At 41.4% G+C, this 72,089-nt stretch overlaps 3 protein-coding genes, 1 non-coding gene and 1 pseudogene across 4 annotated transcripts in view; 1 reads left to right on the forward strand and 4 right to left on the reverse strand.

The window, feature by feature from the left end:
- Positions 1-1,644: 1,644 nt before the first annotated feature.
- LOC145412068 (uncharacterized) lies at positions 1,645-9,532 on the reverse strand. Its single transcript, XM_080281986.1, has 4 exons — positions 9,454-9,532; positions 4,875-5,000; positions 3,454-3,575; positions 1,645-2,049 (listed from the first exon to the last, which is right to left on the reverse strand). Exons 1-4 carry the CDS (start codon positions 9,500-9,502, stop codon positions 1,645-1,647), a joined length of 702 nt encoding a protein of 233 aa, XP_080138112.1. The 5' UTR covers positions 9,503-9,532.
- A 13,028-nt stretch (positions 9,533-22,560) lies between these two features.
- LOC145412131 (m-AAA protease-interacting protein 1, mitochondrial) lies at positions 22,561-52,983 on the forward strand. Its single transcript, XM_080282062.1, has 7 exons — positions 22,561-22,608; positions 27,837-27,993; positions 31,266-31,461; positions 34,978-35,091; positions 46,664-46,739; positions 47,142-47,238; positions 52,666-52,983. Exons 2-7 carry the CDS (start codon positions 27,866-27,868, stop codon positions 52,763-52,765), a joined length of 711 nt encoding a protein of 236 aa, XP_080138188.1. The 5' UTR covers positions 22,561-22,608; positions 27,837-27,865; the 3' UTR covers positions 52,766-52,983.
- LOC145412314 (5S ribosomal RNA) lies at positions 24,493-24,611 on the reverse strand. Its single transcript, XR_013899573.1, has one exon. It is a non-coding gene; the product is annotated as a 5S ribosomal RNA (ribosomal RNA).
- A 4,687-nt stretch (positions 52,984-57,670) lies between the features above and the next one.
- LOC145412224 (lysosomal protective protein-like) overlaps positions 57,671-72,089 on the reverse strand; it is a 23,601-nt gene continuing 9,182 nt past the window's right edge. Inside the window, exons 5-10 of the mRNA XM_080282156.1 lie at positions 71,727-71,938; positions 70,942-71,041; positions 66,253-66,422; positions 63,292-63,417; positions 61,394-61,553; positions 57,671-59,220 (exon numbers count right to left, since the gene is read on the reverse strand). Of these exons, the coding sequence (XP_080138282.1) occupies positions 59,047-59,220; positions 61,394-61,553; positions 63,292-63,417; positions 66,253-66,422; positions 70,942-71,041; positions 71,727-71,938 (942 nt within the window). The 3' untranslated portion in view covers positions 57,671-59,046. The remainder of the gene's footprint in view (positions 59,221-61,393; positions 61,554-63,291; positions 63,418-66,252; positions 66,423-70,941; positions 71,042-71,726; positions 71,939-72,089) is intronic.
- Positions 68,227-68,348, reverse strand: LOC145412338 (5S ribosomal RNA; annotated as a pseudogene).

The raw sequence follows: 72,089 nt of genomic DNA on the forward strand, positions 1-72,089 counted from the left end.
TAGCACAATACTCCTGATACGTCTCTCCAACTTCTCCATCCTGCTTGGATTCTTCCGATTATTTCCTTATCTTCACTACGTCTGCTGATAGGGTGGATCCCAGGTATTTAAATGCATCCACCCTCTTCAGCTCCACACCATCCAGCCTAATACTTTCACGTCTATCGTGCACCTGCTCTGTACACATCATATATTCTGTCTTTGTTCTATACTTATTTTCATTCCTCTACTCTCCAGTGCAAATCTCCACTCATCCAGTCTGCGCTCTATCCCTTCTTTTGACTCACTCACCAAAACCACATCATCGGCATACATCATGTCCCACGGTGTCCCCATTCTTACATCCTCTGTCAACACGTCGAATACGATGTTGAAAAGGAAGGGGCTCAGCGTAGAGCTCTGACTCAGCCCCACCTCCACTCCAAAACTGTCCGTCATGCCTGCTCCACTCCCCACTCGCGTCTTAACATTCCTGTACATTTCCCTTACCAGTCTTACATATTTTTCCGGTACTTTTTTCTCTCTCAAACATCTCCACAACTCCTGTCGCGGTATTCTATCATAGGCCTTCTCTAGATCTATAAATACCGTATGTAGTTCTTTCTGTTTTTCTCTATACTTTTCTGCCATTTGTCTCGGTATGAATATTGGGTTCGTTGTTCCTCTTCCCGCCATAAGACCAAACTGACCTCTGGCCACCTCCTCCTTCAGACTCAGTCTCTCATCCAGTATCCTTTCCCAAACCTTCATTGTGTGTGATAGGAGTTTAATTCCACGATAATTCCCACACTCTTGTACATCTCCTTTCTCCTTGAAGATGGGTACCAACACACTCTCCCTCTACTCATCTGGTATCTCTTCCTGCTCCTCTATCTTGCACATTAAATTCCACAACAAATCCACTCCCGCTTCTCCCAGGGCACTCCACGCCTCCATCGGGACCTCATCTGGTCCAGTTGCCTTGTTGTTTTTCATTCATTTAAGTGCTCTCACCACTTCTGCTCTCTTTACACATCTCGTAAGACATAGGTATGGTATTCCATCATCCCGATGATCCCGTGGGTTCTCATCATTTAGTAAGCCCTCACAGTACTCTCTCCATCTCTCATGTACCTTCATCTCATCGATTAGCACCACACCATTTACATCCTTCATCTGCTTCACATGATTTACATCCTTTGTAGACTTGTTCCTAATCCTTGGTATCCTGTATATTCTCTTCTCTCCTTCAGGTGTTTCCAGCTCCTCATACGTATCACGACAAGCCTCAGCCTTAGCCACTGCCACTGCTTTCCGTGCTAACTTCTTTGCACTTCTATACACCATCTTGTCCGCCCACGATCTGCTTTGCTCCCACTGCTTCTTTGTTTCCTTTTTCCTTTTTAGTGCATTCTTAACGTCTTCTGTCCACCACCATTCTTCTCTAGTTGTACGTCGCTTTCCCGGTGTTTCTCCAAGTACTTCTCTGGCCACTCCTCTCACGGTTTCTGCATTCTCCTTCCACCATTCTTGAACTCCCTCTATATTTACCTTCACCCTATCTAGTACCTTAGTCTTGAACTCTTGTCTCTTCGCTTCCTCCTTCAATGCCGTCCATTGAATCCTCTTCTCATACCTCCTCCTTCCTTTTCTTGGTCTTTTTAGTCACACATCCATCACTAGCCGCCGGTGTTGTGGTGCTACGTGATCACCTGGTATAACTTTACAGTCTTTTATCTCTATCAGATTTGATCTTCTGTACATAAGGTAGTCTATCTGGGTAGAACTTCCTCCACTCTTATACGTGATGATATGCTCTTCCGTCTTGCAGAAGAAAGTATTAGCAATTGCCAGGTCAAAGGAAATGGCCAGATCCAGTATCCATTCACTCTCTGCATTTACATTTCCAAGCCCATGGCCTCCATGTATCCTCTCAGTTCCTTGGTTATCTGCTCCAACATGTCCATTCAGATCCGCGTCCAGCGCCACTTTCTCCTCCACAGCAATTCTCTCCATCTCACGTTCTAGCTTTCTCCAGAACTCTTCCTTTTCTTCATCTGTTGATCCGGTCTGTGGTGCATATGCATTAACCACATTTATTATACATGCCCCATACATTAACCTTACTGTTATCAACCGATCTCCTCCTCGCGCCACTTCAGTCACATATTCTTTCATTTCCTGCCACACCACTATTCCAACTCCATTCCTTCCCTCTGCAGTAGCACTATACTATAATAAAGTTTGTATCATCTCCTAATTCCTTCGTCTTGTTACCCTTCCACCTGGTCTCCTGCACACACAGGATGCTCACCCTCCTCATCTTCATCAGCTCCACCACCTCTTTTCCTCGACCTTTCAAAGTCCCAACATTCAGTGTTGTCACCCTCAGGGCAACAGGAGCTCGCTTCTTTAGCCGCGCTCGCTCAGGCCTTTTATTCAAGGACTCACTGCACAGCCACCTAATCATTGTCATTTCTGTGCGTTTGAGCCTTCAAATATCCTCTTCCTTTACTGCCCAGGTCTCACTACCATGCAGCATTTCACTTCTAACACATGTCGCGTACAAAGATCCCTTAGCACGGAGGGAGAGCCCTCGCAATGTCAGGAGAGGCAACAGCTCCCTGAACTTCTTCCAACTACTCCTCACTCTAGCCACTGACTATCAAATTAAACAAAGCTTAAACAAAGGGTGTCAGTCCCATGTCATGTGTACCTTCGTATACATTTCATTCACCCGGCTCAACCCCATCAGTTACGTAGCAACTTCAACTTCCATGCCTCAACTCATACACACTCATTTACTATATCCATGCATGTTCTTGCATTACCGTTCCTCCTTCCACCTTCCAGTTCACGTTCACCATTTTTTTCTCTCACCCCACCTAAATTACATCCATTCTCATCATATGATCATACCATCTATGCATTCTCCTTAACATTGTCAACAGACTTCCTTGCTCCAAGTATTTCAGGAATCACACTTCATGACCTGTACATTCTACTCATTAATCCAGTTTCTACTGCACTTAGTCTTAACTTTTCACTTTACTCCACAGTAAGGTCTCTCATCCATACCTTAATGTGGACACTAGCACACTTTCATGCAATCCTTTTGTATCTTCCACACTCAGACCTCGTATATTCACAAAACACCAACACCACGCAATCCTCTTGTATCTTCCACAGTCAGACGTCATTTATTATCAAAGCTTTCATAGCTCCATCTTCTTTGTTTTTGCCTTACCCATTTCCACTTTCCACGTGGACCTCTTTTTCTGTCTGACTACTGAAAAGAGGTACGGTAATGAAACTCCCTCACCTATTCATGTCCCTCGTTATTCACAATGAGAATAACTTCAAACAAATGTCACTGTAATCTTAGTTACAATTACTTTCAAACACGATGCTCAAAGACATTAATGAAATCTCCTGACATTAGCTGGACTATATATATATTAGAGTTGTCTCAACCATGAAAGAGTTAAGTGACTGACCATTGATGTCACGAGCGTCCAGTACCGGGTTGTGGGTGAGGAGGACCTTGGCCACGCCCAGACGTCCATAGCGCGCCGCCAAATGCAGGGCTGTTCGCTCTGAAGACAAAAACGCTTAATGTAAGTTAGCTCTGTATAAAGATTGGCCTATAAAGATGTGTGTGTGTGTGTGTGTGTGTGTGTGTGTGTGTGTGTGTGTGTGTGTGTGTGTGTGTGTGTCTACGATTGTCGTCCCGGGACCGAGTCCTCTGCCTTATATACGGAACATCACCGGGACCTGAAGGACACAATGTCCCTTCATCAAGCTGCAAAAACTCTGTGAGAAGTCGAACAGGCAAATAACCCCGTGAAGACAGAGGAAAACGTTTGAGCTGCTATACGAAAGCTGTACAGTACAGAGAATACCAAAATCTTAAGCAGAAGTGAAGAGAGATAAAAAAAAAAAAAAAAAAAAAACTCATGAAGTGCCCGGTGTAGAGGGATGAACTTGTTTGTACTGGGGTATAAGATCGAGTTGTCAGAGGTAACGTTGGATCCTCTCTTTGATTCAAGCATAAATTGCAAGCCTAAACGCGTGGGCCCAATTTCCCATCCCGGCCAATACAGTGATTACTTAAGTTCCCTACGGTCTTTACAAACTGATCATTTCAGCACGGCTTGTCAAGGTGCGGTGAGCGTGAGTTTAGTTCTGGAGTTGGACAAGATTTCTTGTTCTCCCAGGGGAAGGACAGAATGAGTTCTTCAGTGACTGGGGTGAACAGGAAACACCATGGCTGTCAGACAGAAAAAAGGATCAGCTACGACTCTTGGACTTCGAGAACGAAAGCATTCTGAAAAAGCTGAAAAGATGTTCGAGGACACAAGCTGGACGCAATTCCTCTGGCTTAACAGCGACAACAGATGACGATAATGACAAGTTGGCCGCTCCATTGGCTTGTAAATCACCCCATCGCCCACAAAATGCAACTGATAACGCTCGTGGCTACACGGAATAGCGGAAAAGCAAGCACTTCCTTCACTGCAGCTGCTAGAAGTCCCGGATGAGATGTATCGTAGACTGTTGTTTGTTTCGCCATCAACATTTCGTCGAGCACGCGCCAACTGTCGAAAGTAAATGATCAAACAATTTTGAGGAGTCGATCTCCAAAGATCCACCAGCCTTGCCTTATGTACCGCTTCTTTTTTTTCTTTTTTTTTTCTTTCACAGGACACCTTAATGCTCTCTTTATGTTACCTGCATCTCTTTAATATCGACACAGTTTCCATCCGATACATACAAGAAAACAGCTTGGTGCGATATGCAAGGTAAATTATCTGGGAAGAGGTGATACGAAATGCAATGGACATAATAAATCACCTGGGAAGAAGTGTCACAAAGGAGAATGTAGCACTACTCACGATTCGCCTCCTTCCTGGTGTCGACTGGGACGCCTTGCCTGAGCAGATTCCAAACTCCTTCCTCGTTGCCTTTGTACACGAACCTCAGGAGCTGTCTCTCAGGTGACTCGCTGCTGCACACGCTCACTGCAAACACATAGGCCTGTATTCTTATTGCTATAGGAGATTTCGTAGCGCTTCCTCCTTTGTAGCTTATTTCTCCATATACCACGTTAATACTGTATGTTACTTATGCAGTATATGTTGATATTACAATGTCATAAATAACATACAAGAGAATGGTTAGGAATATGAAACAATAAATTGCTTAGGAAGAAGTACTACGAAATCTGCCATGCCAGTCACGCATATTCATTGCAATGGCAGGTTCGTTTTTAACTGACAGAACTGGTCTCTTCTTACATCGTGAATATTAGCTTGCGACTACAAGAAATTCGACGAGCTTTAGGTATGAGAAAGGAAGGAATCTAAACTGACCCTCTCATCTGACTACACTTGGCCATTAATTAAGCTGAAGCGAGTTAGGGATTGTCAGGTAAAAGAAAAAAACTTACAGTAACGCATTGTTATTACTACTTTGTTATCCATTACATCTGTCGCTCTTCACGTCCAGTGGTAAGACGCACCTACTCAGCTGATAAGTTTCCATCCCAACGAAAAGAATCCCCAGCATGGTAGGCTCAATGGGGAGTGAAGACGCTCACTATGGACTTAATGGTTCTGCACTCGCCAGTATTTGTCGCAAATGGTGGTTGTACAAAAAGAAAGAGGAGTGAAGATATTGTTGAGAGAAAGAGAGAGAGAGAGAGAGAGAGAGAGATGCAACTTAAGAGAGACTTTTCATCCTGAAGAGGTTTGATATCGTCTAAATTATCCCCTTTACTACTGGATATCCTTCATAAGTTAAAAAAAAAAAAAAAAAAGTCTGGACATAGAGGAATTAAAAATAGCTACGGCCTCTTGCTTGAAGGCGATACGAACTACGAGTATTCATTCCTTAATTCCTTGACGTCGCTATCCTTGAGTTCATCTGACGTAAATGGGAAAGGCACAAAGGCAAGTATTCGCGTCGGCTAAGGAGGAAGTCTCGCACTTCCTCCTTGTCAGTTATTTACCTATATTAGTACGTTGATACATTTTTGTGCGATATTTTTGCAATCTATGTTAGTATAAAAGCGATATGAATAACCAGCTAGAGAAAAAGAAGCTGTAATAAGAAAGGGAAAACAGGAAGGAAAAGGAAAATAAAAAGAAAGAGGGAAAGAGAGAAAGCGACAGGTGTTCTTATTGCAATTTTAACTGCACTCCTTATCCCTTTTATTACGGGGAGCTCTCACCTGTGCTCAGTAACCTACTGGATCCGATGACGTACTTTTATTTCACTCTTGGTGTCCCCAGATGAATGTATTAAGGGACAGTATTTAAATCGGAATGGTTAGATATAGCCTTCATAGATGCATCTCCTAACCTTTTAAAAAATCGTCTGTAGGTAACAAGAATAAAAATAAATAGACTTACTCTTTCTGAAGGTGTTAAAATTGCTTATTGGGGACACTCGTATAACTACTGTAGACAAAAAATGTCAGGGAACAGCGACGCCGTGCCCGAAACTAGACCTTGATCTTTGACCGATCTGCACTAAAATCGAATAGCTTTCTTTCCAACCCCACAACACACAGTGCATGTACCAAGTCTGTTTTAAATAGCAGCATTCATTCGTAAGATAACGTCGTCTCCTGAATCTTACCTTGACCTGTAACGGCAGGCTGGGGGAATCACACTGGCGTGATGATCACTGATGGCAAATAAAAGCACACAAGCAGACGAAGAATATTTTACCGAACAGTTTCGGTGAACACTGCCACCATCATCAGTGGTGAAGACAGAGTGGAGGAAATGCACTCTGCTGACCAGTGAAGATGGCGGAAATGTCCACTGAAATTATTTGGTATCATATCTTTCGTCTGCAAATGTGGGTTTTATTTACCGTCACTGACCTGTGACCTTGACCATTGATCGATTTGCACCAAAATAGAATTAGTTCTTATCACACCCACAAACAAAGTATATACCAAGTTTAATCTAAATCGGATCAGACCCTCATGCTATGTTGACATACATATATAAATACATACATAGAACTAACTCCATTGCAATAGCCTTCGGTGTCACTAATAAGCGTATAGCTGAAGGGATTAATGGCAATTGATCGTAACCCCTTTCATGCGAGTAATCTCTCCTAGGCTGAATAAAATAGCTGTCTGGCGATAATAATGAAAAGCTTCATAGTACGGAAAGGAAAATTCATGTTTGCCTCACCCGATGCTGATTTTAGCGTTATCCTTCTATATCAGTCTCTCCGCAATTTCTGCCGGTTACGTAAGTACTTCTGGTTATACTTTTTTGTAATTAGTCTCCCATAACATAAGTGGGAAATAAGTTTATAGTGAGGATAATTATGATGATAAATGGTCGCACTACATTGCATCAGACAGAGCTAGTGGGTGATTCACAACACTAAGGTGCCAGAATAACGCTAACACTGTATAACCGTTATTAAGGAACGAATTAAAATCATGCTACATGCTCACATACTCCAGTCTGTGCCAGTCATGTACTGTATTTAAGAAACTCTCTGATAATAACCTTTAGATGCATTATCCACAGGAAATTAAAAGTCGCTCTCCCGCAAGTGGGGGGGGGGGAGTGACCATCAGTTGGACAGGTGCACGGATGTGGTGATGATTTCATGCTTGATAATTAAGCGCTTACATTTAATTAGTCTTGTTTAACGTCGCTAAAAGAATTAAAAAATACCCGATGAGCTCAAACAAAACTCTTAGGCAGGCTGCAATCTTCCCAAAGGATGTGTTATGTTGCGCCGAACATTTGCCAGTAAGGACCACCGGCTTCACTTATGGAGAAACGTTGAAGGAAATCACAGTTTCAGTATTTAATGTACATATAGTGATACTGCATTGAAATGGAAAAAAATAAGTCTCGAAAACCATTTAAGTCTATTCATTAATAACGAAAATATTGTCATTATTCTGGGACCTCAGAGTAGTGAATCACCCAGCATCACGCCCATCTGCAAAACTCTAATCCACAGTGCATTACCATGGACTAACCTCGTGTAATCCTATGTCACCCAACTTGTGAATATTGCCCAGTTTCACACTATTAAGTGTTGAACCGACAAACAAAACGCTAATTAAAGTCTCAGGTCAACTACTAATTTTATCTTTAACATTCCTCATATAATATGTCTAACTGATTAAGGTTTACTTATATAGGATTAAGGGTAGTGTATTTCGCTTCCGTTACAGTACTTAATTTTTGGTATAATTCTCCAAAGAGATTGAAATATATATGAATATATATTATGGGGGTCAGTTCACTCATGATACAAGTGTTCTAACTCCATAAATATTAACTCCTATTGATCTCTGTTCAACTATGCACACGCACACACACACACACACACACACACACACACACACACACATATATATATATATATATATATATATATATATATATATATATATATATATATATATATATATACAGTGTATATATATATATATATATATATATATATATATATATATATATATATATATATATATATATATATATATATATATATATATATATATATGTATATATTTAACCCATTGGGTCTTGAAACTCCTGTGCCAGGGATTTTGCTGGAGGGGCGCTAGGCGTACCGCCCTCCGCCTGTCGGCTTATAGTCGCGAAGCTCATAGGTCCCCACCCGGAGGTTCCCTTCTTAATTAAATTTTGAAAATGCCCAGTTTCGTCCCATGTTGAGGACACTGGGTGCCAATTGGATCTCTCTCTCTCTCTCTCTCTCTCGAGAGAGAGAGAGAGAGAGAGAGAGAGGATAAATAGACCACTTTGCAACGTATGAGAGTGACTGAAATTTCAGATTCCGAGCACTCCGTACAAGCTATAGTGTTCCGGTGAGGCCAAAGTGCAGATTTGGATGCTCTCCCTGTCTCTTTATTAGTGTTCACGTATGTGCATAGCGTGTAAATTTAGAAGCTGAGTAATCAATAGATGTCAAGGAACCTTTGTAGGCCAGTTTAGTTTGCACTGACTTAATCATCCATTGTCTTTCAACAGAACCCAGACTGAGTCATGCACGCTTCCATCTCGTTCTCAAGTAAAACATCTTCTCGGTATGCGTCTTGACACAACGAAGATGTCAGAGAACACACTGAAGATATCTTTTTCTTTTTTAGTTCTTTCTACCTCCAGACGATTTTAATTAGAGGGAGACTTTTCGATTGGGAGGTCATATATAACAGACTTAATAATCACCTTCTTTACTACAAATCAACCCTAAGTTAAAGACAGTTGTCTGTACATAACAGAAAAATAAAACGTCATCGTGTTAAGGGGTAAAGTCGTTCGTGCAACTCTCATACAAGTCAGCTTAGCAGTGCAAGCATAAAAAATGAGTTATTTCCTGAACGTTACATTGTACACAAAAAATCATTACTGAAATTTGTTGCAGATAAAAAGCAAAACGAACCTTGTTGCCACATACCTGTATGAGCGAGGAGCGTCAGGAAGAATGCATGTGCGGGAGTGAACATCTCAACTGCCTCACACTAGGCTTCCTCACCAAACCAATGGCATCAACAGTGTAAGACTCAAGCCTGAAATGTTGGATGTGAACGTTATGATATGTTGGGGTTTGGTGGCGGAAGGCGTTACTGTGGAGAGATTAGTATGTACATTGTAGCTACTATGCAGCTTGCAAACAACTGAGTGGGAGGCTGGCCAGCGCAAGCATGATCAAACCGAGTTTTAAGGGTCTGAAGAGACAGCTCATCCGCAAACCCCAGGAAAACCACTTTCTGTCACTGAAAAGTGATCCACCCCCAATTAGTGCTTCACTCATAAGTATAAATTTTGAAGGCTTTGGACTGTTGCATGAGAACTTGATGTAGAAATTTGCGCTGGAGTGGCTGTGTGTGTGTGTGTGTGTGTGTGTGTGTGTGTGTGTGTGTGTGACAGTCTACTGCAAATGTACTCGGCAGGATGCGAACATGTGTGAACGCATGTAAGGACACATTGCTACACCCTCTTAAATGTCTGTTCTCGTGGGGAGGGGGGGGGGAGGGAAGCCCTGATCAAATGGACTGGTCTGTCCACGCGCTACGAACCCTACGCCGGAGGTTCCGGGGTCAGCGGCGTGGGTTGAAGCAAACAGTGTGTGGATCCTGGATGGAGGTGTGCGGCAAGGACCTGAATGGGTCATCGTCGTCCTAACTCTTATTCACACTAATTATTGCGGTAATAGTAATACACTGGTCCATAATTTAGTCTATAGGGTAATGTGTTACACTAGCAACCGTGGTGATCTAGCGATTATCGCGTTCACCTCTCATACTTGGTGCTCAGATATACTGGATTTGAATCCAGTCGTGGCGGACATTAAAATACCTATATATTTTCGTATGCTAATATGCAGTGTATTATTATCCTTTTCGAAGCGCACCGATGACAAGCGTTTTCAGATATAACATGTAATCAGTCCAGCTCATGACAGACTCGAACACTTCGCAAAGCCCCGCAGTCGTAACATTCCCGAGCCTAAGTTGTGATGTTTACATTTATATCGTCACTGAAACACTTACCATACACTTCACAACCAAACTACATTGAAGCTAAAGTGCAACATGACAAGACAAGTGATTCCTAATAAAATTTGACACTCGTGGCAACTGTTTCATCGTAACTACTGGCTAAGATCCTCTATGAACATGCCCCGGGTATTCAGGTAAGGGGAGGGGATAATAAATGGTGCGAAGGGCCCAATCAGAGTGCCGTTCGTTCGTTGGTTCGATCCCCAAGAGTTGATTGGAGACTTTTCTATCACATCATGCCTCCAGGGAAACTAGATTGGTTTGGATTATGGTAACAAAGCCTCGGATTCCCTACACCTCGAAAAGGGTAAAATGCGTGTGGCTGTAATCACTTTGTTTTTTATTCATCCCCACTCCATCAATTAGTAAGAAACATGGCTGAGATGGTGATGATGACGATGATGATGATGATGATTATAAGGAAGAGAAAATAGTGATGATGATAATGATGATGATGATGATGATGATGATGATAAGGAGGAGTAGGAGGAGAAGGAGAAGGAGGAGGAGGAGAAGAAGAAGGAGGAGGAGGAGTCAATGATGATGATGATGATAAGGAAGAGGAAAAAGTGATGATGATAATGATGATGATGATAAGGAAGAGGAAATAGTGATGATGATAATGATGATGATGATGATAAGGAAGAGGAAATAGTGATGATGATAATGATGATGATGATAAGGAAGAGGAAATAATGATGATGATAATGATGATGATGATGATGGTGAGGAGGAGGAGAAGGAGAAGAAGGAGGAGGAGACAGTGATGATGATGATGATGATGATGATGATGATGAGGAGGAGGAGGAGGAGGAGGAGGAGGAGGAGGGGAAGAAGGAAGAGGAAACTAATGATGATGATGATGATGATGCTGATGATAAAGAAGAGGAGGAAGAGGAACCACTGATGATGATGATGATGATGATGAGGAGGAGGAGGAGGAGGAGGAGGAAGAAAAGGAAGAGGAGGAGGAGGAAGAGAAGGAGACAGTGATGATGATGATGATGATGATAATGAAGAGGAGGAGGAGGAGGAGGAGGTGGAGAAGGAGGAGGAGGAGGAGAAGGAGGTGGACAAGGAGGAGGAGGAGGAGAAGGAGGAGGAGGAGGAAGAGACAGTGATGATGACGATGATGAGGAGGAGAAGGAGGAGGAGGAGCCAGTGATGATGATGATGATGATAATGATGCAGAGGAGGAGATAGTGATGATGGTGATGACTACATTTTTATTTTTATTCTATTTTATTATTTTACTTTACTTCTTTGCAATAGTTCAACTGCTTTGTTCCAGCAAGGGGTTGTCATTTTTATTTTTATTTTGTTTTCGTGTGACGGTTTGGTTCAGCTTGACATTTCGAACTGGAAGGATGAAATGTAATCTTCACTGACTCCTTCATTAATAGCGGTTCTCTTAAGCTGAAAGAAATCATCTGAAAGTGATAAGAATTAATAAGTAAAATACGTCACCGGTTTCATGGGGTTACAGTAATTCTGTTCTTTTACAATGCACTCTGGTAACATATTCAGGCTAACAGTAGACGATTTTGTCAAGCTATGAGAGAGAAACCCTAGCAAGAGTACAGACTATATTGACTGAACAAAACTTTGGTAATTTTTTACAGAATTTCAAGATTATCCCCTTCAGTTCGCTGACGTATACTCTATTTTATTTCTACTACCTTGAGACGATTTAATCCATGCTACAGATTTTTTCGAATTGAGGTGGTTATAATGGACATTCACTAACTCTTTCAGTACGAAAGAAGATCGTTTCTAAGTTCAGTAATACCGCTTGGAAATATTAGGAATGTACAGAATTAATACATCACATTAGTTCGCTCTTGCTGCTGCCAGACGATTCTCTTTAGATTAAAGGAACCCGCTAGCAGTGAAGCGGGTAATGAAGGTTGCTTTTAATATATCCCTGGTCGAAAAGAGTCTACAAATCCAAATCTCATCGGCCACGGAGAGAATGAATAAAATAAAAATCACTGCACCTGTGTACTCTTGACCTAGTTACACGAGCCGCTACTAAGCTGATGTGGGGGGTTCACCTTAACACCTCAGCCGACACTTGTGGTCTCTCTCTCTCTCTCTCTCTCACACACACACACACACACACACACACACACACACACACACACCTACAGTCCGTATCTGGTATCAAAATAATTTCTGGCACATGTGTTGGCCAAATTAACCTCTTCTTCAGGAGCCTCTAGTGTTTGGTCAATAGCATGTGTGTCTACCAGTCCTCCTCTGTTTTCGAATCCCAGCCGGAGACGGGCATTTAAAGGTGTTCAGTAATATGTCCATTAAAGCATTCTCATCTGTTCATTGACACATACAGACTCACTCACTCACAAACACAGCTGCTACAACAACACAGATTGTTACATGCACTTCTCACCTTGCACGTCTTAAGCCTTCCACGCCTTTACCCAAGCCAGAAGCGGGTAATTTCTCCTGTGACAGAAAGGGGTGTGATAGTAGCCCTTAAGGACCCGCAACCGCGGCTCAGATAGAGCTACTCGCCTATGTCAAGTATGTGCAGACCGCTGCTGCGATTGAAAGACCTTTTTTTACAGTGGGAAAGCCATGGTTTTCATAAGGGTCGGTAGCAGCACCTGCAGAATTTACTGGCGAATCTATACAGCTAGGGTGTTCGGAAGGGGTAGGGGGGGAAGGAGCACTGTAGGTCCTCCTTTACATACAGTACTTAGACAAATGTCAGACACATTTTTTAGGCCACAGAAAATGGATAGTTTAATGTATCAGTATGAGGTACTTTATTCCATTGTCTCATCATCTAATTACTCAGATAGCTTCAACTTCGAACAAGTATGTGCAAGAAAAAAGAACAAGGCTCATCCAACATGCAAATATATGATGGACAATATAACCTATGTAATTTGTTCTACATATCATCATATTAATATTATTACGTTGATTTATGGCATTTTCTCTTTATAATATTTACTGTGAGGATGAACTGACACTTTGACCCACCCCCCTGCCCCGTCCACGCCACTGCATCAAACATACTAACATTCCCAGGCTTCTGTTATTCACTCGCAGCTGAATAATATCATCTGGTGTAAGCTGGAATAGAATACTAGAGTCATCCCGACCACGACAGGTTTAAAAGTGACAGTATTAACACTCTCAGGTTCCTATGATCATTTTCAGCTATGTAAAATCGTCTGGCTTAAGGTGGAATAGAAGCTAGAATAGCCCTGACCATCAGTGTTAACACCTCGTGCTACAGGAACACACGCGAGTCGGAAATGCCGGTCGTGGGTGGCTTATCTATTCTCTAGTTCTCGTGCACTTTACCCTCATCCACCCCACACCGGTTACCACACCCCACCCCACCCACTAAATACCTCATTAGAAAATGTAATTAATAAGGCTGTGAGGAGTGGATGTGTGTGTACAGGAGATTTGGTCTTGGTCTTGGTTATGGTGGGAGAGTCACTGTCGCTTCAGCTAGGTGTGGCCTTGAATCTGCACTCTCTCAGAGCATCCTGTTAACAAATGAGAAAGAGGGGAAGGGGGCTTTGTGAGCAGTTAAGAGGATATGGGTATTGTACAGTATTCCCACCCCTTCCCACTCACCACACCCCCTCCCCTATACTGTATGAAATCTGATTTGACAGACTTTTCCGAAAACTCTTTTACACACTCAACTGTTACTATATTCCACCCATCTCTCCTACTCACACCTAGCAACAAGTGTTTATACTTTGTGTAACTCAGTCAATCTCAGCCTTCATGCTGTACCGTCCGTGTCGTGTCATTTTTGTCATATAGGCGTATCAGACCAAATGATTCTCTCTCTCTCTCTCTCTCTCTCTCTCTCTCTCTCTCTCTCTCTCTCTCTCTCTCTCTCTCTCTCTCTCTCTCTCAGGATATTTATAACGACAGGATTAATTCCGAATTTGAGTATGGTAGGGATAGCAAGACAATAATAAAAAGGACGTCAGACTGCTGAAGGGTTTTGGTGGGATCGTTGACACTGCTTGTCCCATTTAGTGCGAGCTGAATAAAATTGCTTAGAAGCTAGTATAAGAACAAAATCTGACAGTTAAAGACTGCCAACCTTCCCAGGGTAATGCAGGATGGTCTCCACATGACTACAGTACACCGCCATACTTCTGTGCAGATTGCCGTGATCGTTCATGAGTAATGAACACAAAATACACAATTGTAAAATTTGTGTTCACATGGTTTGGCCTTGATCTCATTAAATCATTTAATAGACTAGAATAAAAATAAATTTTGAATAAGGTATCGTATTTACTCCCCCCAAAAATAAATAAATAAATAAAACAAAACAAAACGCGTGTGTGGGGTATTTGCTCTTCTGAGTGAAGTGATCGTCAAAGACTTTTCTATGTCTCGAGCTTCCTTTAAAATGCGCCCCTCATTAGTCAGTTTGCAGCCAGGTCCCCAATTATTACCGATGAGTGAACGGGGACGAGGGGGTGGAGCTGTGGTTACGCAAAGGGTTTGCTGATGCTACCTGCTCAATCTCACTCATGGCCACTGTACTGAAGCCACACAACAGTCACACACACACACACACACATACACACGTTCCCGCTTCCCAACTGGTGGACGGGAGTTCGCGCCTCGCTCAGGTTGCGAAAAGTTTCACTGACGAAGTGGGTGGTTACTGTCCCCCTTGAGCAAGGGGACGGGTGTGTGCGTGTGTGAAGGTCACAGCCTTGCCCTTAGATCGGACTATATGAGCTCTCAGCTCCCTTCCGGGAGGGTAAAAGCTGACGATCACGACCATCAAGTGATCCTGACCGACCCGGTGAATTACACAAACACACACACACAAATCCTTCTCTTTTCTGCTCCATTTCTCTTCCAATTGTTCTTTTTCCCGACCAGTTAATCCTTTATATTGCTATTTTTATTTTTTCAACAGCACCTGCTCTACTCTGTGATGCGTTTTATTTTTCCGCTAAAAAAAAAAAAAAAAAAAAATCTGGTCCACATGATGTTACGCCGCCAGGTCTACCGACACAGATTTACACTTATTTACATACAGAATGTTCTTCACTTGTGTGGAAGCTTTGACCCAACGCTAACATTTTGAAATTTATTGCCTCTTTTTATTTTTTAAGTTGGTCAGTATTAATCATGTTATCAGACTTATGGAAAAAAAAAAAACGGCCTGTATGATGTATTTAGGACACAAGAGAACCATGTAAATGTCTTTGGTATATCATTTGGCAAGGATTTTTCACTGCTTTGTTCTTTCAGATCAAGGTGCACTAAGCACATTTGTTTTTCCGTGTCATATGGAGAGAATGTATACTACAGTACTTCATTAATTTATTACATTTAGCACGTCTTGCTCTGTGGTGAAGATGTAAGTTATTTTCTCCACGCGGCGTCATACGGAGAGAATGTGGACTACATAGTATTTAACATTCAGAGCAGACTTTTCAGTTTTCATTTTGATGTCAGGTGAAGATGTACTCGTACTTAGAGAATGAGTAGGGTACTAACACATTAACTGTAACATTCAACAAAGAGTTTCACCACATTGTTTTCAAGTGAAAGTACAGAAAATAAATAAAGAAACAAACAAATAAATGAAATGATAAATAAAAAGATATATTAGACCTGCGCTGTGCCCACTGATACAATGTGGCAAATGCTACTGTCACTTGCACTGAGCCGGGGGAGCGATTGTGAGTACAGAGTGAGGGGTTGCGACCACTACAATGTCATCACCCACACTGGTGGCAGTTTACTGAGCTTCCCCCTCTCCCTCCCCTTACGGTCACGCCTCTCATATTCGGTATATGCGGTAATGTACTTAGTGTCCACTTTAACACCTTGAATTAGGTGACGTATTATTTTAGAATATTTTTGGCATGTCTATACGATGCTGATTAAGATTGGAAAGGACTCTTGTACTAAAAGGATCAATGAAGGCCGTGTCTAACCCCTCCATTTAAAAAAATTCCATAATCATCCAGAGGTAACAAAGAGAAAAAGTCACCTGATAAAGGGGTTAAGTTTAAGAACTGCCCTTTTGCATTTTCATATCTAACATGAGATTGACACTAGAATATGGTGTCAGTCACGAAGAAGTGTTATGGGAAGGATGTAGGGCAGTGTTGTAGGTGGCACGTGACTTCGTAGCCCCCTTTTTCTTAGCGATTTATCATGGGTATTACACTTTTGTACCCTGATATGCTAACAAAGGCGAGTAACTCCCCATCACCCAGACACGTACTGCAGAATGTTACAATGTGGATAAATGGAATACTAAGTGTGTTTTCCATATAAGGACTCGTATTCAGTTTTAGCTAAAAATGAGAGAGAGAGAGAGAGAGAGAGAGAGAGAGTCATGGCAGGGTGATAGGGAGGATAAGTACATACAAAGCACAGATGGTGAAACTGAAAGCACCGGTAGTGGTGTGTGTGTGTGTGTGTGTGTGTGTGTGTGTGTGTGTGTGTGTGTGCCACACTGATCCACATATCACCACGCCGAAGCAGTGACATGTGGATCTAATATGACCTAAGTGAATGAAAGTAAACCTCAAGTTGCCTAACCTAATTACCTGAACTAACGTAAATGGACCTGAAATGTCTGGATGTGCCTAAGTAACCTGAGCTAACTCGAAAGGACCTAAAGTTGCCTGAATGAACATAACCAGACCTGACCTAAATCGAAAGTACCTGATATTGTCTGCTTGCACCTAGCTATACCTGGACTGACTTAAATAAACCTGAATTAATATGGCTGGGCCTGATGTCACACTGTTTCCTATTATAATGAAAGTCAGCACTGAAGCACAATTCTAGAGAACAACAGGAGACTCCATCAAGATCGTACGCCGTATTAGTATTGAGGTCAGTGAGAGAAGAAAGTATTTGGTGACAGACATGAGAAAGGCAGTCACGGAAGGGAATGAAGGGAAAACACCGGAATCAATGAAAAGAGGAGAAGACAAATTCATCTCAAATTTATCTAAGGTATAATGAGCGTTTTGGAGTAAGTGCTTAAACGACAATTTCTTTAAATAGAATAAGATGTAGGAAGCTATCATCTTCGCCCAATAAGGCAGGGATAATTGGACCCTTATATGACTGGCAAGACGCCCTTTACAAAACCCAAACAAGAAAGAAATTTATAAAGGATTAAAAACATGTGCGAGAACCATACGTTTCATTCATTACAACTGTTAACATTATGTTCTTGTTTAGGATACATAGTTTAAATGAGCATTGTTTTCCTAAATATACTGATAGTTAATTCTATGGCTAACAGGTTTTTCATTGTTGAATGAAATGGTATGTCGTTAATCAGAACGAAATACCTAAGTGTCACATAAACGGTAGAAAGGTTAAAAAAAGTGACGAAAAGCAGTTGTGCCTTGAGTTCTGTAATCATTTTCATCGATCGCAATACGAACTGTAGCCTATATTACGATTATGTGTACGTATTACTATCAGCTAACATCATATTTCATGTTTAATTTGATCTCTTATAAACAGCATATTTATAAGAGATAAATAAAATAAATTTGCTAGCGTAGTTCATAGCTTTGTTACAGCACGATGTGTATTTAACCTTGACAGTGAAGCCTTGCAGATGCCTAGCAGATAAAAACTTCGGGATCATCAGAGTACCTGAAATCGTACAACATGTTAGTATGATTATTAAATAAATATTGTAACATTTCTCTCATAAATGGTATTACAAGACAAGGACTGTTTTGTTTCTTGCCACCAATCTCCTCCATCTCCTCTCTTCCTTCCTCCTCCTCCTCCTTTCCCGTTATCCGTACACTCCACTTGGACTAATTGTCAGCCATTAACAATGATCAGCGAGAAGACCATATGTGCATTGTGATATTGTGATTTTTATTACCTTTTTTTTTTCAATAACATTCGGAAAAAGTGTCCCAGTCTAAAAATCTAATATACTGATTGCACTCCACCTGTGAAGAGCCAAACGAATGTGGATGCAGGTGTTGTCAATCTCAAGGTCGGGACTCGGAGCTCGGACTGAAGCCTTTTTCATCAAGTTTACGGCGGTCAGAATATTCACTGATGTTATAATTATTATACCATTTTAATAATTCTTCTTGACAAGGTTTTATAGCTGGCTGTTTGAACCGTCGGGAAGCAAAGTGAGGAAGGACGTGAGAAGCAGACGTTCATTCCACAGTGTATGAGTGCTGAATCTGCTGTTTCGGTAAGTAGAACTGTTGCAGTGTTAAATCTGTACAGTAAAGTAGGCTGTATTTTTTTTTATGCGGTAGAGTTGGATACCTAGGTTTAATTAACGGGTGAATTTTATTTTCAGTGGCTTGGAGTGCCCCAGCCTGGACATAGTTCCAGTCTAGGGTGTCCTCGGAGCTGCCTACGTCTGGGGCATGAATCTCATTCGAATGCTGACGAATATTGCTTGATTTTTTTTTTAAGGTAGGTTGATAAAATGCAAGAGGAGGAATATGCGAAAAACAAATGCAATGCAAAAATTAAGTGGTATTAATAGAAATTGAATGGGACAGGCGAGGAGGCTGGGGTGAAGAGGGGAAGGTGAGGAGCAAGGAGGGTGGGGAGAGATAGAGGTGAGGTGGAGGCTGGAACAGAGAGTGAGAGGGAGAGGAAGAGGTGAGGGGGAGGCTGGGACCCAGGTTGAGGTTGAGGTAGAAAGGGAGAGGGAGGAAAGCAGGGTAGTCGGAAGAGGAAGATTTGGGGGAAAACTGATAATAGTGAGGAAGGACTTATGGGTTAATGGTGGTAAGGAAGATAAGGGGAAGACTGACCGGCAGTGAAAGGGAATGATAAGATTAGTTTGGAGGAAGAGGGAGGAAAACTTAAAGAAGGAACAGAGCAGTGTTTAGGAGGAGAGGGGAAGAAGAGACTGCTGAATCCTACCTCTCTCGTGAGGACAGGGTCCACCTGACCAGGCTGAGACGTGGGCATCATCCAACCCTCTTGAGTTATTAGAAGAGGATGGATGACTCCGTCGCTGACGCCTGTCCAGAACACAACGCAACACAACACCCCATACTATTAAGCACATAATGGAAGACTGCAGTACACACAGAGGCCTGTGCCTACAACACAGCATACACTCCTTGAGAGATCTGTGGGAAAGCCCGGTATCGGCCGTGGCCTTCCTTAGGGACTCGAGGCTGTTCGGCCAGACTGCTAAGGGAACAACTACTACTGCTGGCTATGACTGTTTAAAGCAATTGACACTTTAGGAGGGAGGGTGGGGCAGGCAGAATGGATAAGAAGAGAATGTGTTCAGGCAGAAGGGAAAATAGTATGTTTAGGAAGGAGATGTTTAGGATTAGGTTGGGAGGGAGGGCGAGGAAGAAAAGACGAATGACTGAAAGATGTGAACAAAACTGAACACAAATTGTAAGAACGGGAAAAATATACAAGCCAGCATACTTAAGGTGTGTACATAATTATCCCGTTTTTCACTGTTATATTTCTTTAGTTTATAAGTGACTCGACATACTGTTAGTCCATTTTAACAGTGGCGGCTAGATAATTGTAATGTATATCGAATAAAACTTTCTGGCAGTGTGAGGGGAAGCTGTCGTCTCAACCACCAGTTTAGTCACTACAATCCAACACCACCACTATCTCCACCCCGAGGGAATCACAGCCCTGGGGTATTAACAAGTAAAGAACAGGCTACTGTAAACTTAATTTACGTTGCCGAAGTATAATTCATCCGAAAATGTGTAAATTTTTTAAAGGAATTTAACTACTTCACTTTAATTCCTCACATTTCAAGACAATGTTTTAACCTGTCTGTCTGTCTATTGCCAGACTCCTCAATCCCGTAATGAGTGGCCACAAACAAATCGCCTCCATGTCACCCTGTCCAACGTCATTTCACTCCCCTGCTCCCAGCTCACACACCCCTCTCTCATAGACCTCTCCACTCCATCCCTCCATCTCACCCTCGGCCTACCCATCCCTCTCCCCCCCCATCCCTCTCCTCCCCATCCCTCTCCCACCCTTCCACCTCACTCGCATACACTCTCCTCGTTAGTCTCTCGCTCTCCATCATCTCCACAAGTCTAGGGACCCTATAGGATCTGCACACATGGCCAAACCATCTCAGTTTGTTTCTCCTAACGCTTTTTATCACCTCCACTTCCACACCACAATGCTTCCTTCACTTCCTTATTTGTTAGTCTCTCTCCACGTAACTTCACATGCTCCTCTCAGATAACTCATTTCAACTTCTCTTTTGACTTGTGTCCTTCCAACAAGGTTCAAGCTTCACTTCCGTACGTTAGGGTTGGTATCACAATGTTGTCATGCAGCGACTATTTTACTTCCATGCTCACTTTCCTGTTCCTTATCACTTCTTTCAAAGAATCAGCAACCCTTCTTCCCTGTTGTACCCTTTCAAGCACTTCACCCTCTAAACTTTCATAATTACTCATCACACTGTCCAAGTACTTAAAAGCACTCACATTTTCTGTGTCCTCCTCAACCAGCCTCACTGTACATTGTGGCTTCATTTCTCTCTTCCTTGCATTCACCTTTCGATTTTCTTCTTACAGCACACTCACCTAAACTCATTCACTAAGCCTTGCAGCTCACTTTCTATCTATCTATCTATCTATTGTCAGACGCCATAATCCCGTAAGGGGTGGCCATTTGACTATGTTTTACGGGGAGGGGCACTAACCTTCCACCAACCCACTTGTTGACACGTAGGGAGTACTTATGGTTTGGTTATATGGTTACCACCCAGAGCTTTAAATGGTTTCTTGGCTTACAGGAAACCATTTGGCTTGTCACTCAATGTAAAGCCACCTGTAAAGAAAAGAAAAGCGATAAGAAGTGACAGGAAAGATGGGAGAAATAAGAAGAGAGAAGGGCAGGCACAGAAAAAGAATGATACAGGCTAAGGAAGATGTAGGCAGCACTACATCAAGTGAGTGGATGATGGTCGCCACCACCTACCACTAAAGGATGATCGATATCTGAGTTGAGTGTCTCCAGCTGTCCATACCAGAATTTGAACCCTGGGACCAACTAGTCAACACCTCCGTAGCAAGCAACGCGAACCATCCTATGACTTAAAACTGCAAGAGGGAAATTCCGAACATGTCCATACACTGAAATTGTACAGCGTGGTACACACTTTATGTGAAGTGTTATAGTGTTAGCCTGTTACTCATAGGCTTGCAATGGATGTTTATTCTTGACAAGGTTTTGGGTCGCAGTAGTATGTTAATTTTTTTAGGTTTCTGTAAATTTGATAAATACACCGCAAACAATATCGCAGCACAGGGAGGGCCTGTAGTGTTAATGTTTAGTGGGTCTTAATCTTTATTGCCGGACGTACAGGATGCACCAAACGGAATATCTGTACAAAGAAACTGCTGTAATTTCTGTGGAGAGCGATATTTATAGCCTTGAAGATCTTACAAATCACTAGGAGTGAATGTTTTTACCTTGCTGGAAGTATTAGTAGAAATTCGTTATCTTTGCATCGTTGATCAGATTTGCCTATAATAAACTGCACTAGTTTTGGACAATACATTTTCAGCTATATGAAGTCCTTCACTTATTGGGAAGTTTTAAATTTCCCACCTGCTCACACATTCGCGGAGTTTGCTTCTTCCGATTTCAGTCGTTCTTTTATGGAATCGGTCATAATTTGAGTACTTGGTTATTTCTAAAGTAGTTTTCAAAATACGATTAAGTTAATTTTCTGGAATCGCGTAAGATATCTATTAACTCTTAATGCAAAGAAATTAGAGCTGTTCAGAACTGTGTAGGAAACGGACAGTTTGTTTACATCGTGATCAGCTGTTTTATGTAAAAGGTTGCTGCCTTGGAAACCATAAAGAGAAGGAAGCTTTATTGCTTAACCAATTGAATGGGATGTTAATGATCATCTGCAGTGGAAGTGTCCGTAGAGATGCTTTTATACGGAAGTCTGGTCAGCGCTCTAGTATGACCTAGGCTAGGTTGATCGGCCGTTCTCTTAATGCCCTTCAAACCTAAAGGATCTTAACTGGAAGGTTGGTGGAACTAGAGGGTGTTTTAGGTGTGATGTTTGGGGAAAATGTAGACCACTTACCCCAACAGTCAGGCTTAGTAACCTGCATTCTTCTTTTATAGAATTTTAATTAGAATGTTTGGTCTCCAGTTTCAAAGTAACTGTAGACCAAAAAAAGTCATTGTAAAGTTTTACTAATGGGCACTCGTGTTTCTTGGAAGAAGTGAGCTTTTCCAGCTTTGTTAAAGCCTCACTCATGCAGTATTTTCAAATTTACTATTGGTACAAAGTACAGGTATTGGCAGAATACATTATTTATTATAGATAAGTGTAATATATATATATATATGTGGTAGGTGGTGGCTACCATCATCCACTCACTTGATGTAGTGCTGCCTACTTTTTCCTTAGCCAGTATCATTCTTTTTCTATGCCTGCCCTCCTCTCTTCCTGTTTCTCCCATCTTTTCTGTCACTTCTTGTTGCTTTTCTTTCCTTTACAGGTGGGTTTACACTGAGTGACAAGCCAAATGGTTTCCTGTAAGCCAAGAAACCATTTACAACGCTGGGTGGTAACCATATAACCAAACCATACGTGCTCCCTACGTGTCAGCAAGTGGGTTGGTGGAGGTTTAGTGCCCCTCCTCGTAAAACAAATAACTCAAAGTCAAATGGCCACCCCTTACGGGATTATGGTGTCTGGCAGTAGATAGATAGAATAGATATATATATATATATATATATAGAGCTTATTTTTGAATGTTTTGAAAAACGTTTGTAAATAGGGGTTTCTACTGTTGTACATCATACTGTGTATGTATATAAGATTTTATGGAATATGAAATTTTAATTTAATTTCCAAGCATTACCAATATTTTGCTAACCTGTATCCTATTTTAATGAATGTCTGCTGTTAAATGTACTGGAATAAAGATTTGCTTTATGATCCTATCTACCCTCGCCAGCCCACGGTCGGATGATTACCGAATACACCATGATTTCTGAATGCTATTATTGCATGAAACTATTTTGGTGCAAGTTCTACCTGCGTACATTTCAGTTTACACGCTGTGAGATACAGTAGGTTATAATCACTGGGGGGTGTGAGGGCAAAGCCCACTAGTTAAGCCCTGTCCACACTTGTGGACAGTGACTGGTGGGCACAAATGAAAAGTCTGTCATCAGACAAATTTGTGGCAAGTTTGACAGCCAAACCAGCCGACTGTCCATGCCTGTTGTTGAGTGAAATCACCAAACACTGCCATTTTTTTTTTCCCTCTTGTTTCTTCTCTTTTTCACAGGTCCAGATAGTCACTGGGGGTGGAGCTAGCTCTATGGCTAGAATGGGAAGTGGATGGAAGAAGTTCCGGGAGCTGTTGCCTCTCCTGATATTGGGAGGGGTCTCCTTCCATGCTAAGGGATCTTTGTATGCAGCATGTGTTACTAGTGTAATGCTGTTTGGTAGTGAGACCTGGGCAGTAAGGGAAGACAATATTTGCAGGCTCAAATGTACAGAAATAGCAGTGATTAGGTAGATGAGTAGTGCGTCCGAGTGCAAGGCCTGGGGGGGCTAGGTTTACGATGGGGAAGAGTTGAGAGGTAGCATGGTACTGCAGTGTATTGGTATGATGAGAGGTAGACTGAGATGGTTTGGGCATGTGAAGAGGATGGGGGATGATAACTGAGTGCAGAAAGTGAGAAGTGTTAATGTTGGGGATAGGGTAGCGAGAGGTAGACCGAAAAAGACCTGAGACAAGGTCACTGAGTATGACCTCAGGGATTCATCATTTATTCATTGCCAGACGCCATGTATCCCAAACGGGGTGGCCAAGGCTTAGAGTTAATTGTTTTACAGGGAGGGGCACTAATCCTCCACCAACCCCACTTGACACGTAGGGAGAACGTTATGCCAACAGCATCTGGTGTTCCCAGGCGGTCACCCGTCCAAGTACTAACCAGACCCAATGTTGCTTAACTTCGCTGATCGGATGGGAAGCGGTGTACTCAACGTGGTATGGCCGTTAAGAGACTAAATAGGGAAGCTGCCAGAGATCGAGCAGCATAAACAACCACCATTAGGTGACAAGGCTGATGCATGCAAGCATGTTGGAGCCTTTAAAAATGAAATAAAATGAAACGAGCAATTACTGTGCTATACAGTGCTATTTTTCTCTTATGAACTGTGTTGGCCATTGTCATAATGCACTCAAGTGCTGCCGACTACCTACTCACCAACCACCTACTCCTCACAGTTTGGACAGCATCACAGTCATGCCCGACAGACTCTGCCTGGTGCGACATAGTCCGTCAGTCATTGCTATCTAGTGTGGACTGGCCTTTAGGTTTGAGGTGTGCATCAGACTCTGGCAAAGAATGCAGTGCTATCCTCCTGACTTTGTCAGGTTGGGAGAGTTTTGTATATCAGTATCCCAGGGAGTTCCCTCCAGTTTGTGGGCTCACCAAATCCCTGCATGATACACTGTGCAGGTGGCACCATTGCTTCATCTAAGATCAGCTCCAGATAGAACAGGGTGCTGTGGGAATGAAGCAACAGAAAGACCTTGGATTGATTTGTAGCTGGTAGTTTTTCATTATTATTATCCAGTACATTTTTCCCCTACCACAAGGATCCCCAAGTTAGGCTACTTGGTTCCAACATTGAAGATAGGAATGACCATCTCCAGCTTCACATACCCAGGTGGCAATACTCCTTGGACAGAAGCCCTTACAGGCTCAATTAGGTTGGAGCTTCTTAACCTTCTAAACCACCAGGTGTCATATGGTTGTATGGGTACCGCCCATAATAATTATGAAACGGTTTCCTGATTTACAGGAAAGCCTGTCACTCCGTGTAGCTACCTGAAGGCAACAGTAATATGAATGAATGGTGAGTGCCACCACCTACCATTGTGGTTTCCACTACTTTCATACTGGGGGGGGCGGGGAGATTTTTTTTTTTTCCCAGGATACTGACTTCTATCTATCTATCTATAGCCCGACGCCCTAATCCCGCAAAGGGTGGCCGCAGACAAAACGCCTCCATGTCACTCTGTCACCCATCATTTGACTACCCTCCCCCCAGCTCACCCCCCCCTCCCTCATATATCTCTCAACTCCATCCCTCCATCTCATCCTCGGTCTACCCCTCCCTCTCCCTCCCTCCACCTCACCTACATACACCCTCTTAGTCAGTCTTTCATTCTCCATTCTCTCCACATGTCCAAACCACCTCAGTGTATTTCTCCTAATCTTCTCAACCACATCCACATCTACCCCACAACGTTCCTTCACTTCTTCATTCGTCAACCTGTCCCTCCACGTCACTTCACATGCTCCTCTCAAGTAACTCATTTCCACTGCTCTCACTCTTGACTTGTTCCCCTCTTGCAAGGTCCACGCCTCGCTTCCATACGTCAGGGTAGGGATCTACTATCATGCAGTGACTTCTTAACTTCCATACTCACCTCCCTATTTCTCATCACTGCTTTCAGTGTACCAACAACCTTCCTTCCCTGCTGTACCCTTTCACGTACTTCATCCCCCAAAGTTCCATCCTTACTCATCACACTACTCCAGAATTCACTTGCTCTGGTGAATATTAGTACCCTCAGTTCTTGGCCAAAAGAAGACAGATTTTCTAATAGGCATGATACATTAGTGTAATGAGTATAGATATATGGGTTGGCTACATAGGTAAGCACCTAGAGATTCTCCCAGAGGTGAGATGAATGTATGAGCATAGTATTTTGTGCATTATAGTAGTAATGAAATCTGCTTCTGGGTGCATAGGTTCATCCAGAAATCACAAACAGGACAGTAAAAGAGTGCATAATCATTCTGGGATGAGCTGTATTGGTTAGCCCGTGTGTATGACATCATTATACCTGTGTGTATTGTTCATTATCAGTGGTTAATATTTCAGAAGTGAATGGCCCTCAGAACGATGTAGCCAATATAGGCAATGCACAACAACATGTAGAGAGCATGTGCAACCCAAAGAGTCAAAATATAGATTTTTGCACCTCCAAAAGCCTGACATTGTCTGGAGATTGTAGAACCACTATGCCAGGTGGCCCACCCAAACAGTCATGAGCTGCTTGTCCTCTTAGAGGTCCAAACAAGGTCTTTTAAATGATTCATGTAAATTTGTAAAGATCTCTGCCCTAACTCATCAAACCACAGTATGTTGCTGAATGGGAGTTTTAGAATTTTAAGGATCCTACCATGAGAAAAACAGATGATAGGGTGTAAAAATGTTTTCTTGCATGACAAGTCAGGAACAGATTATTTCAGTAGTCATTTCAGGATATTTTTTATGTTCATTCAGGCCTTAGTTCACTTAGGTACTGTTACAGATATATCCTTTCTTTTAGATAATTTAAGCTATGATCAAATCCAGTTAGAGCATTTCAACCTAGTTCCATCAGTTCAGATCCAGTTTGACTAGTTTTGGTGTCGAGATCAGTTCTTAGTAATTCCTGCAAATTTTGGTCACATAAGGTTCATTCAGGACTTTCACATCCATTCTGTCCCACAGAAGGTTATTCATGACTTTCACATCCAGCCTGTCCAAGTTAGATTAAGATCAGTGTGGGGGTCAGTTTACTACCAGTGAGGTCAGTTCAGGATTATCCTAGCTCTTAATTCTGTATTGCTTCTTGTCCAGTTAGATCTAGTCCAGTCCAGTCAGGGTAATCAGTTTCACTTCTGAACAAGAACAAGCACAAAGTAAACATATAGTGCTTTCATGTACATATAAGGGTGGTTGCTTATCTGCAGTTGACTGGTCTGCTCAATTAGACAGACCAAGATTAAGCAACAACAACCTGGAGTCTCATGATGCAAGTACTGTACTGTAATAAATTTTACAAGGACAGGAAATGCAGCAAAGTTCTTCCCAGCCTTGCCTTTGTCTGGGTGGTTATGTTCACTCCCACTGTACTCACTGATATGTGGCTTAGTTAGTGGCAAAAGGCTTTTTTTTTTTTTTTTTTTTTTTTTTTTTTTCTACAGAAAATTTTTGTATGGGTGTGGGTGTGTTTAGGGTGATGCATGCACACATATGCATGTGTACCTGTGTGTGTACATTTGTGTGGTTATCAGAGAATATGATTTTTCTGGTTTTGCTTAGGATTAACTGAATTCTCCCAACTTGTATGGAGTAGTTGAGAGCTACTGTACTGCGTGGATGAGATAAAATCATCTGTACAATACTTTCATGCTGTAATTAATTGCTTTGTGTTTCTTTCAGGTGTGGTGTACAATCTGTTAGATTTGAAAATGTTGTCACTTTCAAGACTGTTATATCGTGGTTCGCAGAAGCATTTTGGTCTGGAAGTTGTTGCTATTGCTGAGGTGGCAAAATGCCCACATACAAGTACTTCTTCTTATCTGCTGCAGCAGATCAGGTTAGTTAAACTAGATGTACAGTAATGTATGTACAGTACTGATATACAGCTTTATCCCCTTATATATCCACAGATTGTTATGCAGATGAAGTAATAGAACAAGCAGATTACTGTTTTATGTTGGTAGGACAGTACAGTGTTGACCACATACCATACTCCTACTAGTTAGTATCTTTCCCAGTTGCTGCTGTCTGACCTGGAGGTTTAGTGGGGTGCTACTATTGAGTCTGTGCAGGTTTATATCCAAGGGGTGATTGGGGTTTATTGCTCACATAATGTCACTCAGGGATGAGTGAGGCTGGTCACTCTTTTCTTAAATGTCAGTACCAACTTGCCTAGCCCTGGGGCTGCTATGTTCCTCATGGGGCAACACAGGATTAGATGATGATTGAATGAATTTACCTAGATTGCACTTCTTACCATGCAGATTATTAGCACATAACCAGATTGTAGATAAGTGCATACCATTAATACCAGTGTGCATGTGCAATGCACACATACACACACACGCACACACACACGCTTGCATGCACGCACACACCAACAATCCCTTGTGAGGTGATGGTGCTAAGTTGCCATAGTCCAGAACATTTATGGGTGTGATTGGCCTATGATTCTGTTGGTACTGCTTGACTGAAAATCCTGCAGTTGCCTCCTATGCTGCTGGTACAAACCCCTCTAGGCTTTATTGTTAGCCATTTTTTGTTCACTGTTATTGTACCGTATATGTTTTTTGTGTATGGCCAATAGACTGAGTTGTCCTAGCTTAGTAGGTGTAAATGCTGTTCATAGTAATTCTCAGTAAGAATGAATGGGGTTTGTGAATGGTGAGGGAGGAGGGATATGAACTGAAATTACCTCAGGACAAGCACATAGAAACACAGGAACTGTGGCAAATAGTAGATGAATCCATTTGGTTTATTACAGCATTTAGTTTATCCATCCATCATCTAATCCTACGTTGCCCCATGAGGAGCGTAGGAGCCCGGCGCTAGGCAAGTTGGTCCTGGCATTTAAGATGAGAGTGACCAGCCTCACTCATCCCTAAGTGGCATTACGTGAGCAATAAACCCCAATCACCCCTTGGATATAAACCTTCACCGGCCCAATCCGATTGGAGTGCAATAATTACCCACTAAACCACCAGGCGCCAAAATTTGATTATATGGTTACCACCCAGCGTAGTAAATGGTTTCCTGGTGTACAGGAAACCATTTGGCTTGTCACTCAGTGTAGAGTCACCCACAGGCAGAAGGAGGAGGAAAGAATGAAGGAAAGAAAGACACAAGAGGGAGTGTTAAGTCAGCCGTAGGCAGAAAAATGAGGAAAGAATGAAGGAAAGAAAGACAGAAGAGGATGGATGGAAAGAAGGATGGAGGAGAAGAAAGGGCAGAGACCCGAGAACAGCACTACATCAAGTGAGTGGATGATGAGTGCCCCCACCTACCACAGTTCATTTTATTACAGCTATATTTACCATTGCACATTCGGATCATCCGTTATCCCTAACAGTGGAATTCAGTGCAAGCATTAGTTTATTGTCCAAGTTAAAAGAAAGTTCCTCTGATCCCTCTAATTACAGACTAATAGCCAACACATCGTCTCCTGGTAAAGTATTTAAGATTGTCATTAATAAGCACATTGTTAAACATGTTGAATCCAACAACTTAATTACATGCAGACAGTTTGGTTATTGCCGCAAAAGTTCCACTGCATATATACTGTCTCATTACTCATACTATTCATAAATCACTTGACTAAGATGGAGAAACCCACGCAGCACTCCATTATATTTTTAAAGCTTTTGACAGAGTATGGCACCATTCCCTGTTATCAAAACTCCTATGCTGTGACCTGTCACCTTTTGTTCCACTGATCTCATATCTCAGCAACATAGGGGTTAAAGGTAGATGTATTTTTTCCAATATTCACTCAGTTAATACCAGTATGCCTTGAAGATCAGTCCTAGCTCTAACCCTTATCCTCATTCATAGTAATGATCTATTGTGTGTCACCCATATTTCCATTCACTCACATGCAAATGTTTCTTTACACTTAACCAGCCATTCACAGATTTTGATACCTTTAACTCCCAGCTCAGCACAGCAGTGTTCATTAATCAAGACTAATCTGTGGTCTCTGAATTGGAACAAAAAACATCGTCTCATTTCATGCTAGGTAAACCAAGTATATTTTGTTTACCAATACAGTAGACAGGTATTGTCTGATTCATGTATTATCTTCAGTGCGACCAGTATTCCTATCTCTAAAAGTATTGAAGTTCTTGGTGGTTTCCTTAACCGAACACAGTTGAATCTTTCACATTAGATCGCTTGCTAAAAAGGCCTCGAAAAAGCTTGGATTATTGTACAGGGTCTGTAACTTCCTCACTGATGAGCAGTTAACTACAGTATAATTTACAAGTCATGAGCACCCTCTGCTTGAATATTGCTCACCCATGTGGAGTGGGCATGAAGTTGCACTAAAACAACTGGACAAAATTGAAAGCAAAGCTATAAGAACATTTACCATAATAACCCAGCCGTTACAAATGAACTACCTCCTATACATGGGAAAAGAATATTGCCTCCCTTGTATTACTTTACAAATACTTCAGTGGCAAATGCTTGGATGAAATCGCATCCATTGTTTCACCTTCCCCTGTGCTACACAGACATCTGGTATTGTTCATGACTTGACTGACACACTGTCATATTACAGAACTTGTGCCTATGAGAATTCCTGTATTCCCTGAACTGTTTCTCTTTGGATCTTGCTTACCCAAATCAGCCAACAACAATTGATGTCCAGCAGTTACAGATATTTCATGCTTGGAGGACACTTGTATTCTGGTTTATGAAATTTCCTTTTTATAATGCATGACTGAATGAATGATAAAATGTTTTCCTTCCTCTGCTCATCTTGTGTTTAAAAAAAAAAAAAAAAAAGTATTCAAAGGTTTTCACAGTGCTTACAGTGATAAGTAGATTCTAAATAAGAAAAGGCCTATATTTCAAACAGAATTAATGTAGTGAAGGTGAGACCACTGTACACAAGGGAGATATTTATCAGATGCCCTAGCAACATAAACAAGTATTAATAGAGAGTTTTTAAAAACTAGAAACAATGTGTGTATTCCAGTTGAATGTATTAGCGGTAAAGGACGTTGTCCATGATCAGCCTGAATGTAGCTAATGTTGCTTCTTTTCTTGAGAACTTGAACTTCCATATATGCATTTTGCTATGGCGTACATGGTGTTGGTTTGTTTTAGGTCAGTGCCTCGTAGCCTCCACACAACTTCCCCAGCTCACCAGTTCTCTGGAAACAATCCTCGCCCTGGCAGAATGAAAGTATTTTACATACCTAATCCATTTAAGTGGCTTCATAATCGGATGGAACTTGCTGCATTAAAGAGAGATTGGGACCCTTCCTTTGAAATAGAGTCCTTCAAGTATGGAGCTGTTCAGGTAAGCTGCAGTAGATTTTTGTTTATGGTATGCTCTATGTGTATGGTACTGTAGTGATGAAAAATATTTTACTGCATAGAATATATCTATCTTTGTCTATCTATAGCCTGACACCATAATCCCGTAAGGGGTGGCCATTTGTCTTTGAGTTAGTTGTTTTACAGGGAAAAGCACTAACTCTCTGCCAACCCACTTGTTGACATGTAGGAACCACATGTGAGTTGGTTATTTGGTTACCACCCTGCATTGTAAATGGTTTCCTAGCTTACTGGAAATCATCAGGCTTGTCACTCAGTGTAAGGGCACTGGAAGAGGAAAGCAGAGTAATAAAAGGTGACAAGAAAGATGGTAGAAATAGGAAGGGTGGAGGGCAGACACATAAAAATAATGATAAAGGTGAAGGAGGATGTAGGCAGCGCTACATCAGGTAAGTGGATGGTGGTCACCACCACCAACCACATACAGCATACTGTACATACTTTACATATATAGGCCAGATAACTAATTGATTCATTGTAAGTACTGTACAGCATATTAGTATCAAGTATTGTTCTTGTATGATGATAGCCTATAGGAGTACTGTACGTGTAATCATTGTTTTAGAGTTACAGCGCAGTACTTTAAGAAAAACTACAAAATATTAAATACAGTAGTATCTGACATCCCATTCAGTGCCCAGTTTTAGAAATCATTGTTGTATAATGATTATGGTTTATTATGAACCATACTGTTCTGTACACCTTCACCCCACTGGAGCTGTAGCACATGCTCAGTCACTGTTGCCAGCAGTGAAATTATGATGTGCCATACTATAGCTTACAAAGATTGTATTCCTCTATACATGGCCATGGGCTATGTGAGGATGTAGCACAGCAGCATGTAATAACAGCAATACTGTACCACTGCAGTCATTGGTGGAAACCGTAGAATGTGCCAACTGTAACTTTTATGGTCAGCATTACTGTAATAAGAATTAAGCAAGCTCAAACAGCTTTGGCCATAAACTACAAACTCATTTTACTTAACATTGTTAATGTTTGTATGAATGTCGACATGCATCAGGGGTCATTTTTATGCCCTTTATTGTTCATCATGGTGCTTGAAGCTCTCACATGACTTCAGAACTAGACTTCCATAGGAAGGGTTGTATGTTGATGACTTCATGGTGATTGAGGTGAATGAGAGGGTAGTGGAGGAGAGATTTAGGAAGTGGAGAGATGGAATGGAGTACAAGGATTTAAGAGTAAATTTGGATGAAGCAAAAGTACTGATATTTAGGGCTAGTGGCAGTGCTGTCAGATCAGGAATGTGGCCATATGCAGTTTGCCACATTGGTGTATGAAGCAATTCCATGTTGTGCAATGTTTGTGTTAATGGGTGAATAAGAGATGTTGTAGTACTAGAGGTAAGCTGTGAAATAATGTTGATTTCATGTGTGGAGTGTGCAGGGGAGAACATGCAGAGACAGAGAGGAGGGAAAGGATTGACCTACCTGGAGAGTGAGTGTGTGAAGGAGTTCTTTTATTATGGGGAAATATGTGCTGGAGGTGGGGCTTGAGCTAGATCTGTGTCTGGTGTAAGAAGTGGTTGGAAGAAGTTCAGGGAGCTGTTGCCCCTCCTGACATTGAGAGGACTCTCCCTAAGTGCTAAGGGGTCCTCATATACATCATGTGTTAGCAGTGTAATGTCGTGCAGTAATGAGACCTGGACAGTAAAAGAGGATATGTGTAGGCTCAGACATATAGAGTTGATAATGATCAGATGGATGTGTAGTGCACCCTTGAATGATGGGCTAGGCTAGGGGAGTTACGAGTGCAAATGAGGAGCTGAGTGGAAGAATCGGACTTGAATGTAATAGTGTGACGAGAAGGATTAGTTTGAGATAGTGTGGACATGTGGAGAGGATGGAGGATGACAACTGGATGCAGAGGGTAAGAGATGTGAACGTTGAGGGTAGGATTGCAGGAGGCAGACAAAAAAAGACTTGGGATGAGGTCATACAGTGTGACCCAGAAATATGGGACTGAATACAGTAAAGAGGCTGGGAGAGATTAAGCAGCGTGGAGAGGCACCATTAAGTGACCAAGACTGATGCATGGAGGCATGTTTGTGTCCATATAAAGTACAGCAGCAGTGACACAGTCATGTTATCGATGAAGACAGTTATCACTCACTCTTAAGGTGAGAGGTAGTGGATGGAGGCAGAAATAGGATGGGGGAAATGGGAGGGTGGGGATGGAAGGAAGGTTAGGACTTACCAATAAATTTACTGATGTAAGACCAGTCATGTCATATCCTACAGTCTCTATGAATGGCTAAAGCCTGAAGTTTTTGAGTTACATGGCAACTTGCCTTATCCCCACATGATCCATGGCCATATGTGGAGGAACACAATCTCTGTAGGCTATAGAACATTGAAATATGTTTATGAGGATAATTCTCTGTTCTGTTGCTTCTTTCTTATTGCCCCATCAAGAGCATAGATGCCTGGGGGTAAGCTGCTCAGTCATGGCATTCTAAGGTGAAAGTGGCCAGCTGCTCACTTCTGAGTGGCATTTTGTGGGCCGTAAATCCCAACCATCCCTTAGATTTAAACCCTTATGAGCCACATTCAGTTGCCTTAACCTGCCAGACCACCAGGCATCCATTTGTTGGCTCAGCGGTTACCATTCAGCATATTAAAAGCTTTTTTGAGTTACAGGAAACAAGTTTTCATGTCACTTGGTGTTGTCACATAAAGACAAGACTACATCGTGAGTGGATCGTGTGTACTCCCACATGCCACTACAGCTGAAAAGGCTTCGTGGTTAAATTAATGATGGAATGCTGGCACAGAGAAAGCCAAGCAGATAAATTGAATAACATGTTATGTAAACAACTGTACAGTATATGTAATGAACTGTTCAAATTCAGGAAGGCATTAATATCATCCTACTGGGATAGGTAATGTTCAAGAGAGGGAGAAAAAAAATCAGAAAAAATTATTGTATACTTGGTCTTTTTCTTTGTCACTACCGCTGAATATTGGACAGTTTACAGTGCAGATTACCATAATATGAAGCATTCTTCATCATCTGCTTAATTGTACAACACTGGCCATTTACAAGTTTCATTTTCTGTGGGTGTATCATCCCATCTTGCACTTTACTGATACTGTACACTGTACTAGCACCTAGTACTGTACAGTAAAATCAGAGTCTGTTAGAATTTTTTTCTTTAATGACTGTAAGATAAATTTATTGAGCCATTTTAGGTACAGTACTGTAATTTTTTTTGTATTTAGATGCATTGTTCACAGAATAGAAGATCTAATTAATAGTTCTCCAGTTTCAAGAAAAAAATGATTTTAAAATCAGGGATGTTATGAAGTCTCTTGGGGATCAGTCTTTCCAGCAATGAAGACAAATATCTTAAATTTTTAAGATAATAAATTGCTAGTGATGATTCAGTGTGTTTGCTTAGGTAGGTTCTTTTTTATGCTGTAATTAGTACTCAGTTTAGAAACATTTACTGCAGGCAGTGTGCACAGTAACGGAGCTAGTGAGTCAACGAGAGTGGGGTGAGTTGTGTGGTCTCCTCACTCAGAAGGCCATTGATGAATTACGTTCAACTAGGTGGACATATGACCAGGTAAAGCCTTGCTTCATGAAACAACCTTACAGTATAATACAGTACATAAATTCTGTCCATGAGGTCAAGTTTAAAGGCTGATGTTTAAGAAATGGCTTATATCTACAGTAGTTTTAAGTACCGTACTGTGCCATATTGACCATGCTGTGACTGTCAGAATTTTGCATACATATATTTGATCCATATGACAAGTACCATCAGAGTGTACATAAGAATCAATAGGTTTCCTTACTCCACGTGTTTTGCAAGTTACATTGTTTCTTATTCTGTTCATTTGACACATTCCATACAAATAACTCATGCTCAGTTTCCTCCTTCAGCAGCTTATACCCTAGATATTTCATCATGCCATACCAAAGTCTCATATCCATGTTAACATGAGCATTAACGTATCATGCAGTTCTTTTGCAGCTTTCATACTGAAACCCCTGTTTCATAATCATCAAGCTTTTCGTAACACATCATATACACCATTCTTCCCGGTGCCACTCTAATCCAGTTTATATCTCTCTTTAATCACTAGTAGTTCATACAGAGTCACCTTTCTTTCCATCCACTGTCATATTATTCCTGTTTGCAACTACTTTCAGATCACACTGTTAGGTCATTAATAGACTGAGCTAGTATGCAAAATCCTGTTCAGTTTATATTAGACTGGAGATGCTCCATCCCTCATCGTTAACACCCTTTCCACCCTTCTTTCGTCAGCATGAGTTTAACCTGTCATAACACTGTCCATATACAGTAAAGTCTCATTTATACAGCATCCAATATATCAGAACTTCACCTAATGCAGCTCTTTATTACCATAAGGCAGCATTTTTCTTTATCCATCCATCCATCCATCATTTAATCCAGTGTCGCTGTGTGAGGAGTGTAGAAGCCTTGGGCTAGGCAAGTTGGTCCTGACATTTTAGATGAGAGTGGCCAGCCTCACTCATCCCTGAGTGGCATTACATGAGCAGTAAACCCCAACCACCCCTTGGATATAAATCTGTACAGGCTCAGTCAGATTGGAGCACCATAATTACCCACCAAACCACCAAGTGCCATAATTTGGTTATATGGTTATCACCCAACATAATATTGTAAATGGTTTCCTGGGTTACATTTGACCATTTGTCTTGTCACTCATTGTGGAGACCAGAAGCCAGAATTACATTGAATAAGTGGATGATGGGCATACCCACCTACCACAGCAAAATGAAATAATAAAATAGCATTGTCTTCAGTATTATGAATTATTGATTTAGTCCTCAGTTATTAGAAATGAAAATTAAAATCAGCAAAAAGAGGAAAAAAGTGTTGAATATAGTTGTGGTAAAAAAAGAAAAAAAAAATCAGAAGTTTAATTAAGAAGCTACCATTCAGTGAACTGACAGACAAGAAAACATTGTGGTGCATGCTTCAAGAAAACAAAAACACAGACTTACTTGAATAAGGACAAAACTGATAAAAATACTGATACAGTGATGCATGCCATAAAGTACAAGAGAATAGAACTGTACATTTGTTTGCCTATGAATCATCATATTTTGCATTAAAATATGGTTGCACAGAACAACTTATATAACAGTGTAGAATGAAGTAAATATGTTTATGTGTGTGACATACACCTCAGATTTAGTAATTATGCAGATATGAAGGAGAAGGAATTAACATAATGGAAAATTTGACATTGGTAGAGTTCTAGTCATGCTGTATGAATGAGGTTATACTATACTGTGTACATAGTACTGCATGCTGACTCAAAATCATTATCATGCATCTGAGTTTGTTTCTGCCGACAGTGATGATGCAGTGTCTGTGGTTTCTCATGGCTTTGAGGGATTCAAAGATAAGTTCTTTTTCAAAGAGTTAATTGCTGGTGGTGGAGGCCACTAACTCTCCACCTCCTAGCCTCAGAACCCCTTACTTCAAGCCCATCTCAGGTCTGTCTGTGGTACGTGTTTCTCTCTCATTGTGCCCTTAATCTCTTTCTGTTAACATAGCCATGCTTGTGTATGTTTCTGGTACATACCATAACAGTATTTATACATTTACTTGGTCTGAATTGTCTGAAAAGGGAAAATCTGGGCTTGCACTTGGGTTACCTGGTACCAATTAGATAGTTCTCTGTGTCTTCATTATTGCACAGTTCTGTTATTACATGCCATGTTCAATATCATTTATGTGTGATAACAAAGGGATCAATGTATATTTAAGAGCCATGGTGATTTCACAGTCCCTTTTCTGACACCATCACTAATATTAACCCCTAAACGGCTTTTGGCATTGAGCGACACTTTCCATAAACAGGCCAGTGATGTCAAATTAACGTGAGCTATAGAAAACTGCGAACAATTATGAGAGGGAAACGAAGGTCACTGGTATGATTACCCATCCCTACTCTGCCATCCCCAGCACTCAGGAGGTCATTTTTTATGCACAGTGAATTTTATATCTTCGTGAATCATAATGAATCACAGGATGGGTTTAGGAAGCTGAAAAACACATTTCCAGGTGTGCCAGATGATTCTCTTCACATCTGTAAGAAAAAGAAATTGATTTGAAAACTGAAAAAATGGTCCTGGCACTGGCCAAGGAAGCCTGCAAATTTCTGAACCCATGGCCATTGAGGGGTTAAATTCAGTCACTTAGATATAGATCTATGTATAAGTATGTTATGCTACCATCAGAAAAATCAGCATCTTTCAACAGTTGTCATACCATACATAATCAGCCCTTCTGTAATCCCTCCCTGTTCACCCTGTCACGGGCTCTTTCCCTGATCTATAAATGCTATAAATATCATACCTTCTCGCATGCTTTGTCTGTCTTGCCACATACACTGTTTTAGATCTACACATCCCATTCCATTTGTAAAAAAAAAAAAAAAAAAAAAAAAAAAAAAAAACACCATACACTAGAGATTCAAATACATTCCTTATTTTCTCCTGTAGGTGTTGTTCCTAATATCTTACAGTTTTCAGTAGTATTAGCCCATGATTATTTTTACCCTCACTTTGATTACTGTACCTTTGCATCTGTACAGTCACAGCCTTCTTCCACTCCACCATTACAGCTCCACTCATACAAGCTCTCTGACATATTTCCAACAAACAGTTAATTTCCTCTTCATATACTACAGCTACAGTACACCAGATGCCTAGGTGTTAGGTGGGGGCATCCATGACCCACTTGTCTGATGTCATGCAGCCAGCTTCTTCCTTCATGTTTATCATTCTTTTTCTGTGTCAGTCTTCTTCTCCTCCTATTGCTGTCATTCATGTGGTCACTCATTATTATTGTTCCTTTTACTTCAGGTGGCTCTACACAGTGGCAATCAAATTGTTTTTTGTAACTAAAGGATCCACTTTCAACACTGGGTGGTAACCATATAGGCAGTTATTGAGGTGACATGGAGCCTACTGTAGTGCCTCTTTTAACTGGGTAGAGAGACACACATGCAGTGTTCACCCAGGAACCAAACCTCCACACTCCTCCCTGCACCTCGCCCTTGCGAGGCTTTATCAACTGCATGGAAACTTTGATTCATTGCATGGAATGGCCCTGCTGGGGCAGTTGCTTGACTGTGGGTGATGGGTGTGTTTGATCAGACAGACTGGGGTAGCACAACAACAACACCTGATGCCTCTCTGTTAATCAGACTCATCACAGTATTCTTCTTTTCTATCAGTGTCACATTCTCAGCCATCACATGCTTTCTCTGCAAATCATAAATATTAATCATATTTAACATCTCACAGTTCTTATTATTCCCATTCATCAGCTGTTCAAAATGTTTTTTCTATCAGGTCTGTATTTAGTTTCCATCCATCCATCCATCATCCAATCCTACCTTGTCCCATGAGGAACATAGGAACCTGGGGCTAGGCATGTTGGTCCTGACATTTAAGATGAGAGTGACCAGCCTCACTCATCCCTGAATGGCATTGTGTGAGCAATAACCCCAACCACTCCTTGGATATAAACCTTCACTGGCTCAATCTGATTGGAGTGCTGTAATTACGCACTAAACCACCAGCCGCCATAATTTGGTTGTATGGTTACCACCAAGCATAGTAAATGGTTTCCTGGTGTACAGGAGACCATTTGGCATGTCACTAAGTGTAGAGTCACCCATAGACAAAAGGAGCAGGAAAGAATGAAGGAAGAAAAAGGGAGAGTGTAAAGTCACCTGTAGGCAGAAGGATGAGGCAAAAATGAAGTGAAGAAAGACAGAAGAGGAAGGATGGAAGGAAAGGAGGGAGGAGAGGAAAGGGCAGACACCCGAGAGCAGCACTACATCGAGTGAGTGGATGGTGAGCACCCCCACCTGCCACAGTGTATTTAGTTTGCATTTGCTTATATTCTTCCACTCTCATGCCTTATAATGTTTTCACACTTTTTCACCATCATTCCTACATTTTGGTATTCCTATGGAGTAGTTTTCATTCTTTTTTCTTGCATGATTACTTTTTCCATTTTCACTCAGCTTTCTTTGGCTCTTTTTCATGTGTTTCTTGTTTTGGTATGCTTTTTTTCTTTCAATAGAACTCCATTCTTGCATTCACCCAGATAACTTTTTCTACTACTGTAGTAACTTTTTTAACCTCCGCAGTCTCCTAGGCTGAACCTTCTTGCGGTAGATCTTGTGCATTCCTAACCAAACACCGATATTCCTTAAATGCACCCCACAAGTACAGTGTTCCAAATCTATTTGATCCCAGATCGTTGACCATAACTCCTCTTCCATCGTAAGCACACATTCATCTATCATGCTCTACAGTATTTCTCAGCTTCTCCATGTTCATTATATCACCCATAGTACTCCTCTTGCTCCTTATCATGTAGACTCCTATCAGTTTTCCTTTGTGTACCAGTATATGGTGAAATAAACCTCCACACTATTTTCTTACTACCCTCATGCCAACAGCATTCCCATGCATCACTCTCTCCACAATTAAGTAATCAGTCAAGCTCCTATCAACATGCTTCCAAGTTTCTCCATACCATTCATTTTTGTGTTTCATTGTGATTGAAATATGAAATACTAATACATAACTTTCTTTCCTGAAACATGTCCATCAGTCATTGTGCACTCTAGAATGGCCCACTGTATAATTCACATGGCCATTGTCAGCTTACCCATTCAGGTCTTCCATCACATGCACCAGCTAAAATTCTGTACATTTGCCATGTCAAGAGATGTGCCGATAGTATTGGTATCAGTATCAATAGTATCACTCATTTTTTGAGTATCGGTACTGGTACTGGTGAAAATATCGCCAGTACTTAGTGGTAGGTGGGGACGCTCACCATCCACTCACTCAATGTAGTACTGCTCTCGGGTGTCTGCCTTTTTCTCTCTCCCATCCTTCTTACCTTCCATCCTCTTCCGTCTTTCTTTACTTCATTCTTTCCTTGTCCTTCTGCCCACGGGTGACTTTACACTCCCTCTTCTGTCTTTCTTTCGTTCATTCTTTCCTCTTCCTTCTGCCTATGGGTGACTCTACACTGAGTGACAAGCCAAATGGTTTCCTGTATACCAGGAAACCATTTACTATGCTGGGTGGTAACCATATACCCAAATTTTGGCATCTGGTGGTTTAGTGGGTAATTATTGTGCTCCAGTCGGATTGAGCCAGTGAAGGTTTATATCCAAGGGATGGTTGGGGTTGATTGCTCATGCAGTGTTACACAGGGATGAGTGAGGCTGGTCTCTCTCATCTTAAATATCGGGACCAACTGCATAGCCCCGGGCTCATTCGCTCCTCATGGAGCAATGTAGGATTGGATGAATGAATACTCCGATACTTTAAATAATATGTATACTCCAGTACAAATATAATATAATTGGCAGATTTGCATGGCCATGTGGAATGTGAGAGGTGTGAATGAGAAGAGCAAGAGGGTGGAAGTGGTGAATGTGTTCAGGAGTGCGAGATATGCCATGATGGCATTGTGTGAAACAAAGATGAAAGGGTGTGAAGTGGAGGAGTGGGAGGGTGAGAAATGTGTAAGACCGGGCATGAAAGGGCGAGGAAGATGCAAGGAAGGAGTTGCTTTGTTGATGAATGAGGTGTGGCAGAGTGGAATGAGAGATGACAAATGTGTCAGCATGAGATGTATGTATGTCAAGTTCAAGTTTGAAAAGGTGAAAGTGGCAGTAATTGTAGTGTATGCATCGTGTGATAACAGAAGTGAGAGAGAGAAAGGCAGGTTTTAGGATGAGCTGGAGGAAGCAGTGGGAGATATGCCCAGGAGCTATAAAGTGATCATAATGGGCGATATGAATGGAAGAGTAGACTCTGGTCCTGAGGATGACATAATGGGTTGTATTGGAGTACCCAGAGAAAATGATAATAGGAAGCGAATGAAGGATATGTGTCAGGAAAGGAGGTTGTGCATTTATAACTCATATTTCAGACACAAAGATGCACATAAATATACATGGTAGAGAGGGAATGAGGATCGTGTTGAAAGAAGCCTGACTGTTTATGTGCTCATAGAGAGGTCGATGCTGTGAATGGCTGCTGATACGAGGCCTGTGAGAGGATGATGTAGAGGTCTGTCAGATCATATGATTGTAGTATGCAAGATCAAGCTGAGTGGAGTGAAGTGGACCAGGAGAGAGAGGAGCAGTCAGGGAGAAAGACTGAAAGTCGAGAAGCAGAGGATCAAAGAAATGGCAGCTGAACACAGGACCAAAGTAGGGGAGGAGTTGGAGTCAATGAAGTGGAATGAAATGGATCTGGACAGCCTGTGGAATGCACATAGGGATTGCTTAGTTAGGAATGCTATAGTGGTGTGTGGTGTGACAAGAGTGACAACAGTGAAGTAAGGTACGGCATGGTGGGTGAAGAGGTTAAGAGAGCACTGGAGGAAAAGAGGATTAAGTGGCTAGAGTGGTTGCAGGACAGGAGTTCAATTTAAATAAGAACTGAATATACAGTATGACCTCACTATAACGGACTAATTGAGGCCCAAGCCATTCCGATAATTGAAAAATTCCAATAAATGAAACATCCAGACGTCCCCCTGCTAACCCGGACATTTTCCGATATATCAGACATTAGTCCAGATTGCATGAACGATTTTTAAACTTTTGACTATGGTTGTGGTACTGTACTGTGTTATAACTTCACTACATTAATCAAATGGTATAATATGAGGTGCTCCGAGCCAGAGGGGGCGACCGTGCATTGTGCTTATTTGCTTTGACATCTAATTACCAAACTGTAATATTCTTTAAACATGTGATGTTTACCACCATTTTAATCGTCTTGGCTAGCACTTTCAAGCTAAACAGTAAAATGTATGTAAGTATAATTTTACCACTGTATAATTAGCCGTGTCAAAGTTTAACAACTAATTACCGAAAATAAGCAAAATGCACAGTCGCCTCTCTGGCTTGGAGCGCCTCATATAATACTGTACTGTACACTGATAAATGTCTCATTTACCTTATTGTGGTGAACATAGCTGAAGTGGTCAGGCAGTCCGGACCACTTCTGGCTTTACCAGACTTTTTCCAATATACAGTATAGGAATTTAGTCTGGTAGCTCCTCGAGTCCGATAAAAGCAAATTCCATTGTATTGAAGTCTGTTATATTGAGGTTTTACTGTACTGAGAGCAAGAAGCACGTAAAGAGACTAATGAAGAGGAAAAATAAGGTAAATGATGATCTAGGAAGAAAAATGAATGCCAATTACTGTGAAAATAGGAAGTTATTCTGGAAAAAGATGCGGAAATGAGAGAGAACAGACGCCGTTATAAACATGACAAGTGCTCGTGGGCCCTTCAGGCCCCTTGCACTTGCTCCTGCGGAGGGCTCTCACATTTAGTTCTAGTGTAACATTGTCACTTGGATTTTTTGCAGCTAACCAATTGATCGTGTTATTTGCAGCTTCGGGAATGGAACCCAAGTTGTCAGAACACAAGTCCAAAGTACACACACAGACACATGGCTACTGCTACAGTTGATTTTAGTTCTACCTCTGGGCAAAAAATTCTACAGAGATCCTATGCCGGGCTTCGGGATCAGTGTTTTTCGGTCAAAATGTGATCACTGATTAAATATAGTAAAAGTTTTTCAGTCGTGATGGAACCAAGTTTTTCACATCAGCGATTTTTTTGCTATTTTTGTGCCAATTTTAATGCGATTTGAATGTGTAGTTTCGTCTGCCGAAAATACACACACACACACACACACACACACACACACACAGCTAGTGCTATAGTATATTAGTTTGGTTTTGGGGGTGTGCAGAGAAGGAATGCAGTGCCAGGAAACATGAAACTCGTACAGGTGAAGAACACTGTGAAGCAGGTGAAAAATGAGAAAGCAGCTGGGGTTGAGGTGTATGCAGAGATGATTAAGTGTAGTGGAGAGAGCAGAATGAAGTGCTTGCTGCAGATATGTAAGAAGGCATGGATGAATGAAACTGTGCCAGCAGAGTGAAAAAATGCTGTGATTGTACCCCTGTACAAAAATAAAGGTGAGCGAAATGAGTGCAGGAATTGTCATGGCATAAGTTTATTGAGTGTTGTAGGGAAGTTATTTGGAAGAATTATTATAGAAAAAGTAAGAGAGATATCAGAAGTCCCAGTGAGTGATGAAAGAGGTGGCAGAGGATGTGTGGATCAAATATTTGCAGTGGGACAGATAGTGGAAAAGGCTTGAGAGAAGGACTGTAAGGTGTTTATGCCATTTAAGGATCTGGAAAAAGCATACAATAAAGTGGACAGAGAAGGACTGTGGAAGGTTTTCTGCATGTATGGTGTAGATGGTAAGCTGCTAGGTACTGTCAAGAGGTTTTATGCTGATAATGAGGCATGTGTAAGGGTAAATGGGCATCCAAGTAAATGGTTCACGATTGGTGTGGGCATGCGACAAGGTTGTGTGAAGTCCCCATGGTTGTTCAGTATATATATAGATGGGGTGATGAGAGAAGTAAAAGCATGAGTAATGGAGAGAGGGTTGGCGTTGGTAAGGAATGGTGATGGATGGAATATCTCAAATTTGTTGTATGCTGATGGTGCAGTGGTGCTTGCAAATACTGAACAAGAACTTGGTAGACTAGTGCAGAGTTTTGTAGATGTCTGTGAGCATCATGCTTTGAGAATAAATGTAGAAAGGAGTAAAGTGATGGTAATCAAGAGAGAAGGTGACTCCCAGTGTGATGGTACAGTGAATGGAAAGACTGGAATTGGTGAGAGAGTTCAAATACCTGGGTACAGTGATAGAAAGAGAGGAAAATGTGCAAAAGAAATGGAAAGTAGAGTGACACAAGAAAGAAAAGTAGCTGGTGCCATGAAGGCCTTGATAAGAAACAGAGGCAGCTGCACGAGGCTTACATGAAGGAGTGTTAGTGCCAGCTTTAACTTATGAGTCTGAGACTACGGTGTGGCATGAAAATGAAAAATCAAGGGTGAGAGCAGTGGAGATGGGACTGCTAAGGAATGTATGTGGAGTACAGAGAGTGGATAGGATTCGAAATAATGTGATTCGTGAAAGCTGCAGAGTGAGGAAGTCTGTGGACACCAGAATCGAAGAGAGTGTACTGAGATGGTATGGTCATGTGAAGAAAATGGATAACAATAGAGTAGTGAAAAAGGTATATCTGAGTGAATTTGACTGAGGGAGGAGGCGAGGTAGGCCAAGGAGAAGGTGGAGGGATATGGTGGATGAGTGTTTGAGGAAGAGAGGTTTGGAAGTCAGTGAGGCTAGGGGACTGACAAGAGATTGAGCTAGCTGGAGGAATGTTGTGAGAAGAAGCGCATGATGAGGGATTTGGCGTCCCTTTTTAATGTGACATCATTCGGATTGATTCATTTGGATAGGTTTATGTGAAGCTACAGAATGTGGTGAAAGTTTTTTGGAGTATCATATAGAGCCAAGATTCCGGGAGCTTGAATGATGAGTGAATGGAAGCGTGGCCCATTGGCTTGGGCAAACTTGGGCTGTCTGGACATTGCCACTCCTCAGCCTGCCCTAAGGTGGGAAAGGAGGTCCGGATGATGATGATGATGATGATGGTAATGATGCAATATAGTAGTATTAATATATACTGTAATATAATAGTAAATTATGTTAATTATTATTTAGTTATATCAGATGTATAATATACTATAGTGGGATCTCGATTTTAGCAGCACGCAGGCTCATTTAATCGTAGTTTTGCTACTTTTAGCGACTGTTGATGCTTCTTTTCATCAAGCTAATCTGGCATCCCTGCTCCACAAGTACTGTCTGTGTTAGTTGACTGCACCAGCCCAAGAGTGCAGTTAGTCATTTCTTATCATGGCTTTTGGTCAGAGAAGTAGAAGTACAGTAAAAGCTTGATATAACGGAATAATTCAACCAACCCCTATTCCGTTTTATCAAATATTCCGCTTTTTCAAGCTTCCGTTCCAAAACCATAGATGGAACTGAATTTTCCGGAAATTTGCGATTTTTCCAATATTTCTTCCCTAACTCGTGACCTGAAGCCTATACACAGTTGCTACTAAGTAGCTTCTTTTGCAACACACACATATGCTGCCTATGCTAGTCATAATGAGACGCACAGAGCAGTCAGAACCCACAATAATAACGTTTTTTTTCCATTATGGAAACCCGACGCCTTGCGACAGAACGGAAAACTTCCAGTATGTTGTGAGTACCTCATGGGAAAAAGGCGTTCCATTCTCTCATGCTTCTGTTTTATGCAGCGTTCATTATATCAAGCTTTTACTGTACATCCCCTCTCATCTGGAAGTACAGGACAGTATGGTACTTTGACATAGATGAAAATGACGAGTCTAAAGTAGTCTGCAAGGAATGCAAGGACTTACTGTCATGTGGAGGAAAAAAGGGGAAATCTTTCAATACAGCAAATCTTAAAAAATATTCAGTATCAGCTGTTGGTTAGTATCGGAGTACTGTATCAGTATCGGTTGAACAGTGGGTATTGGTATTAGTATCAGCTAACGTCTTGGTATCGGCACCTCTCTGGTCATGTCATTCCATCTAGTTGGTCTCAAAACTTGCCCTCCTCAGCCACACCTCGTCATTTCAAAGTGCATAATTATGCAATAATCAGGGTGATTCACTGTCTTAAGTTACAGCTTGACTTACTTATATTGACTATTATTGTTCTATTGTACTGTAAATTCTCCATTTAATGCACTAATTCAGCCACTACCCTGTGCATCAAATTAAGTATTCCATTAAATTGAGAGGATCCCTCTTTAAGGCATTCTCGTCCCGTAGTTTGTGTATTTTTGTCACTAAATTGTTTATGGGATCACATGAGACAGTGGAATATCCTCCTCTACCCAATATAATCTTAGTACAACATTTATATTGATATACTGCACAGGCCATGTAACAAAGTGACAGAGATTAATGCACACGTAGTGTGATTTAATGGAAGTTATCTATGGTTTGGTTGCTATGCTGTACTAAAACTGGGTAGTGATAACAGACAAGATTTTGTATGCCAGTTTGGTTTGCCAAATTGGAGTGCATTAAATTGGGGATTTACTGTATCATGTATCCCATGAAAGATTTATCTGTACATGTCATGAAACTCTCATTTCAGAGTCACAACTTAATATTGTCTCCAGATAATGTTCAGGTGGTACTTATCAGCACTGTCAACCTCCAGAGTATTGTAGGTATGTTTTTTTTTTTTTTTTTTTTTTTTTTTTTTTACCGTCTTCTTAATCTAATGTTTGATACCCATTTCCAAAGGTCATCCAGGATGCTTTTGATTAAAACATTTCCAGGCCTGGAATATACATTCCAGTAACTAGAATTAGTACTCTGTCCTCTGTAATTTGACCTAAACATTGCTATCCCTATGTCTTAAATACTGAGCTGTAGATTATTATTAGAATACAGTCCTATAGTCACAAAAAGTGTTTATGAAAGGGATATAGAACTAATACTTTTTTAGCCATTGAGCTAAAGGAAATAAGCTGCAAAAAGATATGATTATCATCTAGATTAAGGCGGACAAACGAAAGTAAAATATTCCAGTGTGAGGAAAGATGATATTTGGTTGAATTTCTTTTCAGACAGGAAGTATTGTGACATTGACGTGGTTGTGATTGGGACACGAATACCTTATTGTCTAGAGAAACATTCTGTGGTAATGGTGGAATACTTTGCCAGGTAAATGCCTCTCCTTGGACACATAGTACTGTACTTTACTGTACACTTTTCCATGTAACTTTATTTATTTATATGTTTATTTATTTGTTGTAGGTAGGTGGGGGCACCCACCATCCACTCACTCAATGTAGTGCTGCTCTTGGGTGTCTGCCGTGTCCTCTCCTCCATCCTTGTTTCCTCTCATCTTCTTGTGTCTTTTTTTTCCTTCATTCAATTCTCTTCCTTCTGCCTACGGCTGACTTTACACTCCCTCTTCTGTCTTTCATTCCTTCATTCTTTCCTCTCCCTTCTGCCTGTGGGTGGCTCTACACTGAGTGACAAGCCAAATGGTTTCCCATACACCAGGAAACCATTTACTGCGCTGGGTGGTAACCATATAACCAAATTTTGGCCCCTGGTGGTTTAGTGGGTAATTATTGTGCTCCAGTCGGATTGAACCGGTGAAGGTTTATATCTAAGGGGTGATTGGGGTTTATTGCTTATGTAATGCCACTCAGGGATGAGTGAGGCTGGTCACTCTCATCTTAACCCGCCTCGTCCCGTCGACGTATGGGTATGTTGCAACGATTTGCATTTGCCAGTACCGGCATCGTACCGGTACGTCGTGCAATTGCAAAGTGCATAATATCGACAATTTTCAAATTTCGCGCTTGATTTGCGGTATGTATCCTCGCATGACCTTCCCCTACCTGCCTTCAGGCGGGGACACTCGGCGACCCCGCGCGACCCTCGCTAACCCGCCACTCGTCCACTCACCTGGTAGCAACGGTCCTGCTCAGACATGGCTAAGAGAGGTCTCTCAGAGGGCGAAATTCAAGCCGCCCTGGACGCCTTTACAGGCGACAGTGATTCCCCACTGGATGATGAGGTTGTGGATAAAGATTATGTGCAGCCAGAGGAGGAAGAAACCACCAGCAGTGATGAAGAAGTTCCGTCTCCCAGGAAGCGGCAGTACGTGACTTACTGTGCTGCTAGAGAGGGGCAGCCGGCCAAGAAACCACGTGGAACATCCTATGCCTATCCCCAACGTGATTTGGAACCAGATTTCGATGACGAGGACGGAGTTGTGGGACGTGCTGCCACGTGGTATGGACGTGAGGTAATCACTCATCGTGGCCCAGAGCGCACACCACGTCGGACGAGCAGGTATGGGCCTAGTATTTTGTTTGGGGAGTAAGTGCCGTGGAGGGAGTGGGGAATGAAAGGGAAAGTGCAGGGAGGATTAGGGAAAGTGAGAGTGACGTGAGTGAGTCATTGCTCTCCCTAGGTGGTGTAAGGTGGCGTAGTGTATCATGTGGGCGAGTGCGGGTGCGTTCAGTATCACGTGGGGTTGTGATGGAGGGGGAAAGTGTTGAGGAACCACTCCCAAGCACGTCTTATGCTCTCCAATATCCCCTAACACGTGGTCGAGCTAGGGTGCGTGAGAAAGCACGTGGTGTTGTCATGGTGGGGGAAGGTGGGGAGGAACCACTCCCCAGCACGTCTTATGCTCCCCAATATTCCACTACTTCATCCCCACAGCTCCCTAATGTTCCTCAAGGCCATAAGGGTAAGGGAAAGGGAAAGGGTAAAGGCAGAGGGAAGAGGAGTGACAGTGGGGGAAGCCCTCCACACTCCTTCTCCCCCACCTCCCCCACCAGGATCTCCTCCCCACCCAGACGAAGGCGGTGATGGGGACGAGGGATTTGTGGGATGGAATTGGGAGGATGGGAGTGATTTTTCTCCCCTCATTCACCCCTTCACTAAGCAGGGGCGCTCTGGCTGCATTGCTCCCGGAATTCACCGTAATTCCACCAGGTTGGATTTTTTCCACCTGTTTTTTAGTGAGGCATTCATGGAGCAGATTGTATACCAAACCAACCTTTTTGCAAGCACCCAGCGCCTTGAGAGTGAAAGATTGGGAACAAGGAGTAGGCATTCTATCATATATGATTACCCAGTCTCCCTTTCAGAAATGTTCCTATTTTTTGCCCTGGTCCTTTTGATGGGTATTATACGAAAGAACAGAATTCCTGCTTACTGGACAAGGGACCCTGTTATGTTTACCCCAATATTTGGGCAAGTGATGAGCCGTAATCGGTTTCAACAAATTCTAAGTCGCTTCCATTTCTATGATGCTCATGATCCTGCAGATGCGAACGACACTGATAAAATGAGGCGAATTAGGTTGGTCTTTGATCACCTGAGGCAAACCTTTCGTTCGTCATTCTATCCCTATAGAGACCTCGTCATAGACAAGAGTCTCGTGTTGTGGAGAGGTAATATTTCATTTAGGCAGTATATACCCAGCTAAAGGCACCATTTTGGGTTCAAGGTCTTTGTTATGTGTGACTGTAGGACTGGGTACGTGCAAGACATAGTCTTGTACACCGGTGCACAGACAGACATAATAGAAGATCGACATATTGGACTGTCGGGAGCAGTGGTAAAGACGATGATAGAAGACTACCTTCATCGTGGTCACCTCCTCTACCTGGACAACTGGTACACTAGCCCTCTTCTCGCTCGTTATCTTCACACGCATGAAACGGGAGTCTGTGGAACCGTGAAGGTGAACCGGCGTCAAATGGCCAAGATAGGGCGGAAACTTGCAAGGAATGAGGTTGTCTTCTTCAAAGCCAACAACATCCTTGCAACCGTGTGGAACCACAATAGAGAAGTAAGCCTCTTGTCAACGGTTCACCGCCCCTTGATGCACCATACTGATTCCATAGATTACCGTAGCGAGAACAGGCGTCACATTTGGAAACCTGAGTGTGTCATGGACTATAACATAAACATGTGCCTGGTGGACCAGTCAGACTCCATGATATCGATGGTAGAGTGTACCAGGACCATGATGAAGTGGTATAAGAAACTGTTCTTTCACTTGCTAGACATCACTGCTCTGAATTGCCACCACCTTCACGCCATGACAACAGGAGTTCAGGAAACCTTTGAAGGGTTTGTGAGGGAGCTCACAAGAGAGATGTTTGCACGTTATGCTGTAGAAAGGCTCCAACATCGCACCCACACTGCCCCTATTGCCCAAACTCCCCAGAGAATATCTGGCCGCCATTTCCCCACTCCTATCCCTCCCCAACCAAATAGACCTAGGCCCCAACGCAGGTGTCACGTGTGTAGCAATTCCCGGGTGAGACTTACGACACAAAGGAAGGACACCCGCTATGAGTGCGTTGAGTGTGACGTGGGTCTCTGTATTCACCCATGTTTCAGCGAATATCACACGTTGATGCAATTCTGATATGCTGTGAATGCGACAGGACACTGAAACTATGAAGTAAATGCGACAAACGGACGCTCAGTGAAATTATCAGTCATGTTGATCTCCAAATATTAGTATAAAGTGCATACGGGTATAACATAAGTGCAGAAATTGCATGTAAGTGTATAAATATGCTGTAAGTGGAAACATACATAGCGAGGGTTTTATGATGCGATATTCTGTCGCTCAGTGCAATAAATACGGCCCGTAATTATGTAATTATTATTATGGGAAATGCTTACGGGTATAAGTTCAAATTATTGTAAGTGCTGAAATATATTCTAAGTCAAATATTCATAGCGTGTGTATAGAGATGCGATATCCTAACGTTCAGTTGAATGAATAAGGCCCGTAATAATGAAAATAGAAGTCAACAAGTGGGAAAGTGTGTAATATATGTGAAGAATTAGTATATAAGTGTTCGAGTATTATGTTGGTCGAAACATTCATTGCGAGGGTATTTTCATGCGATATTCTGACGCTCACTTGAATAAATAATGCAGGTAAGTATGTACAGTGCAGTATAGGGGTGTAAACGTGTGTAATGTAAGTGGGAAAGTATAATTGGAGTGAAAAAATAAAGTAGAAGATGAAACACGAGTGTTTGAGATTGTGGTTGCTACATGAATATGCGCTAGCATATCGCTAAATGCCCTCGTAATGAATGTAAATAATTGAAAACATTTACAGTGGTGGAGGAAAGGTTCTATGTAAAGGGAAAAATAATAGGAAAATGGTAAAACAATTGGGTATGTTGAAATACGAGTCATAGTGAGTGCGCTTACTAAGCTGATGTTCGCTAAACTTATGCTGCATGTCATCATAATGAATGAAAACATCTGAAAACACTTACAAACAGTAGAAATTGGTAAAATGTCATTGAAACAGAAGTGTACAAGTAGAAAAAATGATATGTTGACTGATACAAGAAACTTAGCATATAGCATGTTACGACTCGGACCTAACTCGCTATGCTCGCGCGATGGTACAATGCTTATTTTTCATATATATGTGTCTGAAATCCATTATATTGGTATTGTTATTGTTCATTAGTTCAAATTCAATAAATATAGAGGTGTTGTGTGTTGTTTCTCCCAGTATTCTGTACCATAGAAAACGTGAGCGCCTGACACGCGAGGGACCTCACCTGTTCCGACCACTTATAGACCACGGTAAGCCCTTTCTAGGTGATTTTCCTTCGTTTCTCAACCTAAGCGGAATTTTGAGCCCCCCCCCCAAAAAAAAAATCCAAAAAGGCTCGGGACTGGGGGATGTCGGAGGTGCGGAAAACCTCGGGACGTGACGGGTTAAATGTCAGGACCAACTGCCTAGCCCCGGGCTTCTACGCTCCTCATGGGGCAACGTAGGATTGGATGAAGGATGGATGGATTATTTATTTGTTTATTTTGCCTCTCTTGATGCATAGTACACTGTATAGTATATAATTTACCCAGTAATTAGCCACTTTGCTCTTGAATCAGGGTAACATCCTTTTTAGGTTATTCATGATGTTACCAGATGATTTTATTCATCGTAAAAGGCCTCATATGCTGAGAGAATATTAAGGCTGTATTAATCCCTCCAGTTCAAAAAGTTTATCATAAGCTGAATATAGCTGTAAGGAGATTCCAAGAATAAAAAAAAAATAAAAAAGCCCTAGGCTAATTGACTTGAGATTTTTATGGTAACTATTGTGTTATACATAGTTAATTAAAATACAGTATGTTTATTGCAGTTGAGGACATAAATGCCAGAAGCATATTCTGGATGAGGGCAAAGTCTTGGAAGTGTCTCCACATCACAAGAGTATTCAATGTTTTCATTATCTTTGCACAGTAACTTAATGAGAGAATGAACTTGTGATTCACCTAACTTTTTGGTATTGAGTCAGCTTTGTGTTGACTAAAATATGTACTTTACCATACAGTAATTGCAAAATATGTAAAACAAGTATCACGAAGCTGGAAGAGGTGAGTGTAAAAAGTTCATTTTTGTTCATTTATTTTGTTATTTTATTTTCATTCTTGCCACCACCAGATGGTTTTATGTAGGTTTGGGGAGATATATATTAGTGAAGGGTTTAGTATAGTGTGCTCTGTTTCTATAGCTCTGAACAATTTTCATATTGAGTACATTATATGGTATATTCTTGCTTCCAACAGATTTCATCGTGAGTACACAGACTATAAACTGCCAGACTGGACCATTACCCTGTTTAAACTTCAGAACTTTCAAGCCGTGTTAAGGAAGAATGATACCTAACATTTAGAAATATCAAGCTGTATCAAGGAGTAAATGGTACTGAAGCTGCTATAAAACAAGCCATCCTTCGGCAGAATAAATATCATTGGTAGCATAAAAAACTTTGCCAAAGATGCAGTGTTCCATGTATCCAGAACAGTGTCTCACTATACAGCTCAGCCCAGTTTCTGCAGGCCTGACTGATCACAGCAGGTAATACAGATCATAGGCAAGACTCTGGTTGAACTCTGATGAAGACTATAACAAATGGTCACAGTTATGGACATGGAAGAGAGAGGTGTTAATGCAGTGGGCATAACATTCATTACTTTCATAAAGAGGAAGAAGCTGCTAGGAGGAGGAGGAGGGATTTTCTATCAATAAAGAAAACTTCTGATTCTCTGGACCAAGATTATTCTGAAAATTTCTTATTGCATGTCAAATAGTCTCCATTGTACAGTTGCCAGGACTGATAGCTGGTACAGTGGGTGGCATATATTGGTAGATGTGGCATTGATATGCTTGTTTGCATTGTAGCTTTAAGTTAAAATGAAGGGGATGCCAAAACCACATATAAAATAATTGGGGTTATAAGTTTGTTTATGCATATTACATCTGTGCCAAATTACCTACGATACTCATAATGTACTTTAGATAGATATGTCAAGTAAATGTATTAATGAATGTCCATTAGTCGATCCTCAGATGGAAAGGAGACTTTATTTGAACTTTTTGAACTCTGATTCCTTTCCTGAGATTTACATACAAGGTCTGTTCAGAGTGTATCCGACCTTAGGCTCTAAAAAAAAAAAAAATAGCTAACCTCTTGACTAAGGACACTAATCCCCCTCAAAGTAGGCCCCTTCTGACTTGATACACATAGCCCAGCATTCTGTGCACTGCCTGAAACATTTTGCAAAGTCAGTTTTTGGTATCTCCTGCAGGTGCTTCATCATATTTGTCAAGATCTCTCTGATGAATGTTGCTGAAGACTTGTTAGAATGTGTAAATAGCAATCCAGACTTTGTGAAGACTGTTATCACTGGAGATGAGACTTGGGTGTATGGGTATGACCCAGAAATCAAAGCACAATCATCCCAGTGGAAACATGCAGGGTCGTCATGCCAAAAAAAGCATGACAAATCCACAGTAAAGTGAAATGCACTTGCATGTTTTTTTTTTTTTTTTTTTTTTTTTTTTTTGACTACTGTGGTGTTGTGCATCACGAATATGCACCAGACTGTCAAACTGTCAACAAACATCACTACCTTGATGTTATCTGTCGTCTTTGTGACACAGTTCAGCTGAAGACACCAGATCTTTGGAAAGTGGCAAGTTGGAAGCTGCACCGTGACAGTGCCCCCACCCATTCTTCTCAACTGATTCAGGAATTTTTGGCCAAGCACAACATCCCACAAGTCCGGCTGGCTCCCTGCTCGCCAGACATGGCTTCATGTGACTTTTGGTTGTTCCGCAGTCTCAAAACTCCTCTCAAGGGTTCCCAGTTTGAGATGAGAGAAGAGATCATGACAAATGCGATGAAGCACCTGCAGGAGATACTGCAAACCAACTTTGAAAAATGTTTCAGGGAGTGGCAAGAAAGCTGGGCTACGTTTGTCAAGTCAGAAGGGGCCTACATTGAGGGAGATTGTGTCCTCAGTCAACAGGTTAACAATTTATTTTTTTTAGAGCCAAAGATCAGATACTTTCTGAACAGTCCTCATATGCAGTAATTGAGAATCTGACCCAGTATATTATTTTGTGCATAATTCGGTACAGGTATTGTATTTATCCCACTGCATCCCGGCAAATTTTTCACCAATCCCCCCCCCCCCATACTGTTTTTTTTTTTTTTTTTTTTTTTTTTTTTTTTTTTTTTTTTTTCTCTAAAACCTCCGCTTCTTATGAGAAGCACCGAAAATTCAGAGAGAAAGTGCTCAGTTGAGTTTTGAAATACAGTACAGGTAACAGTACCCTCACCTTGGTACGGTGTTCTCTCAGGCCAGGCTCCAGAGAAGACGTTTTCCCAAGCCACTCATAATAGTTAAATATTTATTTATTTGGTACGAATTTAAATTTAGTACAAGAGTATATTGGTTTTCACTCAATAATATAGGCGATATAACCGTTGTTCACTCACCAAACACATCAACATATTGCACCTTTTACAACGTTACCGCCTCATCACCTCTGCCTGTTTCTTCCTCTGGCTTGTTTCTTCCTTTGTCCTCCACCTCGGGAATCACTTTCGCCTTGAATTTTGTCATTGGAGAGACCGTGGTGCAATGTGTCATTACTGGCCAGGTCACTGCTAACAGGTGGGTTGCCAAGAAAATGGCGTGCAGGGGGGGAGGGGGAGTCAGGTGGGGCCAGGCATTATCCCTGCCTGGCATTGGGTAGAGGAAGGTCTCCCACATATGCCTACCAAAAATCACCTGTGAAACTTGAAAAATGTGCAAACATCGGACCTCGCAATTGTCAAACGTATGGATACATCATCGGGTGTCACCGTGACAAAACATGGTGACGTATCCATATGTCAGCGGGACACCTCAGGTTAAATGGTTCAATGCTTGGTGTAAGCTCACCATGGCAAGACCAACTACTGGTAGCTTAATAATATGTCCCTTGATCGCAGCTGCTCCAGTACACTCATGTTTCACTGACAGATGTTTTACTGAGCCAGAACCAAATCCAGCACAGTTACTCAGATCATTAATATAAAACATTATCCACTTTAAGTATATTACAAGCACTGCAACTATATTTCTTATGGATGTAATGAGTGTGTGCAAACTGTATATAGTTACCAATTGTTTTATATTTAGAGGGACTCTCAAACACAGTTATCGGGCCATAATTACAGAGTTTTGTCAATTGTTATTGATATTTGTCAATTGTTTTATATTTAGAGGGACCCTCACACACTGTGATCTGACCATAATTATAGAGTTCTGTCAGTCTGTTCTTAGCCTGAAGGTACATTGTAAACAGGTGCTTATCAACCAGAGTGCACCAGCCACTGTACCAGTTATCAGTGCTGGCAATGTTACTTTTGAACCTTGAACTCCTTCATTGTGGCTCTCATGTAAACAAATAAGAATACAGGTACAGTATTCACATCCTGTTGCCAGTACTGCATCTCAACATATTGAGATACTTCTTAAGCCAATAAGTGTATGTATGTATATAGATAGATAGATAGATAGATAGGCAGATAGATATATGTATATCTATCTATAGATAGATATTTTGATAAATATAGATATATACTGTATATCAAAGATAATAGAAAATCCTACAAAAAATTATACTTTAATAAAGTTTTGTGCAGGCTGTCCCATGACAGATAGATGAGAATGGTTCAACTCTGACGGCCCATTACAGTTAATTTGCAACACAAATGTGCTACCAGTGGCACTTGTTCTGCGTTATGCAGTACCCTGTGACAGGACTCTAACAATCAAAATTTCCACCCCATATTGAGAATAAATGGTACCTAAAACTCAGAACTTTAAATTGGCACGAAGGAAGGATGGTATCTGACAGAAGAATTTTTAAACTGTATCAGGGAAGAGTGGTATGCAGCCTGTACCAAGGAAAAATTGTATCTAACACTTCAAATTTTCAAGGTGCATCAAGCTAGAATGTTATCTAGCACTTGGAACCATCAGAGCGCATTAAGGAAGAATGGTACCTAACACTTAGAAGTATCATATCAAGGGAAAATGGTACTCAAAACTCAAAATCCTTAGGGTGTATTGAGGAATACTGGTACCTAACAATGTGATACTGTCATTAATGACATACATTCTTCAGTGGTTTACTGTAAACCACAGTACTATGTATTATTGTCTGAACTATGCCATGTATTAAGCTGTACAATACATAGGAATGTTTTAATATGAAATTAAAATATACGTTCAATGTTTAATTTTCTCTTGCAGAGACTATGGAAATAGTGTGTGGAAGGAAAATTAGAGATTAGTTTATGAATTTGATAGCATGTGTGTGCTTAAATTGAGAATGAATGAGAGGAAGAGTAAAATGATGTTATTTATGAGGCACTGGTACTAAGTATTCAGTAAGGATGGATGTTTTAGCGATGGACCACTTGAGAGAGAGTTTGAGTTTTACCACTTCTGTATTATTGCTACCTACAGATGAATTGTTCAGTTTAGGAGGACTCCTTTGTATTGTATAATTGATAAAGGCTCCAACATGCATGCATGCATTGGTACTACTTAATCAAGAAGTATTGCTGGTAAAACAAAAGTGTGTAAACACTTTTGTTTTTGTTGTGGTCCCACACTTAGAATGTGAACCCAGTAGGTTTTAGTCTGAAATTGACTTTCTTGCAGTCCAACATCCTTTTCTCAAGGGACAGAGTTAAGGGATGTTTGTATAACCAGGCAGTGGAGCCACCCAGTTAAATTGGTTCTACTGCATTAAGCCACTCCTCACTAGCACCAGTATTAATCTGAACAGACAGTACACAGTGCAGTAGTACAGGTAAATGTTTATCATTCGTTCATTATCCAATCCTGTTTTGACCCATGAAGACCATAGGAGCCCAGGGCTGGGCTAGTTGGTCCAGACATTTAAGATGATTGTGACCAGCCTCAATCATCCCTAGAGTGGCATTATGTGAGCAATAAACCCCAGCCACCCCTTGGATATAAACTTGCACTGGCTCTATCTGACTGGAGCGGCTTAATTACCCACTAAACCACCAGGCACCATAATTTGGTTATAAGGTTACCACCCAGTGTAGTAAATGGTTTCCTGGTGTACAGGAAACCATTTGGCTTGTCACTCATTGTAGTCACCTGTAGACAGATGAGGAAAGAAAGACAGAAGAGAATATGAGTGGACTAAAAAAAAAAAATTGTTAGGGGAAAAATATTAAGTACAGTAATTTCAACCTTTATTAAATTCATATGTATTTCACTTCAGTACAGTTGATAAACAATACAATTTCAATTGAACAGTCAATAAACAATACAATTTCACTTCAATACAGTCTACCTCATCTTACACAGACTTCATTCTATGAAGTTACATTTAGATCTTACATAAGGATGGCAAGAGTTACATGTTTTGGACAACAGGGTATATGTAATGTTTCCTGGTATAGGGTGATCTTATGAACAGCCTGGGCTCTATTAACCAGCATCAGTGTGCTCGGTGTGGGAAGCTGTAGGCCACATCTCCCAATTCTAAGACAAAATATGCTGTTTTATATTCCATCAAGCATTGTTTCAAACTAACATAGGCACTTGCCCAGGCAACCGAATCCAAGTTGAGATGTGGGCATCATCCAGCCCTCTTGAGTTATCAGAAGAGGCTGGATGACTCAGTCGCTGATGCCTGTCCAGGATGCAACACAGCATTCCATACTATTAAGCACATTATAGAAGACTGCATTGCACACAATCATCTGCACCAACAACACAACATACACTTCTTGAGGGCTCTGTGGGAAGGCCCAGTCTCAGCCGTGGCCTTCCTTAGGGCCTCTGGGCTGTTCCACCAGACTGCCTAGGGAACAACTACTATTACTACTAACATGGGTGGTTTGAAATGGGTGCTGTATTTTCTACCAATACAATACAGGACAGGACTGTCTGGTTTTAGTACTACAATATTTACTAGGTTCATCATATAATATGAGGGTATAATACAGAGTATTCTGAAAGCTATACTAATGTAATAAAATGCACACTATGAATAATGGTCATCTCATCTTGACCTTTTTTCCCACCTAAGTTGGCAAACTTACAAAAATAATTCCTGTCAATACTACTGTACTCTGCACAGCCAAGCAAATATCACAACCAGAAAATGGTTCTAAAATGCACCAAACATTATTTTTTAACTATATGAATAAACATTATTATATAAAAAACACTAAAATATGGATAAAATACATGATCTAAAAATTATTAAAACAGTACAGCTTGGTATTACAGGTAGGGTATATACTATAATATCAATCTCAAGCTGTGTCACTCTCCTACACTCTACATACAGTACATTTAATTAACACTCTGGTTCCAATGAACTGCCTCCAAATACATAAAACCATTAAGTATTAGCCTTGAAAATACTACTGTTGACAGGACCACAAGAGGTTTACTCTGGTCATCATTAATCTTTTTGTGGTAGGAACATCTAGTTCTCAAATACAGTACAGGACAATACCAAGTGATTTCATTCATCTGCGAGTGATATGATAAGAGCCTAAATGTTCATGAGAACACCAGTTGCATAAATATACGTGCTTTGAAAAGTTGTTCCATCTAGTAAGGTTTCTTAAAAAGGAAAGAGGTAATCATCTTGAGAGCTGGTCCAGGCTTGTCCTCTGGCACCATGTGACCGGCACCACGCACTGTCACTACATCCAGACCCTGGAACCGTTTCACAAACCCTCCCACCTGACCACCTTGGTGCCACATCTTGCGGTCATCCACCACCTGTTATCACAAGTATGTAATCAATATACAGTAATGACTCCCCCCCCCCCCACACGCACACACAAGGATGGGATGAGGTAGGATCCAGAAAACATGGAAAGTACAAAAGAGAAAGAACCACCAACAGTCTGTCTAGTAAAATGTGCCACACACTTCACTTCATCATCATCATCATCACCATCATCCGGACCTCCTTTCCCACACTAGGACAGGGTGAGGAGTAACAACGTCCAGAGAGCCAAAGTTTGCTCAGTTCAAAGGGCCATACTTCCATTTACTCATCATTCAAGCCCTCAAAATCCTGGCTTCATCTGATAGGCCAAAAAAAATTCACCATATTCTGTAACTTCACATAAGTAATCCCTCTAATATCCGGATGCCCACTATCCGGACTTAATCATCCTGGGATCCAATATTCCCAGAATGGTCCGAAAACCGCAAAAAATTCAAAAAAAAAATTCCCGCCTGTAATTTGAACTTGGCGCGCGGGACACGGGACAGCTTTGTTGCAGCGCGTCATTCCTCCGACATCCGCTAGAACGCCCCTCCATCCTCCCCACTTTCCGCCTGTCTCTCGTCGCGAGTGAATGCTCATGAGTGAAAAGACAAAAATTTAATGGACTGTAACTGTAACATAAATTAACTTGAGTGTTTTTGGTTTAGAAAATGGTTTTAAGAGTGGAAAGACTTAAAGTGCAGAGAGCAACACTTATTTCATTAAGGTACAATGGAGCGCAAATAAGACAAGAGTGCGCACTGTGAAGAGAATGGACTTCTGAGTGCGAATTACTAAGTTCAGTGCAAGACTTCATGAACAGTGTACTGCAAGTGCTTCAGGAAAACCTTCTTACTGTCAGAGTCTGAGAGGAGGCGGTTATTCATCGAGATGGCCATGGACTTGCTATAAGTAGGCAGAATGTTTCATACTGTACTCTACTGTATTTTCCATACTATACTTACCTCAAACACCTCATTTCACTCTTTTATGTCCCTTATTGGTGTGAATATGCTGTGTCTTAGGTGCTATGCATGTGCAGTAGGGAGGTGTTTTTCTGAGTTAGGCTAGGTTAGGGTCCATAACTACCAGTCCAGGAGCCAGGGACTTGTAAGTACCCAGAATGTTGAATATTGTATGAACCTACCTCAAAAACCTCATTTTATGCTTCTTTTGCATTTATTTCAGTCTTTTATGTCCCTTATTGGTGTGATTTGGGTCTTAAATAGGTGCTATGCATGTCCAGAGGGAGTTGTATAGGTGTTTTTCTGAGTTAGGGTCCATAAGTACAAGTCCAGAAGGCTGGGGCCCAATATCCGGACAGGACCACTATCCGGACATGCCTATGGCTCTATTACGTCAGATATTGGAGGGATTATTGTACTGTATATACCTATCTGACAGAGCCAATCCGAACGCTGTCACATTAAAAAGGGGTGCCAAATCCCTGGTCGTGCACTTCTCCACACAAAATTCATCAAGCCTGCTCGATTTCTTCAGTCCCTTAGCCTCACCAACTTCCATACCTCTCTTCCTCACACACTCATTCATATACCATTAAAGCCCCAGATTGCCGGGTCCACCTCATATGATGTGAAGTGCACCTATGGGAGGGTGGGAATGCAATGATAACCCTAATTCACCAAAAAAAAAAAAAAAAAAAAAAAAAAAAAAAAAAAAATAAAAGGGGGTACATAGAAGCAAGAGAGTTAAGAGAAGGGTGAAAAACACGATAACAATCAACATTATCAAAATCAAACTAAATGTTAAAAAAAAAATAAAATAAAATTTAAAGTCAGACAACATAATTTGGAGATGACCATAATGATAACCTTTATCACTCTGTTTTAAGTGTATACAAACATGCACAGTCCTGTTAAGTAAAACAAAACAAACTGTAACCATAGAAGGAAGTTAGAACTGCTATAAACTTACACAGAGTCAACACAGTCACTTTTTAAAATACTGTTCTGTTTTTATAGTCCCCAAAAATCTCGAAAAATTGCCTGTTAAGTCATATCGTCCCTTACATTGCTGATCTGCCTCTTAACACCAGTTCACAGTTCCAGTTGTATGGAAATTATGACTCTGTATTTTGGAACACATCGACTTAGAACTGCCTGTGCTTAGGGTACTACAAATTTACTCTGCTATACACAACTACACACATTAACTGACCCTCAGAGCCAAGTCATTAGTGAACCACTCATCTCCCAGGAAGTTGCAGGCCATGTCAATGTCACCGTTGTACACCAGACCACGAACACTGGGTATCAGTTTCTTGTAGTGGTCCTTCATGCTCTGGTATTCTCGTTTGTAGCTGTAGCTCACTTCATCACTGCATAGGTGACATAAGTATCTTGTCAGTCATAAGTTGCGACGATAAAAACAGCCAATTTCATCTTACCCCTCCCATGGTATAGACAACTCTTAGTATTTAATTCCAATTATCACCAGACAGTTTTTCACATGAGCAGTACAGGAACCTGAACATTAATGAACTTCCTTTGAGGTGTAATGGCCGCAGCCTACTTTACAGGTTACCAATGTCCAGAACATTTAAAGGTAGGTCACTGACTTCTAAGACCTGATAGAATTACATTACAGGATACTATGGAAAATAATACAATGAGTCTACTAGTCTGTTATGCTACAATATGGTCCATAAATGTACTGGTCGTTTAATGGGTTTAAGGGTTTGAGAGTAACTGCGGATAAAACAAAAGTGATGACATCTAGGGGTGGTGGCAGTACTGTCAAAGCATTGTGTGTGTGGTCATGTGCAGTTTGCCAAAGGGGTGTGGGAAGTAATTCCATCTTGTGTAGTGTATGCGATAAGTGGGCGCATATGAGATGTAGCAGTAGGTTGCAAAATAATGCTGATTTCACGTGTGCAGTGTGTTGGGGACAGCATGCAGAGATTGAAAGGCATGAAAGGACTGATCTTGCTAGAGAATCTATGCAGTGTGTGGAGGATTTTTATTTAGAGGTCATACTATATGCTGGAGGCAGGGCTGGAATAAGGGGCGGTTGGAGAAGTTCAGGGAGCTGCCGCCTCTCCTAACATTGAAGGCTCTCCCTCCATGCTAAGGAATCTTCGTGTATGGCATTTGTTAGGAGTGTAATGCTGTATGGTAGTGAGACTTGGGCAGTAATGGAAGAGGATATTTATAGGCTCAAATGTACAGAAATGACAATGATAAGATGGATGTGTAGTGTGTCCTTGAATGCAAGACCTGGGGGGGAGAGGGGAACTAGGATTGTGACTGAAAAGTTAGAAAGGAAGGATGGGACTGGAATGTACTGGTATTGTGATGAGCAGCAGTAAACTGAGATGGTTTGAGCATGCTGAGAGGAAGGATGGGACTGGAATGTATTGGTACTGTGATAAGCAGGGGTAAAACTGAGATGGTTTGGGCATGTTGAGAGGAAGGATGGGACTGGATTGTATTGGTACTGTGATGAGCAGGGGTAAACTGAGATGGTTTGGGCATGCTGAGAGGAAGGATGGGACTGGAATGCACTGGTATTGTGATCAGGGGTAAACTGAGATGGTTTGGGCCTGCTGAGAGGAACATTGGGACTGAAATGTATTGGTACTGTGATGAGAAGCGTTAAACTGAGATGGTCTGGGCATATTGAGAAGATGAAGGATGACAACTGGCTGCGGATAGTGAGAAGTGTGAACATCAGGGGGGCTGCGATAGGCAGACTGAAAGACCTGGCATGAGGTCAGAGTGGTCTCAAGGATAAGTGACTGAATAGGAAGGTTGCCAGGGATTGAGCAGCGTGGAATGCTGCCATCACATAACCAAGGCTGACACATGCAAGCATGCTGGAACCTTTGTAAACGATTCGACGATCCCTTGCCAAATCATGGGTGCACATTATATGGCGGGAAAAATGGTATATTCACTCTCCTTCACTTGGCTACCTCATGACAGCTTCTACTTTCCTGCTTTTCTTTTCGTGGTTCCAGATCCTACCAATATTTTTCAAGAAGTAAAATGTATGCCTTAATTATGATTCCAATAGGGGTACGCTATAAACAATGACTCTGTTCTCCCGTCACTCACCTGCAGAGCTCAAACTTGGGGACGGAATCAGGGATGTGGATGGCCTTCCGCACAGCTGGAGTGTTGAGGTAAAGATGCAAATCTGTTCCATTTGTGCAGGGTGGGTCTAACTGGAGGTGAGCTGGTCTGTGGAAAAACATTTGAACAAAATTAGCACCATATATACCAGTATGACTATGATGTACTATAGACAAATATCTGCGCGAAAATCACAAATAGCTACTGCTCTCTCTTCCAACGCTGGTATTTATATGTAAGTATACTAAGCCAGTTCAAAAAGTATCTGACCTTAGACTAAAAAAATAATAGCTAACCTGTTGAGGTCGGACACCAATCCCCCTATAAGTAGGTCCCTTCTGACTTGACACACGTAGCCCAGCGTTCTTTGCACCGCCTGAAACATTTTTCAAAGTCGGTTTTCTGTATCTCCAGCAGGTGCTTCGTTGCACATGTCATGATCTCTTCTCTCGGATGAACGTTGCTCAAGACATGTTGGAGTGTACAAAGCGTAATCCAGATTTTCTGAAGACTAATATCACTGGATATGAGACTCAGGTGTACAGGTATTACCCAGAAACCAAAGCGGTCATCCCAAAGTATGCATGAAAAGTTGCCTCAGCCCAAAAAAGCACGAGAGGTCTGCAGCAAGGTTAAACGCACTCACATGTTGACAGTTTTTTTCTGTTATGGTACCGTAGTGTTGTGCATCACAAACATGCATCAGAAGGTCACACTGTCAACAAAAATTACTACCTTGACATCACCTATTGTCTTCATGATCCACTTTGGTGGAAGAGCCCAGATCTTTGGAAAGCAGCAAGTTGTAAGCTGCACCATGACAACGCCCGTGCCCATTCTTCAAAACTGATTCAGGAATTTTTGGCAAAGCACATCATCTTGCAGGTCCGGCTGGCTCCCTATTCACCAAACATGACTCCTAATGACTTTTGGTCAATCCCTAAGCTCAAAACTGCTGAAGGGTTCCCGATTTGAGATGAGAGAAGAGATCATGATGAATATGATGAAGCACCCGCAAGAGATACTGAAAATCGACTTTGAAAAATGTTTCAGGCAGTGGAAAGAATGCTGGGCAACGTGTCAAGCCAGAAGGGGCCTACATTGAGGGGGATTAGTGTCCTAGCTCAACAGGTTAACTATTTTTTTTTTTTTTTGAGCTTAAGATCAGATACTTTCTGAACAAACCCTGTATGTCCCCTGTCACACTTAAGAACTTTTCCTCCTGTATGAGACAGTTCTCTGTGCATGCAGGGAGATGAAGGGTGAGCGTTCATGCAGTGTACTTGGGCACTGCATTAGCTTTAATGCTTCAGAAAATTTTCAAATGCCTGGTAGTTTAGTGACTTATGGCACTCCAACTGGATGTGGGCCATGAGGGTCTACTTGCAAGAAGTGGTTTGGCTTTAGTGCCCCTGTAATTCAATCAGGGATAGGTAAACTGGTCCCTCATGTCTTATGTGTCTAAACTGAGTAACTTGTTTTAAAGCTCTGCACTCCTGATGGGATAATGATGGACTGAATGTTAGCTGGATGGATGGTATCGTCAAATGTATGTATTCTAGTGATGACGAGTGTGTGAAGTCAGACTACACATGTTCAAGTGGTATTTTACAGGTTCTGAAGGGCACTGATCTGTCACCGGAGAAGTGACCTGCTCCTACCAAATGATTTACACATGGGTATAAGTATGGAGAGTTTTTTATGAAATGAAGGATGAAAAGTGCATATGGAAAATGTACTGGAGTGGATGTCTGTGAGTGAGGTTGTCTCATACTGTTGGTGTCAAGACACCAATATAAACATCTGGAAAACATCATCATTAGGTCCAATGATGTGATGCCTCCATGGTATCCTATACATGGGAATTGCTGACATCCACCTTATGCATTCTCACTTTTTCAGTTAATGAACCCCCCTTCCTCCACCTCTTCCTTTGCTGGTGTACTGTTTCATTCTTCTCTTTAACACTGCAAGGAATCTTCATTTTCTAAAGTTAATGTCAATTTCACTTTCAAAGACTTTCTCTGATGCCTTGTCAACACGTAAGTGCTACTATCATTAACTGTATACCATTTCAATGAATTTTTCCAAATCTATTTTACATCACCAAATATCACTCTTAATGTCCTCTCTTCCTTACCAAATACAATCGTCCTCTAAGAGCTACATTCAAGAGATGTTATTTCCACAAACCCTCGATTCAGCAGTGACTAATTTTCCACTTAAGCAGCACAATATCAATGCATGCAGATTGATACTGGTGGAAAACTCTGCAAATCTTCAATGTCTGATCAACTTTTACCTTACATCTCTGACTTTTGTGACGAATGATTACTTGTGTTAAAGCATTACTGGTGGTAGGTGGGGGTGCTCACCATCCACTCACTCGATGTTATGCTGCTTTGGGTGTCTGTCCTTTCCTCTCTCCTCATCCTTCTGCCTACGGGTGACTACACTCCCTCTCCTGTTTTTCTTTCCTTCACTCTTTCCTCTTCCTTCTGCCTATGGATGACTACACTGAGCAACAAGCCAAATGGTTACCTATACACCAGGAAATCATTTACTACACCGGGTGGTAACCATGTAACCAAATTATGGCGCCTAGTGGTTTTGTGGATAATCAAGGTGCTCCAATGGGATTAAGCCTGTGTAGGTTTATATCCAAGGGGTGGTTGGGGTTTATTGCTCACGTAATGCCACTCAGGGATCAGTAAGGCTGGTCACTCTCATCTTAAATGTTAGGACCAACTTACCTAGCCCCGGGCTCCTATGCTCCTCATGAGGTGACACTGGATTGAATGATGGATGGATGGAGGGTTAAAGCAGTATAACAGTAAGCTAACAAGTACATGAGCTAAAGTAAGACAACAATAAAAACATAAATACAAAACAAATTTTGGGGAGAGCGAGAGACACAGATGGGGGTGGGTGGGATGCACCTACTTGTTCCTAGCTTTCTCCATCATATCTGGGTGGAAGCTCTGGTGCCTGAAGATATTGGTGAGGTGAGCCACGTGTCTGGAGAGGTTGCCAGCCGTGGTGTGTGGGCAGTCATCATACAGGTTGTACATATTCAAACCCTCATTATAGATGATGTCACTTGCTTTACTTACCTATAAAAAAATAAATACATAAAACAAAATGTTTAGAACCAACTGTAGATGTATTTGCATACTTCAAGAGGCTATTAAATGATGTTATTGTGGGGGCGCTCACCATCCACTCACTTGTAGTGCTGCTCTCGGGTGTCTGCCCTTTCCTGTCTTCCTTTATTCCTTCCTTCCTGTTCTGTCTTTCTTTCCTTCAGTCTTTCCTCTTCCTTCTGTCTACAGGTGACTCTACACTGAATGACAAGCCAAATGGTTTCCTGTACACCAGCAAACCATTTACTAAGCTGGGTGGTAATCATATAAACATATTATGGCACCTGATAGTTTAGTGGGTAATTAGGGTGCTCCAATCAGACTGACCCTGTGCAGGTTTATATCCAAGGGGTGGTAGGGGTTTATTGCTCACATAATGCCACTCAGGGATGAGTGAGGCTGGTCACTCTCATCTTAAATGTAAGGACCAACTTAACTAGCCCTGGGCTCCTTCGCTCCTAATGGGGCAACACTGGACTTGATGATAAATGAATGAATGAAAATCATTAACCCACCCCATTCCGACCGATTTTCCACCACTGACTCCCCCCAATCCCGACCAATTTTGGAAAAAAAAATTTTTGGCTCAAACCTCCGCTTTCGGTGAGAAACATCGAAAATTCATAGAGAAATCTCTCACCTGAGGTTTAAAATACTCGATACAGGTAGCAGTACCTCTTACCTTACTGGGTTTTCTATCAGGCTGGCTCCAAAGAAAACGAGTTCTATGGGAGGGTAACTATTCCACGCCACTTATAAACAGTATTTATTTATTTATTTGGTACGAATTTATATGTAGTTTGAGACTATATTGGTTTTCACACAGTAATATAGGCAATATAAGCATTGTTTCACTCACCAAACATATCAACATACCTGACCTTTTTTGGTGACATTATGTGATCATTATTTCTGACTGTTTCTTCCTCTAATGCTACGTAAACTTTGTCCTCCACATTGCCATTGATTGGGGAATAACTCTGGCCCTGAATTTCGTACCGTGGCATGACATGTCTTTACTGGCCAGGTCACTGGTAACAGATGAATTGCCGAGACAATGGCATGCCCAAGAGCTGGACACCCCAAGTCCTGGACATTTTGGGCTTGGGTCCATTAGTCCAAGTCTCGGATTATTCCCTAAGATATCTGGACATCTGGGACATAAAAAAAAAAAAAAAAGACGTGTTCATCCCTCTAACTTTGCCGTGCAATGATGAACAGCTGTGATTTGGTGCGTAGTTCCAGCAATGTCTGCTAGAGCACCCCTGCATCCTCCCCATTTCCTGCTTACCTACCGTCGTGACTGCATGCTCGTCGCCATGGCTGCCCATGTGCTCTCTGGCTCTGACAGTGAATAAACCGCAATACCTCGCCACTAGACCACAAGGGAATTTACAGTGTTGTGCAGTGTTAAGAAAACAGAATTCAGAGTGCAACTTTTCAAGTTCACTAATCCTCATAATCAGTGTTTTAACCAGATCCATGACATTAGTCTATCAAATCCTGGAAATTCGAGTCTCTCAGTGTTTACATTTTCGGCCATGTTTGATGTCAGTTACAGTACCAAAAACAGCTGTTACCGAAAAATACTACAAACATTCATGTATATTCTTGCCAATAAATCTTTACATTTTGGTAATCTATATTCATTCATTCATTCATTGCCAGATGCCATGTATCCCAAACAGGGTGGCCAAGGGCTTAGAGTTAATTATTTTATAGGGAGGGGCACTAATCCTCCACCAACCCCACTCGACACGTAGGGAGAACGTTATGCCAACAGCATCTGGTGTTCCCAGGTGGTCACCCATCCAAGTACTAACCAGACCCAACGTTGCTTAACTTCGCTGATCGGACGGGAAGCGGTGTACTCAACGTGGCATAATCTATATTAACTTACAATATTTTAAGCTTAAAACAATACCATAGGAGACAGGACAAACATAATTCCTAAAAACTACTTAAGGTTTGCAGCGGTGGTTGAGAGCAGTCAAAACACATCCATTCACTCTGGCTGACAGTGTGTGTGTATGTGTGTGTGTGTGTGTGTGTGTGTGTGTGTGTGTGTGTGTGTGTGTGTGTGTGTGCACGTGGGTGGGAAGTCGGTTTACCACGCACCACACAGTCAGTTTGAATCCAACACCCGAACCGTGCATGACTCGCGAATCATTATTTGAGGCTTATTTTTCTGCCTTCCAGTGATTGCTTGCCTTGTTTGCCAACATGGGGCCTAAGTGTTGTGTCAGTGATGCATGTGGTAACACACCAAAGCGGGCTCATAGAGTGATATCGCTGACAGAGAAAGTTAAAGTGTTGGACAAACTTAGGGAAGGAATATTGGAGAGTGCTGTTGGTCATATGTTTGGGGTGAATGAGTGAACTGTTCATACAATAAAGAAGGCAGAACGTAGCATACAGGAGGCAGTGAGGGCTAGTGCACTAGACTGTGCAAAAGTGTCTCATTATAAGAGAGATAAGCACATTTTAAAGATGGAAAATGTGCTATTTTTGTGGATGGAGAACTCTCACAAACGTGGTATACCCCTTGACTCCAATATAATTAACCCGCCCCATCCCGAAGTTTTTGGACCTTTTTTTTTTTTGGCTCAAACATCCACTTTTGGTGAGAAACATCGAAAATTCATAGAGAAATCGCTCACCTGAAGTTTAAAATACCCGATTTAGGTACAAGTCCTTCCTTACCTGACTGGGTTTTCTAACAGGCTAGCACCAAAGAAAAAGAGTTCTATGGGAGGGTAACTATTTTATCCACTCATAAACAGTATTTATTTATTTACTTGGTACGAATTTATATGTAGTACAAGAGTATATTGGTTTTCAAAAGTAATATAGGCATTATAAGCATTGGTTCACTCACTAACTCATCACCATTTGTGACCTTTTTTTTCCCACATTACCTGATCATCATTTCTGACTGTTTCTTCCTCTAATGCTATGTAAACATTGTCCTCCACATTGTCATCGATTGGGGAATCACTCTGGCCCTGAATGTCTTTATTGGCCAGGTCACTGGTAACAGGTGAATTGCCGAGACAATGGCGTGCAGGGGGGGGGGGGAGAGGTTATGCGGTGTAAGGCATTGTTCCTGCTTGGCATCTTGTAGAGGAATAGAGGGAGGTGTCCCATGTATACGTGCCAAAGATCACTCGCGAAATCACTCGTGAAAATTGAAAATTGTGCAAATTAGGGACCTTGCATTGTTGCCGTGTTAATTCACGTCGCCGGGACGGCGTGGGTTAAAGAGAAAGCACTTTCTCTGTACCAGACTATGTGTGAAGCTGACAGAGGTGAAGGCACTTCATCAGCTCCTGACACCCCAGTTTTCAGTGCAAGCAAAGGGTGGTTTGAAAATTTTAAGAAGAGATTTTGCCTTCGTAACCTCCACATCTGTGGAGAAAGTGGATCAGATGATCATGAGGCAGCACGTGACTGTGCTTGTCAGCTTTCAATAAGTGCTTAAATCTCTTACATTTTTGTGGTTTTTCACTCTTTTTGCTAGTTTATTAGGTGTATGTAGTGCATAAACAGTACTACTCAGATGTAATACTGTACACTTAATACACATGCATAATTACATGCACACGTGCAGAAAGTATACGCGAATTTACCACATAAGCGAAGGGTCTGGGAACATACCTCCCGCGTAAATTAAGGGATTATTGTATATATATATATATATATATATATATATAATATATAACCCCCCCCAAACATGCAGTATAAAAGCTACCTGATAAATACGAGACAAAAGCTATGCCACAAATAATCTCCACAACATAGCACAGGCCCATATTCTTGTCAGCATTGAAGGCTCACCAGCACCTCTTCCTAGAGCTTATTTCAGCATACAGCATGCTGATATTACTTTGTATATTTATATGCTAAGTATATTGATATTATACAAATATTAATAACACAAAAAAGGACAATGAAATGTAACATGGAAAAAAATAAATAAAAAGTGTCTTAAGTCAACACACAAAAAAAAAAAGCCCAAAAGGGCCATGTGACAAATAGAGACTAAATAATGTCATACATCCCCACCCTCAACAACTTAGTGTGTGGGGAATATCTGTTTTGGCAAGCCAAAGAGAATGGAGCTGTGTATCAGAATGCTGTGGTGGTCACTTTTTAAAGCTATTCTCAAAGCAAGAAAGACTGTATGCATATGTACTGGTAATCCCTAAAACTGACTGTGGTGCAAGCCCAAGTTCTTGGCTATGCAACAACTCCCCCCCCCCCCATTTTTTCTTCTATTTGTTACTACTCTACCAAAGAAACCCTTCCAAACTTCAGGCAGGGCCTTTCTAAGTCAGTTTTTATTCTTATAAAGGAAATCGCTGCTTGTTAAAATAGTCATTAATTCTCTACAAGTTTTTGCCTTAGTATGGAATATAAAATCAGTCAATCAATCAACTGCCAGACATCTTATTCCGGTGGTCAGCATGTCTCTAAGTTAGCTACTTACAGCTATTGAGCACAACGGCCACTTGTTAGAAGAGAAGTTACAGGTCTGCCTTGATGCATGTCCACCAGTGCAGCAGTGTTGTACCAGACGTGTCCACAACCTGTTCACAAGTTAGACTTGACATACTAGCTGTCCCTAATATACCATAAATTATTATTTAACCATACAAAATCATGCATACAAAGAAGTCAACCTTTCAATGTGGAAATAATTAATTTCTTAGGTATATCAAGTATCTCATTATAATGTAAAATTTCATATGCCATACTTTGTTCAGTGGAGAATAATAGAAAAAATCCATCAGTGTTCTGAGACTAAGATGGTCAGTTTAGAAGAGAAGTAAACTCTGAAAGTGTATCAATACTGCTTCCAACACTCACAACTGAGCAAAACCTGGCTAATGAATGATTAACAACTTTCTACTTAACAACACCCAGAATTAGCTGCTGGGATAAGCAGGTAACTGGTACAGAAACTAATGAGAACTTTGTGAGTTGGGAAGACTGTTCATGTCTCTGTTATGTATATCCCTATGTTGCTGGAAGTGTTTTTTCTCAGGAGTTTACTAAAGTTCCTGCCATAATATTTACTGCATTAAGTGTGAGCACAGGAATATCAATAATGATGGGGTTGTAACTTTTGCATAATCATCATGAGCTTTTTCCCACCTAAGGATGGAATGAGGCAGATCCTGAAAACAGGAAGAGAGAAAACATGACAGAGGAAAACTATCATTAGTATGCCACTGAAATCCTGTAAATGAAACAAATCATGTGGACACTAACTCATCTCCATACAGTCCATGGTAATAACCAAAGAAGATGATAGAATCGTCGTTCAAGCGGTAACTGGAGAGCCCGTTACCAATGGCGAAGCCCTGAAAGTTGATCTTGAATTCTTGTTGTCCTTCCAACACTCGCACTGCTAGTGTTGGCACATACACACCACCATAGGACTCTCCAGTGATATAAAACTCATTCTTCCGATACTCTGGGAACTGTAAAATGGATAAGCTGTACTATATCACTTGCAACAACCTTGTCACACTAGCTTTCTCTGTGAAACATTGCACTTTAGACAATTTTACTCATCTTTAGAAGAATGCCTTCAGTAAGGAGATTAGAAACAACCAGCCAATCCTCTGGTAA

This window comes from Coenobita brevimanus, chromosome 92, assembly GCF_032717465.1.
Source record: "Coenobita brevimanus isolate Jiangsu-jjx chromosome 92, ASM3271746v2, whole genome shotgun sequence".
Lineage (NCBI taxonomy): Eukaryota > Metazoa > Arthropoda > Malacostraca > Decapoda > Coenobitidae > Coenobita > Coenobita brevimanus.

Coding starts and splice junctions, on each gene's coding strand:
- LOC145412068 (XM_080281986.1), bottom strand. CDS start 9,502: ATGTTCACTCCCGCACATGCATTCTTCCTGACGCTCCTCGCTCATACA. Junction 3,576..4,874: donor CACCAGGAAGGAGGCGAATC/GTGAGTAGTGCT, acceptor TTTTGTCTTCAG/AGCGAACAGCCCTGCATTTG. Junction 2,050..3,453: donor AGTCACTTAACTCTTTCATG/GTTGAGACAACT, acceptor TATGCACCACAG/ACCGGATCAACAGATGAAGA.
- LOC145412131 (XM_080282062.1), top strand. CDS start 27,866: ATGTTGTCACTTTCAAGACTGTTATATCGTGGTTCGCAGAAGCATTTT. Junction 31,462..34,977: donor TCAAGTATGGAGCTGTTCAG/GTAAGCTGCAGT, acceptor CATTTACTGCAG/GCAGTGTGCACAGTAACGGA. Junction 35,092..46,663: donor CTAGGTGGACATATGACCAG/GTAAAGCCTTGC, acceptor CTCTCATTTCAG/AGTCACAACTTAATATTGTC.